The sequence below is a fragment of the Lithobates pipiens genome, unplaced genomic scaffold, assembly GCF_037356315.1.
Source record: "Lithobates pipiens isolate NorthernLeopardFrog02 unplaced genomic scaffold, aLitPip1_a1.2 Scaffold_23, whole genome shotgun sequence".
In the NCBI taxonomy this organism is placed as follows: domain Eukaryota; kingdom Metazoa; phylum Chordata; class Amphibia; order Anura; family Ranidae; genus Lithobates; species Lithobates pipiens.
Window position 1 is genome coordinate 280,518,076 of NW_027507785.1, and position 60,948 is coordinate 280,579,023.

The 60,948-nt window shown below is 43.8% G+C and overlaps 2 protein-coding genes across 3 annotated transcripts in view; both read right to left on the reverse strand.

The window, feature by feature from the left end:
• Positions 1-4,277, reverse strand: part of ZFYVE9 (zinc finger FYVE-type containing 9) — a 134,298-nt gene extending 130,021 nt beyond the window's left edge. The window contains exon 1 of the mRNA XM_077453333.1: positions 4,040-4,277. The gene's annotated coding sequence lies outside the window, so the exon portion shown is untranslated. The remainder of the gene's footprint in view (positions 1-4,039) is intronic.
• A 33,594-nt stretch (positions 4,278-37,871) lies between these two features.
• BTF3L4 (basic transcription factor 3 like 4) lies at positions 37,872-56,969 on the reverse strand. 2 transcript variants are annotated; one of them, XM_077453334.1, is made up of 6 exons: positions 56,859-56,969; positions 48,118-48,178; positions 46,626-46,739; positions 46,174-46,375; positions 40,811-40,870; positions 38,091-38,272 (listed from the first exon to the last, which is right to left on the reverse strand). In XM_077453334.1, the coding sequence occupies exons 2-6, from the start codon at positions 48,169-48,171 to the stop codon at positions 38,226-38,228; spliced, it is 477 nt and encodes a 158-aa protein (XP_077309460.1). In that variant the 5' UTR covers positions 48,172-48,178; positions 56,859-56,969; the 3' UTR covers positions 38,091-38,225. The 2 variants fall into 2 exon arrangements, with proteins under 2 accessions (XP_077309461.1, XP_077309460.1); XM_077453335.1 differs by lacking the exon at positions 56,859-56,969 and having other exon boundaries at positions 37,872-38,272.
• Between the last annotated feature and the right edge of the window lie 3,979 nt (positions 56,970-60,948).

A 60,948-nucleotide genomic window follows, 5' to 3' on the forward strand; every position in this document is an offset into this window, starting at 1 on the left:
GTTGGTGGCTATATTTAAAGCGGGAGTCCACCGGGACTCCGCGTTTTTTTTTTTTTTAAAAGCCAGCAGCTACAAATACTGCAGCTGCTGACTTTTAAAATAGTGACACTTACCTGTCCAGCGCGCCCGCGATGTCGGCACCCGAAGCCGATCGCTAGGTCGTCTGTCGGGTCCTGCCGTCGCCATCTTGGGTATGGGAATCAGGAAATGGAGCCTTTCGGCTTCATTTCCCGGTTCCCTACTGCGCATGCGCGAGCCGCACGGCGCAATCCGGACGGTCCCCGCTGCCTCTGGGAACTGTGTGTTTCCCAGCAAGCAGCGGGGCACTTGCGCAAAGGGGCGGGCAGTTGCGGAAAGGGGCGTAATCTACGCCCCTTTCCGCAGACAGCTATCCCGGAAATGGGTGCAGTTACCTGGATTATCCAGGTAACTGCACCCCCCTCCCCCCTGAAAGGTGCCAATTGTGGCGCCGGAGGGGGGGGGGGGGATTCCGATGAGCGGAGGTCCATTTTAGGGTGGACCTCCGCTTTAACACCTATTGCACACTCATTGTCTTCCTACACAGACATACCAGCTGCATGTGATTTGTTCTTATGCGAGTGTACTTTGGGACCTTATCATTGTTTTTTTTTTTTTATTATTATTATATGGTACTTTTGTTCTACTTTTTTTGTTTACACACAGCATTTGCCAAGTATCGACAGGCCTGCAAATGCACCAATACCTGAAACCGAAACTTTCAGGCTCGGTTCTTTGAGCTGTCAGTCTCCCCTGTTGACAGCTGAAGTGTTAAAGAAGTCTGGTAATTGGAGCTCTCAAAAAAAAAAAAAAAAGCAGCTGGCAATGTTTATTAACAACATTGCTCAGCCACTGAAACACTAATAAAAATAAACATTGTTTGTTTCTTTTTTAATCTGTTTCTTCAACTGCAGATCAAAGGGATGAACAAATGTTCCTCTGTTTAACCCCTTATTAATCCTTAATTTACTCCCTATTCTCTTCCATTTAATTATTTTCCTGATTTTTTTTTTTTATAAACTATTTTTATAAATCTATTTTATAAACGATATAAAAAAAACATTGTTTGCTTTATTTGTGAATATTTTACACATTTCACGTTAAAAAAGCACAATATAAAAAAAAAAAAAATCTATTTATTTAATTTGTAAATAACTTTTCAATGCTTTGTACCATTGCTGATAGCTGAAGGAAAAACAAAACAGTTTCGGTAGGTATTAGTAACTGGTATCGGTAAATAATAAAAAAAAAATAATAATAATTAAAAAAAAAAAAAAATTATATATATATATATATATATATATATATATATATATATATATATATATATATATATATATATATATATATATATATATATAAAAATTGGTATCGGTGCATCCCTAAAGCTAATGAAGTATGTGCAATATGCGGCTACTGCTGTTTTATGTAATATTATTACTTTTATCCCCCCTGTGCAGTCAGTGCCAAAACTTACCATAATCGGAGTGCTCCAACCAGAATTGTAAGTCGCCCGCATTGCAGCCCGTCCAATCTGATAACATCTTGCATTCTTTTAAAAGTATGCAAGGCATTCTGAGATTGGAGGAAGTGCAGATTAACACCACAAGCTCTTCTCCTCCAGTCACACAGCACCTTGCATGCACTGAAACGGCAGTTTTCAGCATTGATGAGCTGCAGAGTGAGTGATCGAGCGGCCGGCTGTGATCTGAATACTCCAGACGGGGCTGAAAGTTTCAGCACCAGACATTTAGTGCTGAGCATACTGAAAGTAAGAGTATTAAATAACACATCAGAGGCCGCACACTGTACACACTGCACTAATGTTCATTCATTACAGTGAAAATGGCTAAGCATCGTCTTTGGCTGGAGTTTCAATTTAACAAAACAAGTTCACCCATCAGAAGATTTCTCCTCTATTCCTGTTCTGGTGACAACTTAAAATTCCGTATTCTCTAAATTTTTTAGCCAGATGGGGAGAATCTCATTAACATGGACAATGATAAACTAAAAGTGCAATATCTCAACATCCTATCCATAAATTAAAAAAAGAAAAAAAGAAAAAAGAAAAAAAGGAAGAAGGATTGTGGTTTTATATGTGCTAAAAAAAAAAACCCAAGACAGACTGCATAGGGGTTGTCAGTATAAGTGTATCTATGGTCAAATTTTCAAACCATACATTTATTTCCACATCACATTGCAATTATACATTGTATTTCAATTATTTCTAGCCTACTCCTATTATTTGAAAGACCTTCAAGTTTGTAAGGTTACTTTGTGAAGATCCACATTTACTTCCTAAATTCTCTGACACATAGTCACTATGTCCCGTGAGTAGCACTGCTGTGTCACACATTTCACAGAACCTGCCTTCTAAACCACAGAGGTGCTGAGAGGAGTTTCAGGAGGCGGTACAAGGATCACTACTTGCAGACAGCAAGGTACCATGGGATATGTAGTCCTTAGAAATAGAAAGTAAATGGCAGAGAGGAAGCTGCAGATGTTGCTCACACACAGGTTATGCTCTGCCAACTGTCACATGAAGCGGGTATTATACCAGTCCGGGTACACAAAGCACTGGTGCAGTACTCAGCCCAGATCTGCTAGAACAGAGCACCAAGGGAAGAAGACTATAAATGGGACCAGGAGGATCACACAGCATCTCAGTGTACAGGTGTAATGGCACAGACCGAGGCCTGCGTACCTCCCTCCTGAGCACTCACTGTACAGCTACCTCATTATCCATAGACACTGTGGCACCCTGCTTTGGTATTAGTCCTAAATGTGCACGCTGGGACATTTAGTTCCCCTGATGCCAGTGTCAAGTCACATTCGGCTGCCCATCACATTTTGCTACCCGCTGGAGTGGTCATGCACGACGGCGCCATATGCGTTCCAACACAGGGCTTCTTGCGGGTACGGCCTCGCTTCACTCGGCATAAATATAATCAAACTCTATGTCCACTTGGATGGTGAGGCTTGAACCTGGATTCAAGGGTGGAACGCATACAGTGGCGTCGCGCACGAGCAGTCCAGCGGGTAGCCAACTGTGATGTGTCGCCATATGTGATGTGATGAAACACCAGCACTCACTGGTCACCCATAGGCACTGTGACACCCTCTATCAGTACTATACTGAGCAGTGCACGCTGGGACTTGTAGTTCCCCTTATGCCAGCAATCACCTCACTATAAAGCTCACTGGTTACCCATAGACCAATGATGGCGAACTTTGGCACCCCAGATGTTTTGGAACTACATTTCCCATGATACTCCACTACACTGCAGAGTGCAAGAGCATCATGGGAAATGTAGTTCCAAAACATCTGGGGTGCCAAGGTTTGCCATCACTGCCATAGACACTGTGACGCCATCAGTATTATTTCTTGCAGTGCATGCTGGGATTTGTAGTTCCTCTGATTGCAGCACCCATTATAGAGATCAAGGATTACCCACAGACACGGCGGCACCCTCTATCAGTGTTATATTTTGCAGTGCATGTTGTGACTTGTAGTTCATCCAACTACTAAGCTGCCTGGTTACCCATATAGACACGGTCCATCTGCACTATTTCTTGCAGTGCATGCTGGCATTTGTAGTTCTTCTGATTGCAGCACTCATCCTAGAGGTCAAGGATTACCCATAGACACTATAGCACACTCTATCAGGGTCATTCTGCACAGGGCATGCTGGGATCTGTAGTCACCGCTGTCAGCGCTCATTCTAGACTCCCCGATTACCCATAGACACGCTGCACCCTCTACTAATATTCTCCTAGCAGCACATGCTGGGATTTGTAGTCCCCTGCAGATGGCATCCCGCTCTATAGACTGAGGGTGACGCAATGGCGCCCTCTAGGGACGCGGAGCCGGCAGTCCATACTGGGACTAGTGGTTCCCCCTGCAGCAGGCGAGTCCCATCAGTCGCGGGGAGGTGAGTGACGTCACCTGGGGTGCTGTGCTGCCCTCTAGGGGACGGACTCGGCATGTGGCCCGGCGGTGCCCTTGTTGCAGTCTACTTACCAGGGGGTTCCTCATGCCGGGCTGGCGGCACAGGCTCCCTCCGTCCTCCGCTCTCCCCGGCCAAACGACACGGCTTCTCAGTACAGTCCGCGCTGCAAAGGAGGGAAGGCCACCGGCCACCTGTTCTCCCCGCCGTCCGGTTCCTGCCTGCTGCGCGGCCCGGCTCCGTGTGCCCCCAGCTCCGCTGTCACTGCCATGTCCGGCCCGACGAGAGGAGAGGCGGGGGGACGAGAGAGGAAGCGCACCAGCCGGGAGGACACCGGCGCCCCCTGGCGGAGAGGAGGGAGCAGTGCAGGCGGCCCGCAGAGAGGAGGGATGGGGGCACGTGGTGTGCAGAGGGGACTGGCACAGAGACATTGCTGCCAAACACTCTGGTTGCCATGGTGACCCTGTGGCTGCAGTCCATTCAATCACTGAGCATGAACCAGGATGCAGTATATGGGAAGGCAGGAGCTCTGTCTGCATTTCTCTGACTTTCCTCACTCTGCCATTGGTCAGTGACCACAAAATATAGAAGTAGAGGCAAAACTTTCTCTTTTCACTTTGGATCGAGGAGGGGGAGCATTCAGATCGCTCTTCAGAGAGCATTTGACTGGCGCTTTATGGCTTCCACGCTGCCTGTTTTTAACCACTTAACGTGGAGATCCACCCAAAAAAAGAAAATCATGAATGTGCCTAAAATTATTTTTTTTTTTTAAATTTGGAATTATTTTTTTTTTTACTCACCTCTAAATGTCTGTTTTTAGTGGGTCCCTCATAGTCTGCCTCCTTCAGTGCCCGGGCTCTTGACGTCATTTCCCCTCGGTGCAAGAAGGGCTCAGCTCTGCCCCCTCCCTCTTGTCAATGATCTGGGACACGTGACAGGTCCCAGATGATTGCGCAGCCAATCACGGCACGCAGCGCCGCACATGCGCAGTGGGTGCCCGGCTGTAAAGCCACAGCCTGGCACCCACCGTTACAATGCGCCGCCGAATGGAGGAAGAGACTAGCGGGGTTTCGATCCCCCGCATCGCTGGACCCTAACGTCAGCAGCTGCAGTATTTGTAGCTGCTGACTTGTATTTTATTTATTTTTATGTGGGAACCCTGCTTTAAAGCGGAGGTCCACCCTAAACAGGAGCTTCCGCTCATTGGAATCCCCCCCCCTCCGGCGCCACAATTGGCACCTTTCAGGGGGGAGGGGGTGCAGATACCTGTACAGTACAGGTATCTGCACCCACTTCCGGCATAGATATCTGCAGAATCTACGCCCCTTTCCGAAGGTCTCCCGCTGTCTGCTGGGAAACACACGGATCCCAGAGACAGCGGGGACCATCCTTATTGCGCAGCGCGACTCGCGCATGCGCAGTAGGGAACCGGGAAATGAAGCAGCAAGGCTCCACTTCCTGATTCCCATACCCAAGATGGCGGCGGCAGCACCCGAGAGACGATCGAGAGATTGGCTTCGGGTGCCGACATCGCGGGCGCGCTGGGTGGGTAAGTGACATTAATTTAAAAGTCAGCAGCTGCAGTATTTGTAGCTGCTGGCTTTAAAAAAAAAAAAAAACAGCGGACTCACGCTTTAAGGACCGAACCTCTTTCTGAGATTTGTTGTTTACAAGTTAAAAACAGTTTTTTTTTTGCTAGAAATTTACCCTCGAACCCCCAAACATTATACATTTTTTTTTTCTAACACCATAGAGAATAAAATGGCAGCCATTTCAATACTTTCTGTCACACTGTATTTGTGCAGCGGTTTCACAAGCGCACTTTTTTTTTTGAAAAAATACACTTTTTTTAATTAAAAAATAAGGCAACAGTAAAGTTAGCCCATTTTTTTATATTGTGAAAGATAATGTTACGCCAAGTAAATTGATACCCAACATGTCACGCTTCAAAATTGTGCCCATTCGTGGAATGGCAACAAACTTTTACCCTTAAAAAATCTCCATAGGCGACATTTAAAAAATTCTGCAGGTTGCATGTTATAAGTTACAGAGGATGTCTAGGGCTAGAATTATTGCTCTCGCTGTACCGATCGTGACGATACCTCACGTGTGGTTTGAACACTGTTTTCATATGCGGGCACTACTCACGAATGCGTTCGCTTCTGCATGCGAGTTCGGCGGGATGGGGTGCATTTAAAAAAAAAATCTTATTTATTTTATCTTTTTGCACTGTCTTAAAAAAAAAAAAAAAAAGTGTCACTTTTATTTCTATTACAAGGAATGTAAACATCCCTTGTAATAGGAAAAAAGCACGATAGGATCTCTATCTTCCCCTGACTCTTCTCCATACCCAGCAAGGGTGAAGATCCAATTGCCTTCGCCGCTGCTGACGACTCCAGTAAGTGGCAGGGGCCCCTCTCCCGCCACTGATAAAAAGGGATCTCGCGGCGAATCTGCTGCAGAGACAACTCTTATCGGAAAGCGGACCACCGGCTGGAGAAGAGAAGCAGCTAGCTGCTGCCATAACAATGATATTACTCTTCAAACTATATCGGTGTGCGCCGGTCCGGAAGTGGTTAGACCCCTAAAAACTGTGCCACAGTCAAGTGCATTGTGCACGGTTGTGGCGCAGCCATATTCACTTGAATAGTTCATTTTCAGCATGCAGTAGTGTCTGCCAAGAGCGACAGGGGGCGCAATTCCTGCCATGGCCATGCAGCAAAGCATTGTGGTTGTAGCATGTGTATACCCATGTCTTTTGAGCTAAAGGGGGAACAGTTGAAGGGCAATAAAAACCCAGCTCAACTATGTGTTTTTTATTACCGCCCTCCCCCAACTGTAAAAAAATGACTCACGAAGATTTCCCTGAACTTCCTATCTTGTAGAACCACCTGAAAGAGAGAGGAAACCTTTCCAGGGTGAGAGAAATCCTCTCTGACTGAGTTGTCTCGGGAATCGGTGTCCCCATTGGAAGATTTTCCATCTATTCTTGCTCCAGTGGCAACTCCAGATTTAGAATTTACCCTCAATTTGATTTCTGGTGGTCAGGACAATTAGAGAGGGTGAACACCCTGAGGGCTCCTTCACACGTTCATTGCACTCAGAAGAGTGATCCGTGGTGGATCACTTTTCATAAGATGTTTGACAGGTGGTGAGATGACATCTTTCCTCTGCCTGTTTAACTGCTAAAACTCCTCACCACCATGCTCCAACCGCAGTTGCAGGAGGGTAGTGGCACGGCCTCATTCACTTGAACGGATTAGGTTTGGAGGGAGGTACTGCCTGCTGAGCATAACAGGAAGTATAATTCTTACCACATGTTGGAAGGCAACATGTTTTAATGTCATATTTCTGGAGTTTCACTGTCAATGTTACTGCGTTTATTGGTAACAGTGTTTTCGTATTATCCAGAGTTTGAATTGGATATGTCATATATCTGTTACATATCTGTTTCCTATTCCCAAAGATCAGCCATTCTGATACTTGCAGTTCCATGGCATTAAAGGGTAAAGGTCTGATGTTCTTCCTGGTTGATACCAGGTCTGGAATGTAACAAGTTGCACATCAAAGCTTTGTAGCATATCTGAAAGAAGAGATCAGGCCTCCATCAAGGCTGAACAAAGCTTGGCTCCGAACTGTCCGTTGTTATAACGCTGTGCAAGCAAGCTTGAAAGGGACCATACAGAAATAGAAAGAAGAAGAACTGCGCTAGCCACAAAATACCCAATGTGATTAGGGTATATGAAAGTATCAGACCCGCACTGTGGGTCTTAGTATCTAGTGTATTAATATTGTGAATTCCCCAAACTCAATATATGTGTATCAAACTCTGTGCATAAACCCCTAAACCATAAAGGTAAGGATATAAAGAATATATATTTGCTATTAAGCATAAATGACCTATCGAAAAAATACTAAATCTGTGTTCAGAGACACTCTGTGTAATATCCATACAGTCATATATCAAAAAATTGAAAAATTAAAATAAAAAATAAAAATAAAAAATAAATGTCCATATAGTGAATGAACACCAGTGAAACAAAAATTTCAAATGAGGTACGGCAATAAAGAAAAGTTCCAAACGACTGAATTGCAAATACACGGATTGAAAATCTTCTCCAAAGATGTGGTGTGCTTATCCCATCACCGAAATAAATGAATCAGCTCCTTACCAGATCCAGACGACCCCCCGTTACAGAGGGTCACCACAAGCAGTAGTAGTCAAAAGGGTGTCCGGATAGCGCCTCCTCCTCAGATGGTCACGAATCTTCCACACGATGGGGTTATGGCTGTTACTCACTCCCAACACGACGTGGTGTCACATAAGGGAAAACATAGGCTCCAGATAGTGTAAAACCAAATGACTTTAATTCTTAAAAAGCGAACGTAAACACTTACATAAAAGACTTTAAAAGCAGGTTCAAAACAAAGACGTGCACCGGCCGGATACACGCCAACGCAAAGACCAACCCGTCCTTCCTGGTCCACAAAGCACGAACACGACTTGGGGTGACGTCGACACGTCACCCCAAGTCGTGTTCGTTCTTTGTGGACCAGGAAGGACGGGTTGGTCTTTGCGTTGGCGTGTATCCGGCCGGTGCACGTCTTTGTTTTGAACCTGCTTTTAAAGTCTTTTATGTAAGTGTTTACGTTCGCTTTTTAAGAATTAAAGTCATTTGGTTTTACACTATCTGGAGCCTATGTTTTCCCTTATGTGACACCACGTCGTGTTGGGAGTGAGTAACAGCCATAACCCCATCGTGTGGAAGATTCGTGACCATCTGAGGAGGAGGCGCTATCCGGACACCCTTTTGACTACTACTGCTTGTGGTGACCCTCTGTAACGGGGGGTCGTCTGGATCTGGTAAGGAGCTGATTCATTTATTTCGGTGATGGGATAAGCACACCACATCTTTGGAGAAGATTTTCAATCCGTGTATTTGCAATTCAGTCGTTTGGAACTTTTCTTTATTGCCGTACCTCATTTGAAATTTTTGTTTCACTGGTGTTCATTCACTATATGGACATTTATTTTTTATTTTTATTTTTTATTTTAATTTTTCAATTTTTTGATATATGACTGTATGGATATTACACAGAGTGTCTCTGAACACAGATTTAGTATTTTTTCGATAGGTCATTTATGCTTAATAGCAAATATATATTCTTTATATCCTTACCTTTATGGTTTAGGGGTTTATGCACAGAGTTTGATACACATATATTGAGTTTGGGGAATTCACAATATTAATACACTAGATACTAAGACCCACAGTGCGGGTCTGATACTTTCATATACCCTAATCACATTGGGTATTTTGTGGCTAGCGCAGTTCTTCTTCTTTCTATTTCTGTTTGGTATATTTTTGGTATATATTTGAATTGCAGCTTCCGTTCAACACTATTTGCTTCCTTTTCCCGTAGCGCAGTTTTTCCCCTCTTTTTCCTGTTTGAAAGGGACCATAGCTGACAAGATGATTGATGAATGTCCTGCTACAGAAGATCAAAGGCATTGAATATTGACCAGAATACATAGACATGGACAATGCTGCCCCTAGAGTCCAATACAGCAGGACGGACAGTAATCTAATATATTGAGGAGTACTGCCCCATAAATGCTGTCATTCGTCAAAAGTCTAGATGGGATGGCAATGGGGTTGGGTCTGGATGGTGTATGATTGAAGTATAAAGGGCTGAACAAGTCTGTTTTGCCATCCTGAGCCCAGCCAACGAAACAATATCTTGAGAAAAAGTTTTGTGATAAGTATATTTGATGTTCTTTTGTCATATACCCTGTATAATTCTCTATAGTATTTCCATGCTAGCATATTCCTATTTTCTTGGGAAATAAATAAGACATTGTTTTACTAAGTAGTATGTTTGTTTTCATAGCTAGCTAACCTTATATAATTGTGCTTATCAGAGTTTTAATAGACTAGCTAACTATGGGAATAGAAAAGTTAATACATATATGCAATAAATAGAGGGAATCCGTAACCAACCTCAAATAATATTTATTGTACTAATTACTTCACCGCACCATAAAACAAAGTACTCCAGCTGCAGCAAGTATACAACGCCATCCAGCTGCCAAAGGCACTATACTCACCTCCACCCTAAATATCTGAAGTTCAGAAGGGGTCCACACCGGCACCAGCATCCCCCCCCCCCCGGGTCCTTCCGGGTGCCGGTCTTCAGGCATCTTCATTGGCCAGTGTGGGATGATGTAGCCACATTCGCAGAAGTGACCATGCCGGTGATGTAAACTGATGAACCATCCGAAATGTTCTCAGTGGGTGGCCCTGTTGGCAACCAGCACCTGACATCTTTTGACTGAAAAACTGAAAGAGCCGGGTGGAAAATAGTCAAGACAAGACAAGTTTCGGGCAAAATCTGTCAAAAAAAAATCAGACGGATTTAATGGTCAGAATGTCCGACCATGTGTATGGGGCATTAGAGTTTACATTTTTTGTGCAATCGTGCAGGACCATGCACTACATGGTTTTGGTAAATCTGAAGAAAATCTAATGCCACATACACACAACTGGACTTTTCAATGGCCTAGGTCCGACGGTCTTCCCGACGGACTTTTGGTGGAGGTCTGACGAACTTTCCGAATGAACGGACTTGGCCACACACAATCGCACCAAAGTCAGACGGATTAGAATGTGATGACGTATGACTGGACAGAATAAGGAAGTTCATAGTCAGTAGCCAATAGCTGCCTTAGCGTCAGTTTTCGTCTGTCGGACTAGCATACACACGAGTGGATTTCTCGATAGGAACTGGGTCCAGCGGCGTTCTGGCGAATTTTTTTTAAACATGTTCTATTTCTAAAGTCCGTCAGATTTTTGGACAGCAAAGGTCCGATGAAGCCCACACACGATCGAATTGTCCGACTGATTCATTCCGTCTGACCTTTGCTGCCAAAAAATCTGGTCGTGTGTACACAGCATAATAGTGTGTATGGGGTCTAAGTGTGAAGACTAGTGCTTGAATTTTTTTTTTTTGGGGGGGGGGGGCGTAGAGGTGATTTTTGCTGATACAAAATGCTCATATATTTGGGGGGGGGGGCATATGGTATCTTTGTCCTGGTTGCTATGCGGCCTTGTCCCGGCACTGCTCCCCGCTGTCAGAAATCAGAAGAACAACAGGGGAGATCACTAAACCAACTTCACTTGTGTTGGTACAGCGATCTGACAGTTGTTTTTTTCGTTCACTCTGCTGGGTCAGCAAAAGATAAAACTGTTCAGCCTCGTACACACGATCTGACTTCTCGACAACAAAACCGTGGTATTTTGTCCAAAGGACGTTGGCTCAAACTTGTCTTGCATACACATGGTCACACAAATGTTGGCCAACAATTACGAACGTAGTGACGTACTACATGGTTTTTCATCTCTTTAGCTCCACCCTTTGGGCTTCTTCTGCTAATTTTGTGTTAGTAGAAGTTTGGTGAGTGTTGATTCATGCTTTTCTTTTCGTGTTTTTCATTTAGCCTGTTCGCAAACCAGACACATTGCGGAATCAGTGGAGATAGCGTGTTATTTATTATTGGCCTTGGAGTTATTGCTTTGACATTATTTTTTTGATTGAATAATGATTTGATTTGGTATATTTTCTATATTTTTGGATGCACAGAATGCACTTTTTAGTCCTATTGTCTATTTTTTTTTTTAATGCATAATAAAAATAAATGTGGAGAATAATACTTGGCTATGTATTTTACTTCAAATGACAGTTTGGGAGTAGGCAGTTACATTTAAAAAAAATACAATGTAAAATTGACAAGAGACACCAACATAGATGTATTTTTGTTCTTAAAAACTACAGGATAATGGTGTTGCGGTAACTTGCACAAAAAAAAAAAAAAAACATAATAATATTATTCTTGATATCACAAAAAAAAAAAAATTCTTTGAAAATGTGTTTGCAATACATCAGTATCACCAGCAAAGCAGCTTCATTATTATCCCATTAAAGAAGAGAATGTGCGCTGCATTTGGAGATGTCATAATTTGCCACGTCACGAATGTTAATTCTCCATTACAAAGACTAGTTTACAAGACCGACCGCTTCTGCTTCCAAGCATGCGTGTTTGTACTTTGGACTTTTGTGCGATGGACTTGTGTACACACACTTGAAAAATCTGACAACACACATTTGTTGACGGAAAATTTGAAGACATGCTAGCCAACATTTGTTGGTGGAAAGTCCGTCAACAAATGTCCGATGGAGCGTACACACGGTGGGAATTTCCGCCAATAGCTTGACATCCAACATTTTTCATCGGAAAATCCGATTGTGTGTAAGGGGCTTTAGTGTGTACCCAGCTTTAGACAGGGTTATAACCTGCAAAACCAGCAAAAATTGCAGATTTGAACACGTCTGCAAAAACATTTAAAAAAAATGGCCTGGGTAGAACAGTGGTTAAATCAACAGTGGTCAGTGGCATTAAAAAGATTATTTATCACAGGGGTTTATATATCACAGACAGTTTACGCAGTGCTTTACATACTGTACATTCACATCAGTCCCTGCCTTCAGTGAGATTACACGCTAAAGTTCCTATCTCACATGCATAGTTACACGCACACACATACTAGTGCCTTTTTGGAAAGGAGACAATTACCAACTTTACGACCGCCGCACGACAATGTACTTCCCTTTTTAGAAGAGGGACAATTTTTCTTTCTTTTTTTTTTTATTGCATTTAAGTCCAAATATGATATCTGAGGTCTTTTTGATCCCAGATCTCATATTTAAGAGGACCTGTCATGCTTTTTTCTATTACAAGGGATGTTTACATTCCTTGTAATAGGAATAAAAGTGACCCAAATTTTTTATTTTTTTTTAAAACAGTGTAAAAATAAATAAAATAAAATAAATAAGATTTTTTTTTTTTTTTTAAAGCACCCCTTCCAGCGAGCTCACGCGCAGAAGCAAACGCATACGTGAGTAGCGCCTGCATATGAAAACAGTGGTCAAATAACTACTGTAATCATTAGAGCAAGAGCAATAATTCTAGCCCTGGACCTCCTCTGTAACTCAAAACATGCAACCTGTAGAATTTTTGAAACAGCGTCTATGGAGATTTTTAAGGGTAAAAGTTTGACGCCATTCCACGAGCGGGCGCAATTTTGAAGCGTGACATGTTGGGTATCAATTTACTCGGCATAACATTATCTTTCACAATTTAAAAACAAAATTGGGTTAACTTTACGGTTGTCTTAATTTTTTATTCAAAAAAGTGAATTTTTTTTCAAAAAAAGTGCGCTTGTAAGACCGCTGCGTAAATACGGTGTGACAAAAAAGTATTGCAATGACCGCCATTTTATTCTGTAGGGTGTTAGAAAAGAAAATGTATAATATTTGGGGGTTCAAAGTTTCTAGCAAAAAAAGTGTTTTTAACTTGTAAACACTGAGTCTGAAAAAGAGGCCCGCTCCCTAAGTGGTTAACCTACCAGCTTTTCTTTGGAGTTTGGGAGGAAACCGGAGTATCCGGAGGAAATCAACACAAGCACATAAAGAGAATGCAAACTCAATGCAGATAATGTTTTAGATGGGATTCAAACCACCCAAATCAATGGTGGCCACTGGCAATAAGATATTTCCTTGGTGGTTGATCAGGGGAAGCATGGAAATTACAAGTATTGGTTTCAACTTACCTACAATGATTGTCGTTTTATGCCACTGCCTGTATGATGGTGTTACCACCAGAGCTAGGCAGATGCTGTTAGGGAGGAGCTCACTCAGCTCAACAGAGGTAAAATATATTCAATGGCAAGTGTTAAAATTAGCACTCTATAGACAAGTCCTAGATCCCAGAAATCTTAGCCCTTGTACACACGGTCGGAGAATCTGTCAGAATGTGTCCTATCGGACAGTGTTGTCGGATAATCCGACTGTGTGTGGTATGCATTGGACTGATTCCGTCAGAATATCCGTCGGACCCAATTTTCCAACTTGTTGGAAATATTTCCCGACCAACTGGGCCGATCGGACATACTCCGATCATGTGTAGAGAATTTTGATCGGACCAAGTGCCACGCATGCTCAGACCAAATTCCTACATCAAAGCTATTGGTTACTAGCCTGAATGTAGTCCCATCGTAACTAAATTACGTCATCACGTTCTGAAAGATCGTATTTTTCGACAACTTTGTCCGATCGTGTGTATGCAACATTTTCGGACAAGTCCGACAGGCAAAATCTGACGGATTTGGTTGTCGAACTCTCCGACCGTGTGTACACGGGTTAAGGAAAGTCCTGTGGGATTTAGGACAATTATCAGACTGTGGCTGGTAGGTGTTGTAGAGGTCCTCAGGAAGACACGTGTGATATCCTCACTCTTCATTAAGGCTCGACTCACATCTATGCATTTTTGCGGTGCTTGTCGCGTTTTTGGACACACATTTTTGCTGCATTTTGCGTTTTTTTTTTTCACACTGTGGATATATACAGTGAAAAAAATGAAAAAAAAAACGCAAATCGCAGCAAAATTGCGGTAAAAACGCAGTAAAAACGCGGCATTTTGCATGAAAAAAAAGTCCCCGACCCTTTCCAAAAACGCAGAGGCACAAAAATGCATTGATGTGAACATGTTCCATAGGAACCCATGTTAAAAAATTTCCCTGCATTTCGGCAAAATGCATCAAAAAACGCGTTAGTGTGGATCAAGCCTAAGTGGCTCCTTCTGGCAACTGAAATTGTCACATTTAGCCCGAAGGGGAAGAAGATCACTGCATGCAACTTGCAGTCTTGGAGTCAGGGTAAAGGCGGAAATCAAACTAGGCTCCAGTTATTTTCCTGCTTTTTTTGCTTACATGGTAATAATTGCCCATTTTTGCCCACATATTTTGATGACTACCTGTTGCCTACCTATTGTCACAATTGGTTGCTTGTTGCACAATAATAGGACTGCTGGTTTACTGCCCACATATTGTTGGGGTTGTCATTGTGTTACTCACCTTTGCTGACCATCTGCTGTCACAGTTCTCAGTGTGTTGCCCACTTATTGCCAAAACTGCCAGGCTAATGTTCATTATTGTTACCTACTCATTCATCAATAGAGGTGAGAGGTGACTATCATGCACTTGCTGGTGCTTCAGCAGGCTTTAAGCTGTGTGCCTGAAGTTCATTTCAGAAGTTCCAGAAAACACTGGTTAATAGTATCATACTTAAAGTGGAACTTTAGTCAGAAAATTATGTTCTGCTAGATCACTTCAGGCTGGCCCCTCTTGCAGGTATAGCCATGTAAAACATTAAAATAAGTGCCTGTACCAGTGATGGCGAATCTTGGCACCCCAGATGTTTTGGAACTACATTTCCCACGATGCTCCATTACACTGCAGAGTGCAAGAGCATCATGGGATATGTAGTTCCAAAACATCTGGGGTGCCAAGATTCGCATTCAGTGGTCTATACTGTTTAAAATCCAGTAATACACTGCCTCACCCTGCTCTGCACATGCTCAGTTTGTTCTCCATTTTAAGGCACTACAGAGTTTGTAGAAGCCGACCTGCTGTCAGACTTAAAATGAAATTAAACCTTCCTATTCTTTACAGCCAAAGACGCTGCTTCTGTTTTATCTGCAACTGCCATGGTGCTACACATGTGATGAGTTATGTATGACCCCAGCCATTTGATGGTTTGACAGTTTGGTTAAGGATACAAGCAAATGTGACAGTTATCAATCCCAGCATTCCAGGAATGTAACTGTTTTCTGAAACTGTTAAATGAATGAGTTTATTTCCACTGTATGATTTACTGCTGTTCAGGGGCTTTGGGATTCAGCAAAATGGCAGCCTTCAGCAAGAAGAAACAGGAGCAATCCTGGAGGCAATTTACAGCCACGTACTCATTTCGGTAACATAATTATTAACGTGGAATATATGTTCCTTGCTAAAGAAAATGATTTTTTATCAAGTTGTTATGGGTAAAGTTCCACTTTAACCTTGTATTTTTCCATGGTTTTTGTATTTTTAAATTTTGTGTTGACATCACCTCTTCCCAGTGACAAAACAATTATTAACAGGCCTGTGTGGGTTTCCTCTGGGTACTTCAGTTTCCTCCCACACTTCAAAGACATGCTGGTAGGTTGGCTCCTGTCTAATCTGGCCCTAGTATGTATGAATGTGAGTTAGGCCCCCATCACACTTGTACGACCTGAAAGTATCATGACTTTGATGTGACTTGAAGCAATGCCTGTGTAATCTTGAGGGCTATAGTTCTCAAGTTGCATCAAAGTCAGACTAAAGTAGTGCAGGGCCTGACTTGATATGAACAGTACTCATTGGAAATCATGCGGTACAACTTGTCATGTGAGTTTGCACAAGTGTGAAAGGGACCTTGGACTGTAACCTCCTTAAGGGCAGGGACTGATGTAAATGTACAATATACACTGTATTACCAAAGTATTGGGACACCTGCATTTACACGCACATGAACTTTAATGGCATCCCAGTTTTATTCTGTAGGGTTCAATATTGAGTTGACCCACCATTTGCAGCTATAACAGCTTCAACTCTTCTGGGAAGGCTGTCTGCAAGGTTTAGGAGTGTCTATGGGAATGTTTGACCATTCTTTCAGAAGCACATTTGTGAGGTCAGGCACTGATGTGGACGAGAAGACCTGGCTCGCAGTCTCTGCTATAATTAATCCCAAAGGTGTTCTATTGGGTTGAGGTCAGGACTTTGTGCAGGCCAGTCAGGTTCCTCCACCCCAAACTCGCTCATCCATGTCTTTATGAATCTTGCTTTGTGCACTGGACCAAATCATTTGGTGGAGGGGGGATTATAGTGTGGGGTTGTCTTTCAGGGGTTAGGATTGGGCCCTTAGTTCCAGTGAAGGGAACTCTTAAAATATCAGCTTACTCAGACACTTTGGACAATGCTCATGCTCCCAACTTGACTTCCAACATGACTGTGCACCAGTGCACAATGCAAGGTCAATAAAGACATGGATGAGCAAGTTGGGGGGGGGGGGGACTTGACTGGCCTGCACAGAGTCAGTCCTGACCTCAACCCAATAGAACACCTTTGTTATGAATTAGCATTGAGACTGCGAGCCAGGTCTTCTCATCCACATCAGTGCCTGACCGCACAAATTTGCTTCTGCAAGAATGGTCAAACATTCCCATAGACACACTCCTAAACCCTGTGGACAGCCTTCCCAGAAGAGTTGAAGCTGTTATAGCTGCAAAGGGTGGGCCAACGCAATATTGAACCCTTCAGGCTAAGACTGGGATGCCATCATAAGGGTGCACGGGCGCCGCCCCCTCTCTCCTGCAACCCCCTAGCCCCAATAGATTCTTGCATTGCATGAATTTATCTATGACTGCCGCTGCCACCCCCTATTCAGGCGCTCTGTACTTTTTCAGGTGCAGGACGCCTGTATTACAGCAGTAAGGGGGGGGGTTTTGAAGCACCTGATTAGAGTCATAGGCTCTAATAGGCATCGAAAAAGGTGACCTGCAAGCGCCATGCTGGGTGCTCACAGGTCACTCAGCTGTGTGTTGGAAAAGCGAATTAATATTCGGTTTCCTAACACTAAACCGACTCTCCGCCAATCAGGTACTCGGATCTGTTACCTGTCACCTGATTGGCTGAAACAACAGGCATTGTGATTGGATACCAGGCATCCAATCATAGCAGAGGACGGTAAGAAAAGACAGGAGAAGACATCAAGGAGCTGTCCCACTGAGACAAGTAAGTGCAGACGGCGGGCTGGCGGGGTGGCACACTGGCAGCATTTGATATGGCACAGTGGCTGCGTTTGATGGGGCTCATTGGTGGCAATTGATGGGCACAGTGGTGGTAATTGATGGGCACAGTGGCGGCAATTGATGGGCACAGTGGCGGCAATTGATGGGCACAGTGGCAGCAATTGATGGGCACAGTGGCTGCGTTTGATGGCACAGTGGCTGCGTTTGATGGCACAGTGGCGGCAATTGATGGGCACAATTGCTGCGTTTGATGGGCACAGTGGTGGCAATTGATGGGCACAGTGGCTGCATTTTATGGGGCAAGTGGCTGCATTTGATTGCACAGTAGCTGCGTTTGATGGACACAGTGGCAGCAACTGATGGACACAGTGGCTGCGTTTGATGGTACAGTAGCTGCGTTTGATGACACAGTGGTTGCATTTGAAGGGCACAGTGGCTGCATTTGATGGGCACAGTGGTTGCGATTGATGGGCACAGTGGTTGCGATTGATGGTACAGTGAGACTGCAGTTGATGTTTTTTTTTCAGAATTTTTCAGTTTGTTTGCACCCCCCCCCCCCCCCCAAAAAAAAGTTGAGCACCAGCCACCACTGGATGCCATTAAGGTTCAGGTGCATGCCCCAATACTTTTGGTAATATAGTGTATGTGTAAAGTGCTGCGTAAATTGATGGGACTATATAAGTATATGTAATAATAATGCAATCCATGTTTTCATATATTGTCGCCCGCAATGCATGTTTACATTCATGTGTGCATGTGGACTTTTTGGGCAGGTTTTTTAAATGCTTGGGTGTAATTTTTTTGTTACTCTTAAAGTGATTGTAAATGCTTTTATTTATTTTATTAACTTATTTAAAATTATTACAATAAAAATTAACAAACCAGTTTATAATTACCTGCTCTTTGCAATGGAGTTGCACAGAGTGGCTCCGAACCTCCTCTTCTTGGGTTCCCTGCGGGCGCTCCTGGCTCCCCCCCCCGCCGAGTGCCTAATAGAAAGCCACTTTCCATGGGGGAATTCATGCGGTCTCGCTCCCGAGCCTTGCTGTCTGCATCTAATGACACAGACAGCAGACCTTGGCCCTGCGCACCCGTCACTGGCTCTGATTGACAGCAGCGGGAGCCAGTAGCTCCTGCTGCCTCAGCAAAGCCATTGAGACCAGGAAGTGAGGGGAGAAAAAAGATGCAGGCAGGCACAGTGCTGGATCAAATAAGGGCTCAAGTAAGTAAAAGGAGAGGGTGAGGGGGGATACCGGTGCAAAACATTTGTTACCTTAATGCAACGAATGCATTAAAATGTTACTAAATAATTAATACCCCCCAACATGGCCCACAGCTTATAAATCATCTTTTTACATTAAAACATTGCCACTATATTCCTTTTTGGCTGATCCACGGTCAGCGATAAACTGCACAGTTTCTCCAGTGCTGAGAGCTCAGGTAAGAGGAGATTTCACTGCAGCCTGTTAAAACACGCCCACATGTGTGATGTCAATATCATGTGACCTGGCTATCTCTGAGAACAAGTAAATGTTCTCTCCAGCTTAAAAGACACAACTGAGCATGTGCAGGTTGGCTACCCTGTGTTAGCTGGCTTTCCCCAGATAGACAGTGCAGGAGGGAAGGATCTGTGCATACAGGATAAACCAGCCTTTTTACACAATGCAGAGGATTAAACCCTCAAGTTCCACAGTGAATATAACGAGCATGCTATGCTGCATATACAGACAGATTTTACTGTTGTGGGTTTAGTAACACTTTAAGGTAAAAAAAAAATTAGGCTTTATAACCACTTCACCTTTATTTTATCCCCATAACTAATAGCTTTTTGCTATAACTGGTTCTCTGTAATGAGACATTGGGGTCTATTAGATCCCTGATGTCTCACGTCCATTACATTAAAGCTAATGGTGCACAGATCATGCTCTGTTAGCTTCTTCCCTGACCATAGAGGCCGGGGAAAGTGAGTGCCGAACCTTGAAGTATTGAAATGCACAGAGTTTCTGTGTTTATCCTAGCTAGGGGAGATGTACAAAAATGTTTTTTTCCACTCTGCCTTGAAATACACTGTAAGTTATGGAGAACAGGCAGCAGTACATTTAAACGCCCTAGGGAGTCACGCTAGTCAGAGACAGTTGAATTACCATAAGAAAAAATACCAGTGTACTTACAGTATTTTTATGTAACTGCTCTTTCGTGTATTTATTATTCACAGTGAGGAGGAACAGCCTGTTAATTTCCAGTAAGTGAATGTTAAATTTCAGTGTTGTGTGAAATATTACATCTCTAACATATGTTCACAGTCTGCCATTATACAAGCAGACTGAGAGAAGGTACCGTATATACTCGAGTATAAGCCGAGATTTTCAGCCTCTTTTTTGAGGCTGAAAGTGCCCCCTCGGCTTATACTCGAGTCACCGCTGTCTGACTGCTCGATCAGCGTATCGAGCAGACAGACGGCGGACATTCTAAAATTCAAAAGCCGCGCCTCCGTCTCCGCCTCCGCCTGTGATAGGCGGAACACTGAATTTCCCAGCAGTCAGTGTTCCGCCTATCACGGACATCCGCTCATCCTCGTACTACGGACGAGGATGAGAGGATGTCCGTGATAGGCGGAACACAGGCTGCTGGGAAATTGAGTGTTCCGCCTATCACAGGCGGAGGCGGAGGCGCGGCTTTTGAATTGTAGAATGGCCGCCGAGAAGAGCGGCGATCCTGGAGCGGCGATCCATCGGCACGACACGGGACGGAGGAGGCACGGGACGACGGAGGCTCGGGACGACGGCTCGGGACGGAGGAGGCTCGGGACGACGGCGGCTCGGGACACAGGTAGGCTGGACACACACACAAGGCTGCACGGACACACACACAGGGATGGATGGATGGATGGACGGACGGACACACACACACACACACACAGTTTTTTGGGGGTAAATTGGGGGCCTCGGCTTATATTCGGGTCGGCCTATACTCGAGTATATACGGTACTTTGTTAGGTAGCACTGCATAGAAGTCAGCATTGCATGGATATGAGCTCATTTGTGGAGTTTTTTTTTTTTTTTTCATAAGATGATAAGGACAAACTTTCACTAAGCAAAGAGAAGGTTCTGATTGAAAGTCATTACCCGACGCATTTGTCACTGTGGTTGAAAGTCATTACCTGACTCAGGCATCATGAATAATTTCTGGGGATTTGAGGCCCAAATACTAGTAAGCAGGGCATGGTTGTTTTCATTGTGACATTGTCATACAAGTGTCATGTTTTGTGACATTTTACATTTATAAAGAAATCAGTTTTTAGAGCGATACGTAGGAAACTACTGCTGACCATTCCTTCTGAAGATGTTAGTTGCCTGGCTGTGCTGGTAACCTTCTAGCTTCAATGAGCCACTGAAATCTACAGTATCGCACACAAGTGAGTACACCCCTCGCATTTTTGCAAATATTTTATTATATCTTTTCATGTGACAACACTGAAGAAATGACACTTTGCTACAATGTAAAGTAGTGAGTGTACAGCTTGTGTAACAGTGTACTTTTGCTGTCCCCTCAAAATAACTCAACACACAGCCACCGCTGGCAATAAAAGTGAGTACATCCCTAGGTGAAAAAGTCTAAATTGGGCACAATTAGCCATTTTCCTTCCCTGGTGTCATGTGACTCGTTAGTGTTACAAGGTCTCAGGTGTGAATGGGGAGCAGGTGTGTTACATTTGGTGTTATCGCTCTCACTCTCTTATACTGGTCACTGGAAGTTCAACATGGCACCTCATGGCAAAGAACTCTCTGAGGATCTGAATAAGAGAATTGTTGCTCTACATAAAGATGGTCTAGGCCAAGGATAGGCAATTAGCGGACCTCCAGCTGTTGCAAAACTACAAGTCCCATCATGCCTCTGCCTATGGGTGTCATGCTTATGACTGTCAGAGTTTTGCTATGCCTCATGGGACTTGTAGTTCTGCAACAGCTGGAGGTCTGATAATTGCATATTCCTGGTCTAGGCTATAAGAAGATTGCCAAGACACTGAAACTGAGCTGCAGCATGGTGGCCAAGACCGTACAGCAGTTTAACAGGACAGGTTCCACTCAGAACAGGCCTCGCTATGGTCAACCAAAGCAGTTGAGTGCACATGCTGCAGCACCATTTCCAGAGTTTGTCTTTGGGAAATAGACGTATGAGTGCTGCCTGCCAGCATTGCTGCTGAGGTTGAAGGGGTGGGGGGGTCAGCCTGTCAGTGCTTAGACCATATGCTGCACACTGCATCAAATTGGTCTGTATGGCTGTTGTCCCAAAGGAAGTCTTTTCTAAAGATGATGCACAAGAAAGCCTGCAAACAGTTTTCTGAAGACAAGCAGGCTAAGGACATGGATTACTGGAACCATGTCCTGTGGTCTGATGAGACAAAGATAAACTTATTTGGTCCAGATGGTGTCAAGCATATGTGGTGGCAACCAGATAAGGAGCACAAAGGCAAAGTGTGTCTTGTCTACAGTCAAGCATGGTGGTGGGAGTGTCATGGTCTGGGGCTACATGAGTGCTGCTCAGGGCCGTACCATGCTGGTGGAGAGACCGGCGCCCGCCGGGGGCGCAGGCCAAGGGAGGGGGGGGCGCTGTCTCAGTCACTTCAGCAGGGCCAGGCTTCAGCACACAGCAGCGGTGACACCGAGCACTGTTGCTTGCTGCTTGCTCTGCATAGCCGCTGATAGGGGGTGGCTTCAGATGCTGGAGGGAGAGGAAGCGCTCCGGCGCAACCACAATAGCGGCAGATTGGCTGAGCTGTGTGTCTCTCTCAAACACAGCTCAGCCAACGCTGACAGTTCCACTGCTCCTCCTCTTCCCGCCCCTCTACTCTGTCTGCCCCGCCCACGCTCCCTGCGTCTGCCCCGCCCACACATCACTGGGGAGATGTGAAGGAAGGAAGATTTAAAAGCGGCAGGCAGCCTTCTCCTGAGCCTCATCCTGGGGTGAGTAAGCTCACCCTCTCTCCTGCCTTCCAGTGTGTATAGAAAACGAACTTAAGGGGTGTTCTGTGGACTCCAATGCAAGAAGGGGGCTTTGGTGAGCAGAGACCTCCTTAAATCAGCGTTCCCTTTTACATTAGAGTCCACAGAGCTCCCTCTTACAGTAAGTAGGGGCTTTGTGCGGACTCTGATGTAAGGGGGCTCTGTGCGGACTCTGATGTAAGGGGGCTCTGTGCGGACTCTGATGTAAGGGGGTTCTGTGCGGACCCTGATGTAAGGGGGCTCTGTGCGGACTCTGATGTAAGGGAGGTCTGTGCGGACTCTGATGTAAGGGAGGTCTGTGCGGACTCTGATGTAAGGGAGGTCTGTGCGGACTCTGATGTAAGGGAGGTCTGTGCGGACTCTGATGTAAGGGAGGTCTGTGCGGACTCTGATGTAAGGGAGGTCTGTGCGGACTCTGATGTAAGGGAGGTCTGTGCGGACTCTGATTTAAGGGAGGTCTGTGCGGACTCTGATTTAAGGGAGGTCTGTGCGAACTCTGATTAAAGGGGGCTCTGTGCGGACCCTGATGTAAGGGAGGTCTGTGCGGACTCTGATGTAAGGGAGGTCTGTGTGGACCCTGATGTAAGGGGGCTCTGTGCGGACCCTGATGTAAGGGGGCTCTGTGCGGACCCTGATGTAAGGGGGCTCTGTGCGGACCCTGATGTAAGGGGGCTCTGTGCGGACCCTGATGTAAGGAAGCAGGGGCGGGAGGAGATGGAGATCTGCACAGTGAGTAGAGAGTAAAAGGGGGAAGCATGATTGCAGGGACACTAATATAAAGGGGACTGCACTGTAAATGGATTAATCATTACAGTGCAGTCACCTTTATATTTATATCAGTGCTCCTGCACATTACAGCGTGGAGGCATCACACCCCCGGCCCATAGAAAAATTGGCTGCTCAGTCTAAAATGGACTTCCAATGGATCATTGGTTGGGTCTTTATAGTGTATGTAATGCCAAAATATATTATTTCATCTGTGTCTGTGTGTCCACATGAATGTTTCAAAATCTAGCCTCACCTGTACTCCATTCATTTATTAGATTACTAGTCCCAGTGATACCAAGCAATTCTGCCAGCCCCCTTCTTCCTTGTTGTAATCTAAGCACACCAAAGTGCAGAAGAAGACCCATGCTGGTATAATCAATGTGTGCATCAGTCTTTCCTTCTTATGGGCCATACACACAATAGGATTTTCCAACAACAAATGTTGGATGTGAGCTTGTTGTCGGAAAGTCCGACCTTTTTTAGGCTCCATAGACCATTGTTGTCAGGAATTTCTGCCAACAAATGTTTGAGAGCACATGCTCAAATTTTCCGACAACAAGACTTGTCAGAAATTCCGAGCGTGTGTACACAATTCAGACACGCAAAAGTCCACGCATACTCGGAATCAAGCAGAAGAGCCGCACTGGCTATTGAACTTAATTTTTCTTGGTTCATCGTACGTGTTGTACGTCACCGCGTTCTTGACGTTTGCAATTTCCGACAACATTTGTGTGACCGTGTGTATGCAAGACAAGTTTGAGCCAACATCCTTTGGTAAAAAAATCCACGGTTTTGTTGTTGGAAAATCCTATCGTGTGTACATAGCATAAGAGTTACAGAACGCCATAATAACACACGGAGCTCCTGTTTCACTTGTGGTCAGCTTTGCAGGGACACCCCCTTCCAAGTCCTACTCTGCTTCACACAAGATTACTTAGACAGGCAAATACAGCAGGACCACAATGTTGGGGTATTGAGATGTAAAAATGTGGTACTACTGTGCATCCCTTTGGAGGTTTGCAGGCCGCACTTGAGGTCTTCTATAATTTACCAATTGACAACTGCTTTATGAACATGTGTGGGTAAATGCTGATGAAAAAAAGCATTGGCGTTTAAATCTGTACAGTCAATTACCTCTATGGTTAGCTGTTGGTGCCATCTGCAGCTCTCAGGCCCTAGGAAAATGTAGTGATCTGTACGCCAGACACTGCCTGCCTCTTCAAACATCAGTGTGAATGATGTCCAACAACCTAAATAATTGAGGTGCTTCGCCTCACTCACAGTAAGTGAGTCTTCAGAGACAGAGATAGTGTTAAGGCAAGGTCAATGGCTCTGGACCAGGGAAGCAGCTAACATTAACCAGAACAAAGAGCACACAGATACAGATCCTTCTCACACAAGTTAGTCAGAATAGGTGTTAAGAGTGATTTAAAGACTAGTTAGGTAAAACCCAGAATTCTACTTTAATGCCTTCCTCGCAGATCTGGCATGATGAAGTGTCTTCAATGATAAATTAAACCAAGAATTCTGTGTTCCACTTGGAGCATTTTCTTAGGCAGCACTCCCTCTTGTGGCAGCAGTTACAAGCGCACAGCTTCATAATTTTAGACTTTCAGCTGCCATCAAAAATCGCATAACAATCCTTCAGGCACAGTAGTGCCACATGAGCACCATTCTATCTTGCCAGTCAAGACTCATGGCAATATAAACAGCATACGATGCTTTGGTAGTGTATTTACAATTTTTACATTTTGCCTTGTCTGTCCATTTATGTACTTCGGTATGAAAACCCAGCAACATGGCATAAGGAAAAGGGGTGCAGAACTTGCTGAGGGGGCACAAGAACCTTTTATTTAAGTAACATGCAGACACTTCCCGGTTACCTTAAGGCCCTGTAGACGCTAATTGTAGCTTTGCCTATGTAGAGCAGACTGCAAGCTACCCTCAGTTATAGTATGTTTTTGAGTTACCATCCTGTCCTGTAAATAACAAAGAGAATGCACTTCCTGTTCCTGTGGTGGATTCATACACATCTCCAATAAAAAAAAAAAATAAAAAAAAAATCAGGAAGCCTGAACCCCCTCACTCTCTGCTTACCTGGGTTTGGAAGGGGTAAACCGTAGAAATGTACATTAACCACTTCAGCCCTGGACCAATAAACACCCTAAGGACCAGAGGTCTTTTTACAATTTCGCACTGCGCTGCTTTAACTGGTAATTGCGCGGTCATGCAATATTGCACCCAAACGAAATTTGCGTCCTTTTCTTCCCACAAATAGAACTTTCTTTTGATGGTATTTGATTGCCTCTGCGATTTTTATTTTTTGCGATATAAATGGAAAAAGACCGAAAATTTTGAGAAAAAAATGATATTTTCTACTTTTTGTTATAAGAAAAATCGAATAAACTCAATTTTAGTCATACATTTAGGGCAAAATGTATTCAGCCACATGTCTTTAGTAAAAAAAAAATGTCAATAAGCGTATATTTATTGGTTTGCGCACAGTCACAGTGTACACATAAAATATATACACACACACATACATACATACACACATAATATATATATATATATATATATATATATATATATATATATGTACACACACACATATCATAAATTATATATAAGTAAAACGAGTAGACATTGCGCTAATTTAAACAAATACAAAATGTCAAAGCAGCAACTCTTCTGTGAGATACAAACAGTCCCAAACGCAATAGACAATAGCAGAGTTATTTAAGTGACAAAACCCTCAGTAACATTTAAAAAATCCATAAATAAATGAAGGTAGTGAAGAATTTCTTAATCCTTGACATCATCCGCCACCTAGAATCCGTGACCTGTAGAAGCTCCAACACCAACACAGATAAAAGTGCTCACTTACCAGCTCGCACAGACCTCCTATGAGGGAAGGTCAGTGACACTTTTGGCTATACACCCAGCCTTTGGTATCATCAGAGGGTCCTCAAACAGCATCCGACCAACCGTCCATAGAATGGTGTGACAAGTAAACACAAAATACAGAAGGCTTCACATAGTGTAAAATCCTTAAAAACTTTTATTGCCAAAGCTCAAAATTGTACTTACATCAATAGTAGGGGGAAGCGACACGCTGATGTCATTGCCATTCATGAGTTCCGGAAGGATGGGCTGTTTGCTGATCTACCGACCGGCAAACAGATTTTAAAGGTGTATTTTTACTTGATGTAAGTGCAATTTTGAGCCCTGGCAATAAAAGTTTTTAGGATTTTATACTGTGGAGCATTCTGTATTTTGGGTTTACTTGTCACGCCACTCTATGGACGGTTGATCGGAGACTGTGAGAGGACCCTCTGAGGATACCAAAGGCCCAGGTTGGGTGTATAGCCACAAGTGTCACTGACCTTCCATAATAGGTCTGTGCGAGCTGATAAGCAAGCACTTTTATCTGTGTTGGTGCTTCTAGAGGTCACGGATTCTAGGTAGCGGATGGTGTCTAGGATTAAGAAATTCTTCACTACCTACATTTATTTATGGACTTTTTTTAATGTTACTTATGGTTTAATCACCTACATAGTGCAACTCTGCGATCGTCTAATACACAATTCTAAACCCTGCCTTTAGCATTTTAAACCAATGAAGGTACAACATTAAAAAGAAAGGTAAAAGGTTAAAAAAAAAAAAAAAAAATGGCTAGATTCCATGGTGTGGTGAGATTTTGACAGTATTGTGTGGATCCCACTTGACTCTGCTCATGACAAATGAAGGAGAAGGGATCTCACCACTCCAGGAGCACACATGCAGGCTGTAAACTGTCTCTTCGGCTGGGAAGCCACAGGTGCTGGCTATTACCATTAGCAACAGACAAAAAACAAGCTCTGGACTGCCGCACTCTTCAGAAGACCACTTTCTTTTATTGGAAAATCACATCACAGCTCAACAAACACAGCGAACAAGGAAAAATTGCTGACGTTTCGCACTAGCTGTAGTGCTTATTCATAGTGAAAAAGCACTACAGCTAGTGCGAAACGTCAGCAATTTTTCCTTGTTCTCTGTATTTGTTGAGCTGTGATGTGATTTTCCAATAAAAGAAAGTGGTCTTCTGAAGAGTGCGGCAGTCCAGAGCTTGTTTTTTGTCTGTTGCTAGTGGTAATAGCCAGCACCTGTGGCTTCCCAGCCGAAGAGACAGTTTACAGCCTGCATGTGTGCTCCTGGAGTGGTGAGATCCCTTCTCCTTCATTTGTCATGAGCAGAGTCAAGTGGGATCCATACAATACTGTCAAAATCTCACCACACCATGGAATCTAGCCACTTTTTTTTTTACCTTTTACCTTTCTTTTTAATGTTGTACCTTCATTGGTTTAAAATGCTAAAGGCAGGGTTTAGAATCCATCTGTGGCTTGTGTGGTCCTTTACCTCGTAAGGTCCTGACACACTTATAAACACATACAACATTGACATACACATATTAAGGCCAATTTTTGTTTTAGACAAGGTCTAATTAACCTACCAGCATGTCTTTGGAGTGTGGGAGGAAACCGGAGTACCCGGAGGAAACCCACGCAGGCACAGGGAGAACATGCAAACTCCAGGCAGATGGTGTCGTGGTAGGGATTTGAACCAGCAACCCTATTGCCGCTAGGTGAAAGTGCTAACCACTACACCACTGTGCTGCCCTATGGCCTGTGGGAAGAAAAGCAAACTGTCTGAGAAGCCCCCAACTCTTAAAGAGTAAGGCTGTCCCTTTATTGGGAAAACTTAGTGAGCTTGTGGGTCAAGTCTTACGCTGAAATAAAAAGGCTGAACTTAGACTCTGAAGTTGAAACCTGGGTAGAGCAATGAGCTGTTCTGCATTTTAAAAAGGTAAAAAGCTCCTGGGGGGAATGGTGCGGCGTCTGGGGCAGTTGTTTAGAATTTTCCACCGTGAAGAAGAAATTTCCTTTCTGTGACAATTGATAAATTGGGCAAGAATGTCTCATACTTCCTATCTGCAGAATCAATAAACAAAAGAACTTCGTCTCTTCTGTTGGTATAGAGAGCGGTTTATGACTGAGATTGCAGGCTCATCTAATGAACAGACCACTTTTTAGTTTAGTTTACTTTTTTTCACTGGATAGAGCTCAGCAATGATTTTCAGAGGAGAGTCAGTTTTTTTTTTCTGGATTAACACCATTGTCATAAACTGTTTATTCTATTTGTTCATGGACAGTAAGTGTGTTTTTGGAATTAGTCGGTCTCTTTGTGCCCAAAAGGGCATAGCGAGATGGAGGAGATTTAAGTATGACAATGGTGAGGATTTTCAGCACAGCACAAGTGAGATTATCAACATTGGGCAGTAACAGTGAAGATGGCCGTTTGTTGTTTGGGGAGTTGTGACATAGTTGCAGAAAAATCATCCTTTTTCATGAAACCTGCTTGCTGCGTGTCTGAAATGAAACTAGAGTCAGCTGCAGAGACCGGTGTCAAAATGTATCTGCTCCAGTGGAAGTGAAGAATCGTCACACTGTGGTTGGGTGTTGTGTGGGCATTCAGCAGAAGAAATGTTCATATAAGTTTTTGCTGTGGCTCGCTTTTGCCTGGTTCTCATCATGGCTACGGGTAATGGTAAGCCCCTGTGGGTTACTCAGAAAGAAAGCTAAACTAGTTAAGCTAAGAGTGATTTATCTATAAGGGAGAAGAAGTCTATCACCTTAGGACACTAGCAAAAAACCGAGGCCTCACAGAGTGGGGTAGAGTAATAGAAAAGACACCCAGGAGAGTCATGTTCTCAAAAGCTTTGGCAGTGTCCAATCACCTGAAGGTATGAGCGCTTAACCCAGAAGTTATAAATACTCAGCTTGTGTTCTGCACTTGTCAAATATGATAACAGGACTCTTTAACCACTTGCAGACCACCGCACACCGATATACATCCTAAATTTGAAAAGGATATCTTTGTTATGGCAGCAGCTGGCTGCCGTAACTCCAGTATCCTCGTCTTTGGCAGGTGGTCCGGTTTCCAACAGTGGTCTCTGCGGCAGATTCGCCGTGAGATCACTTTCATCGGCGGCGGGAGAGGCGTGCCCCCCCACCCCTCCAGTGCCGTCGGTAGCAGCAGAAGCGATTGGATCCTTGTCCTTCCTGGGTATGGAGACAAGCAAGGAGAAGATGGCCCCCACCTGTCTGCATACGATTGCAGGGCGGAAGCGACGTCAAAATGTCACTTCCGCCCATAGCTTTTAGAGAGACATTTTTTTTTCTTCAAATTACATCTTTATGTAATTAAATCCCATATTTAAGAGGTCCTGCCATGCTATTTTTTTCTATTACAGGGGATGTTTACATTCTTTGTAATAGGAATAAAAGCGACAATTTTTTATTTTTTAATTATAGTGTAAAAATAAAAAAATAAATACATTTTTTAACCACTTGCTTACTGGGCACTTAAACCCCCCTCAGTCCCAGACCAATTTTCAGCTTTCAGCGCTGATGCACTTTGAGTGACAATTGCGCGGGCATACAACACTGTACCCAAATGAAATTTTTATCATTTTTTTCCCACAAATAGAGCTTTCTTTTGGTGGTATTTAGTTACAGCTCGGAGTTTTATTTTTTGCTAAACAAACAAAAAAAGATGCAAAAAAAAAAAAAAAAAAAATCATGTTTTAATAGTTTGTTATAAAATTTTGCAAACGGGTCATTTTTCTCCTTCATTGAAGTGCGCTGATTAGGCGGCACTGATAGGCGGCACTGATGGGCTGCATTGGTGGGCACTGATGGGCTGCATTGGTGGGCACTGATGGGCTGCACTGGTGGGCACTGATAGGCATAGTTAAGGCGGCACTAATAGGCACAGATAAGGCGGCACCGATGGGCACAGATAAGGCGGCACTGATGGGCAAAGATGGGCACAGATAAGATGGCACGGATGGGTGGCACGGATGGGTGGCACGGATGGGCACTGATAGGTACCACAGATAGATGGGACTGATGGGCACTGATAGGTGGCACTGATAGGTGGCTCTGATAGGTGGCTCTGATAGGCACTGATGGGCGGCACTGCTGGGCACTGATGGGCGGCACTGGGGTGCAGCACCTTTGAGGCAGATTGGGTGGCACTGTGGGGTGGCACTGTGGGCACTATGGGCACTGACAGGGGGCACTGACGGGGGGCACTTACTTTTTCTTTTATTTTACTTCAGGATGGCACTGCGGGAGGCAGGTGGGCACAGGCAGGTGGCAGGTGGTCCCTTGTATTGATGGCCGTGATCGGGACTGATGTCCCGATCACGGCCGCCGGTGATCGGCTTTTTTTTTCTCTCCTCGCGCTGTCAGCGCGAGGAGGAATAATAGCCGATTACCGGCTCCGTTCTATCACATGATCAGCTGTCATTGGCTGACAGCTGATCACGTGATAAGGGGTCGGGATCGACCCCTTACACGGATCGGTGATCAGGCGAGTCTCACGGACTCGCCGATCACAGAGCGCGCCGCGCGCGCCCCTCAGGGGGCGCGCAGGCCGCTCGTAACCAGGACGACGTCAATAGACGTAGTCCTGGAAATGTAGGTCCGCGCTAATGCCGTCATTTGGCAATAGCGCGGATCTGAAGTGGTTAAACGCTCCCCGTCCGGCCGAGCTCACATATGAAAACGGTGTTCAAACCACACGCGAGTTATCACCGCAATCAGAGCGAGAGCTCTGCCCGAGACCTCCTCTAACTCAAAACATGCAGAAAGTATTGCAATGACTGTCATTGTATTAGAAGTGTTAGAACCCCCAAACATTATACATTTTATTTTCTAAGTAATTTTCTAGCAAAATAAAACTGTTTTTAACTTGTAAACAACAAATCTCAAAAAGAGGTTCGGTCCTTAAATGGTTAACCTTTAGGTTATACTGCCACATTCAGGCAGAATAGAATGGACACTGGCAAACAAAAAAAACTTTAGACCAGCCCCCCATAACCTCACCTACTATCAGCATACCTCAGATTTATAGTTAAGCAGTACTGAGAGCATGATGATAAATAAGGGGGTGTGGGACCCACATCCCTCAATGGAATGCATTAAAATAATTTTATTTAGCACAAAAATCTTTTTTTCTTTCTCATCCACTGAGGAGCACAAGACGACTTTAACCTTTGGGAAATTCAAAAGCAATCCAACTGAAGGTTGGGCAACACAGCAAATGCTAAAAGGCCCAAAAAAAAAAAAAACAGAACTGTGGACTGCCTGTCGATTAGTCGCCTGTAGAATCTTACATGTGAAGCTGATATTAGAGGAGGCTGGACTGTTCCACTAAAACAACTCCAAAGACATACAGGTAGGTTAATTGGCTTCTGTCCAAAATTGGCCCTAGTATATGAATGGGGACCTTGGATTGTGGGCTCCTTGAGGGTAGGGACCTATGTGAGTGTGCAATGTACAGGGATAGGGACAATTGTAGACACTCACTAAGGTTGAACTGGTGTCTTTATTCAACCTTACTATGTAACAGAAGACTTGGTGGCAGCCTTGCAGATCTTGAAACAGTTGCTTGATGACAAAAAAGCCCAAGAATCACACAATGATCTAGTAGTGTCTCCTGACAGGATAAGGCAGAACCTGAAACCATGAACTTGCATGACAGCTATTAGATTATAAGCTCATATGAGCAGGGACCTCTTGTATATTATTGCATTAATGGTACTTTCTCCCTTTATACTGTAATGTTCTGTTCAAACTGTTGGCACCGTGTTAATCCTGTATTAGTCTTTATCAGAACAACTATGGAAATTTCCCTCTGTAGATCCCACTGTTTGAAGGCCTCTTCCAGGCTATTCCCACATCAGGTCCAGGTGCAGTACTCCAAAGGCCAGGCTAATGACACCAGTGCCAGAGAGAGCTGAAATCGAAGAGCTGAAGCCCCAGCAGTGAAGTATAAGACCCCATTCACACCTGAGCGTTTTGTAGCGTGACGCCTGAAGCTACAAAACGCTGGAGGGGAAAAAAAATCCATTATTCTCAATGGAGATGGTTCACATCTCCACTCCAAGTCGCCTGAAGCTCAAACAAGTTCCGGACCCTTTTTTGTCACGTGAATCGGGTTCATTTGGGCGTTTTTCTTCTTTTAACATTGGTGACCTTTTGCCCTGCACAAATTCGCGGCAAATCGCAGTAAAAAACGCCATGAATCACGGTAAAAAACGCCGCAAATCGCGGTAAAAACGCAGCAAAAAATGCTTGAAAAGCTACGCTCAGGTGTGAAAGCAGCCTTATGCAGGCCATACAATTTCGAACGAATTTTCTTTTCAAAATCAGAAAATTCGTTTTTTTTGTGATCCGATGATGCCACCATTGATTTTCGAAATTCGGCCGACCAAGCCTTCAATTATACCTCATGTTGCTACAGAAAAGAATTTTCTTGGCTGGGAATCTTCTTTTCTCTCCGTACATTTTCTTTTCTTATTACGTTTCTCGGACGATTCTCCCATCATTGATTAGAAAATCGTTAGTTTTTCTAAAAATTTCCAACATGTCCGATTCCTCAAATTTTATTTCCGCACGAAAATCGGTTGTTGCTGCAGCCCACTAATGGTGCGAAATTCATACGAAAATTCTTAGATACGATTTTCGAAAGAAAATTCTTTCGAAATTCGAACCGTGTATGGCCGGCGTAAGTCTTTACTGAAGATAAAAAAAATTAAAATACACAGGGTTCTAGAAAAAAAAAAAGTTAGATTTTTCCTCTGCTGTGTTAAAGACAGATTGCTGATAGTGGAGGGGGGGTTATCTTGGGCTAGACCAGTTATCTGCCATGATCCAATTCTTTAAGTGGCAGTATATTCCATAGCTTTAACCACTTCACAACCATCTGCTATATATATATATATATATACATACATACATACATACATACATATACACATACACACACACACACACACACACACACACACACACACTGCGGCAAGGCGGCTCTATTACGCAAAATAACATACCCGTACGCGATTTTGTCACTAGCCACTAGAGGGCACGTGCCGCGATCACATGCCGACTGCCCACAGGGAAGCCTGCGATCGCTTCCTGTAGAGACAGAACGGCATTCAGGAACACGGATCCATGGAGTGAGCTCCTTCCTCCCACACAGTAGGAAACACTTAACCCTTTGATCGACCCTGATGTTAACCCCTTCCCTGCCAGTGACATAATTAGTAACGATCACTGGTTCCCAAAAGTGTATCAAAGTGTCAGCTAGGTGTTCCGATCAATCCGCCGCAATCCTGCTAAAAGCTCCGATCACCGCCATTACAAGTAAAAAAAATAAAAATGATATATACCATAAATATATCCCCTATTTTGTAGACGCTAGAACGTTTGTGCAAACCAATCAATATACATTAACTGGGATTATTTTTACCAAAAAGATGTAGCAGAATACATACTGGCCTAAATTGAAGAATTTTTACTGGATGTTTTATGGCAAAAAGTAAAAAAAAAAAAAAAAAAACCTGTCTTGCTTATAGCGTAAAAAATTAAAAACCAGAGTTGATCAAATACCACCTAAAGAAAACTCTATTTGGGGGGGGGGGGGGGGGGGACACATCTTATTTGGCTACAGAGTCGCACGGCCGCGCAATTGTCAGTTAAAATAACGCAGTGCCATATCTCAAAAATTAGCCACACCCCGGGGAAGCCTAGCACAGATAAAATGCGTCAGCTCGCATGTGGCTCCATCTGTGCAGGAGAACCAGACTCGCTACCCACTAGGTTTCTTCACTGTGTGTCTCCAACGAGTCATACTCCATACCATTGTTTCTCAACTTTTTTTTTTTTCAATCAAAGCACCCTTTAAAAATGATGGCCAGTCTCAAGGCACTCCATTCTAAAATGTGAAAACTATTCTAATAGTTTTACATAATGCATTAACATCCACAAGTCCAAGTAACCTGTCCCAATTGCTGATGGAGAGGTGCAGGGGAGGGTCAAACAAGGATACTATGCAGGCGACTGACATCCTCCTTATCAACTGATGATGCCATTGGTCTTCAAGAAGCTGGAAGCTATAAGGTTGTAATGCTGGCACAATGAAAATCTGTGACTTACTGTAACTAAAAGGCAGCCTTCATCCACTGGATTGTATATCATTTTTAGGCATTTTGCCAAGGCATCCTGTTTGAAAAAGGCTGCTCCATACCACTGGTATATGAAATCCTTTTTCAGCTGCAATGGATGTCTTTCCATGCTCACTACAGCCCAATTGGTGTTGCGCTTGCCATAGCACACTGGGTAAGAAGACCACGACACAATTTTCCCACAAATGCATATACTTTTAAGGACATTTACCATGTTTTAAGATCACATTCGATATATTTATTGTGCAAGATTTGTTCCGCTGGAGTATCCAGCAGTGTGCTCAGCACCATTATGACATTACCAGCTGAAATGTTACAGGCACATTACCATCTATACACAATCCCAGCTCGTTAACAAGGGACATTATTGACCTAGTGTTTGTGTGGCTGCGTTCTCCTAGACTATTATATTGAACTACATCATAAATGCCCCTGTGGATTTTAATGGCAATTGGTTCTAGGGGCATTATGAATAGCAACTTGCATATGTGTCCTAATTGCTTTAGGTGTCAGTCCACCCTAAAACTAAAATTGCTGCATATACAGACAGCCACAATCTAACACTAACCCATCTAGCCCTGTAAAAGAAGAAATCACCATACATACCTTTTTTGAAGCAGATTCAATCTCCAGCAGCAAAAGCTCTGTAGAGCAGTGGTCATCAACCCTGTTCTCAGGGCCCACTAACAGGCCACATTTGCAAGATAAATGAAATACATCACAGGTGATAACATTTGCTGCTCCCAAGGTAATACATAAAAACTGGCCTGTTAGTGGGCCCCGAAGACAGGGTTGATGACAACTGCTGAAGAGGACATGGCCAACAATGGCTGTGAAATGAACTGAGAGTGACATCACCCATAGTGTTACTATGGGGCTTCAGCTGTGTCCTCTGCACCCACCTCCACAGCAAAGATGCAGATGATAGCTCAGCATGGGATTGGCTTAAAAAAATAAAAAATAAAGTATGTATACGGATTTCATCTTTACAGGGTTGAATAGGTTAGTGTTAGATCGTGGATGTTTGTAGATGCAGGGACTTTAATGTTAGGGTGGACTTCTACTTTAAGTCTGGGACATATACCATAACACACAAAACTTTCTACGCTGTTTGAGAATATGGTCTGTGACACGGAGTGTGAAGTCTAGTCTCTCATTTTATGCATCTATAGATTTCAGCTGGGTACCGATTGTAACATCTGTCTTGAACTTGATTATATGGCCCATACTGGATGGAGGAGGAAGGTGCTGGTGTGGTGTGTTTGAAGTCCGTTGAACTGTTATGGCATGTCTCCTGCTTTTTCATGTTATTTTTAACTACAAGCAGTCCCTGGGTTACAAACAAGGTAGGTTCTGTAGATTTGTTCTTAAAGCGGCGTTCCACCCAAAAGTGGAACTTCTGCTTTAAGGACTGACATGCCACATTTGGCATGTCATTTTTTTTGAGGGGGGGGGGGCAGTACTAGTTTTGACAAATACCCACCTCCCTCTTCTGCTTGGGCCGGCTAGGCAACTCGAACGGAAGTTCACCTCTCCCCCTCCCTCCAATTTTCTGGGACACGTCACAGTTCCCAGAAGATTGCCAGGCCGTTCAGGACACGAAGCGTGACTTGCACAGTCCGCACACCGCTGTGAAGCCGCAAGCTATAACAGCCAGGTGCCCACACTAGTGATACTGGGGAGAGAAGCATGGCTTCAGCCAGCTGCACTGCTGCAGCGTGGGCGAGTATTTAATAAAAATCAGCAGCTACACTTTTTGTAGATGCTGACTTAACAAAAATGGCTGGAACTTCGCTTTAAGTTGAATTTGTCTGCAAGTTGGAACAGGTATTTAAGTAACTCCGGTCCCAAATTTTTTTTAAACTTTAGATAGGCTATGCAGTGATGTGGGATTGCCGACAGGTCTACTGGACAGTAGATGGCGGGGTATGCGGTGAGCAGCAAGATGAGCACCCGGCAATTTTCAGGACCAGCGTGACATCACACTTCCTAGGTTCTTAAGCACGAGTCGCATGTGAGCTGGAGGTTTGTAATTTGGGGACTGCCTGTAATTATATTGAGCACCTGATAAAGTTCAATTAATAGCGTGTGCACGATCGGTCTACACAGAACCTCAGGGTGACTGCTACAGGAGTTAACGATTATTTAGTTCACTGAACAATTGTCTGCCATAAATCACTGGATTATAAGGCTATCATCATAAGACACATACATCTGTAATTGAATCAGCATTATATGGGATATTTTTGAATGCTTAGTAGCAGGTTTAATTTGCAACCCACTGTTCTACAGTGGCAGCCTGCAACTGTGACATTCACCTATCTGGGAATTTTAAACCTCCTGGGTAGACATTTAGTCATGGTAAGCCAAATAGCTGGTGCACTATTCCAAAACAAGCAAGATAAATCTCAAATTACTATTTCAAAACATTATTCAGCCAAATAAAATTGAGGTTTCATTAAGCTACGGAAAACTATCCACAAAAGCATAGCCCTTTATGTCACAATCCATAACAGTAGTAAAAGCACGGATGCATTATTGAATTCCTTATCCATCATGTTCTCACAATAGAACGTCCCCTGTACATGCTATTGTATTTTCTGTTATCCCCAATGATCACACTTTGAAACCATAGGTCAGTGATGGCGTATCTTGGTACCCCAGATGTTTTGGAACTGCATTTCACATGATGCTCAACTACACTGCAGAGTACATTAGCATCATGGAAAATGTAGTTCCAAAACATCTGGGGTGCCAAGGTTCACCATCACTGCCATAGGTGGACCGGGTAAGTAGAACTGACTGTCCAGAATACCTATGGGTAGCCAAAGCAGATATAATCAAAAGTCTGGGGAATGGGAATAATGCTCTGCAAGGAACAGGGTTGCCAAGAAGCCTGTAGGATAGAGAGAAGAATAAAAGTAAGAAAGGAGGAAAAGCAAGTAATTGACAAGAGAGCAATAACCAGCAATAAGTTTACCAAATCGATTACCAGACCAGATTGTGGCTGAAGTAACACCTTCAGAAGATCCTAAGCTCTGGTGGTCAAGGCTGTCTATGGGCCAGAAGTTGAATTTTTAACTCAAATTTTAAAATTTCCTCTCTCACCCATCAGGACCATTATTACAATCAAATGGTTTACACCTTGGAAAATACTTAAAATGGGTCACAGTGGATGGAGCTGGGTATACAGATACATTGAACTTGTGGAAACCACAGTACTCAAATACACAAGAGGTTTGTGGGTTATTTAACCTATGGAAATCCACCCAAGAAATAAAACTGGTGCTCAGTGAACTTGATATTTCAAATGTTGAAAAAAGGAAACAGATTGATTTAGGGAAAAACTATTTTAAGAAGTTTTCCTTTAGGTCTACAGGAATAGGGAAACAATATAAGTGTTACTAGAGCTTTTGGCTCACCAAGCAGCTATGTGGAGCGGACACAAAACGTTGCGATTACTTTTTTCTTTTTTTCCCCACTTTGTCCAAAAGTCCTGGGAGGGAAGTGCAAAACGCAAAATAAACAGCAAGAAAAATGCTGCAGTAGCACTGTTAAAATACAAAATATTTATATTATGGAACTATTAACACATGATGTTCCATGGTAAAACTTTGGAACCACACAGCTGATTTTTTTCGCTTTTTGTTAAAATCAAGTCCATGTCAACTTCCAAGGATTTACGTTTCTCAATTTGCTTCGTTCTTCGATGCTTCATCAAAATTCTCTACAAGATCTGGAAATAGAAAATTAGAAGAAATTAGAACGGCCACCATAAACCTGAAAACGTGTAAATAATTAAACGTGAACCTATGAAATAAAAAACTACAAATGGTGTAACCTGCAATATGCGGCTTTCTGAAATAAAATAACGCCAAAGAGCAGTCCAAATATATGCTGCTAAAAATTATGCCAAAAATTATCAGCTGAAAATAAGATTTTCACCGTTGTGGCGTAAAAAAAAAAAAAAAAAAAATTAAAGAATTTCAGATAACTGCCAAAAATGCCCAAAATTATACCATGTGTATAGCGTGTTTTTCACAGGTCTCAAAAAAATGCCTTTCACGCAACACAGGTGCATTTTTAATGCATTCTTGCTGTGTTTTCAATAGGAAGGTGCGTTTTTGGTGCGGTTTGCCAAATATGGTCCAGAAATGCAGCAAGCAGGATTTAACACCGCTTCAAAATGGTGCCGACAATGGTAAATTCATAGGTCATTCATATTATTTAAAAAGTTGAATACACACACACTGTATCTCACAAAAGTGAGTACACCCTAACTTTTTTTATTTACATAGTTTATATCTTTTCATGTGACAACACTGAAGAAATTACACTTTCCTACCATTTTAGTGAGTGTACAGCTTGTATAAGTGTAAATTTGCTGTCCCCTCAAAATAACTCACACAGCAAAGCAAGTACAACCCTAAGTGAAAATGTCCAAATTGGGCCCAAAGTGTCAATATTGTGTGTGGCTACCATTATTTTCCAGCACTGCCTCAACCCTCCTGGGCATGGAGTTCACCAGAACTTCACAGGTTGCCACTGGAGTCCTCTTCCACTCCTCCATGATGACATCACAGAGCTGGAGGATGTTAGAGACCTTGTGCTCCTCCACCATCCATTCGAGGATGTCCCACAGATGCTCAATAGGGTTTAGGTTTAGCGACATGCTTGGCCAGTGAATCACCTTGACCCTCAGCTTCCTTAGCAAGGCAGTGGTCATCTTGGAGGTGTGTTTGGGGTCGTTATGTTGGAATAATGCCCGGCGGCCCAGTATCCTAAGGGAGGGGCTCATGCTCTGCTTCTGTTTGTCACAATGCATGTTGGCATTCATGGTTCCCTCAATGAACTGTAGCTCCCCAGTGCCGGCAGCACTCATGACACTCTCACCATGCTTGTCTGTAGGCAAGACACACTTGTCTTTGTACTTCTTACCTGGTTGCCGCCACACACACACTTGACACTATCTGAACCCAATAAGTTTATCTTGGTCTCAGCAGACCACAAAACATGGTCCCAGTAATCCATGTCCTTAGTCTGCTTGTCTTCAGCAAACTGTTTGCAGGCTTTCTTGTGCATCAACTTTAGAAGAGGCTCCTTTCTGGGACGACAACCATGTGGACCAATTTGATGCAGTGTATGGTCTGAGCACTGACAGGCTGACCCCACCCCCCCCCCAAAAACACAGCAGCAACGCTGGCAGCACTCATATGTCCATTTCCGAAAGACAACCTCTGGATATGATGCTGAGCACGTGCACTCAACTTCTTTGGTCAACTATGGCGAGGCCTGTTCTGAGTGGAACCTGTCCCGTTAAACCGCTGCATGGTCTTGGCCACTGTGCTGCAGCTCAGTTTCAGGGTCTTGGCAATCTTCTTATAGCCTAGGCCATCTTTATGTAGCGCAACATTATTTATTTTTTTTTTTTTAAGATCCTCAGAGAGTACTTTGCCATGAGCTGCCATGTTGAACTTTCAGTGACCAGCAATAACACCTGCACCCCATTTACATCTGAGACATTGTAACACTATTGAGTCACATGACACCGGGAGGAGGAAATGGCTAATTGGGCATTTTCACTTAGGGGTGTACTAACTTTTTTTGCCAGCAGTTTAGACATTAATGGCTGTGTGTTGAGTTATTTTAAGGGGACAGCAAATGTACACCCACTACTTTACATTGTAGCAAAGTGTCATTTCTTCAGTGCTGCCACATGAAAAGATATACCGTAATAAAATATTTACAAAAATGTGAGGAGAGGGAGAGGGAGAGGGAGAGAGAGAGAGAGAGAGAGATCTATCCATCCCCTGTACAGCTCAGTCTGGTTTCTGCTATAAAATTTAGGTAGCTGAACTAGGAGTAACAAAAAAAAAAAAAAAAAAAAAAAAAATTTTTTTTTTTTTTTTAAACATTCATTAATCCAAGCAAGTAGGAGGATCCCACTGTAGTTCGACAGAGTCCCGTGAAAGGCAGGAATCCCCAATGGTAATGCAAAAAACTTTGTAAGCCCCCAGAATTTCTACCTCTAAAGCATATGAATTGCAATATTTAATACAGTGCACATACATAAAAGCTTTACTATTTCAGCAGCCCTTGTGATGTACACAAGAAGTCTAGGACAAATTCTGCTGCTGGTAAGCCACACCTGCTAGATCTCCTTGGAATTCCACAATGGAATGTTAATGGAAACATTGGAGACAGACAGGAAAAGAGGGGAAGGAGCAACACCATTATAGAATATTTGGGTTGATCAGCGTCACAAAATACTTACCAGGGACGTCGTCATCTTCCTCTTCTATGTCCTCTGGTTTAGGTGCCTTACTATCCAATACTAAAACATAAACAGAGGAAGATTGTTATAATTCCACCTAGTAGCGAACAGTTGAAATAAAACGCAATGACCAATTTAAAGCATGTAGGTTGTAAGCAGCTGTCCCCAACCTAGTAAGAATGCATTTATAGTAACACATGGTTTTAGTGGCAAGCATGGGTGTACATTGCAGCTGTTGGCTATTTTTAAACCACCAACAGGCAAGCCACCAAATTATCCCTTAGGCGGCCCCTATGGCTATAGCAAAGGAGCTGCATTCCCTGCAGTATAAAAAGATATGAAAATCCAAACGCAATGAGTGACTACATAAGCTGGTGGCCGATTCTGTCCGCAGCATTTTTACAAAAAAAAAAATTGACCATGCCAAGCTTTAAAGAGAACTAAATCAAGACTCCACTTATACAAGAGCCCAATCACTCAGTTTACATTTTTACTGTTATGGTATGAAAGATATAAACATTTGCCTCTCAATTAGCTTTTAGATTGTAAGTTCTAATGAGCAGGGCCTTCCGATTCCTCCTGTATTGAATTGTACTGAAACTGTTCTGTCTGCTCTCATGTTGTAAAGTGCTGTGCAAACTTGTCTTAACTCATTGAGTCTGAGATCCTGACATATGAACTATCCAACTCTAAATATGATCTTCACTGCATCTGAGCATCACAAACCAAAAACACGATTTCATTCATTGCAACCTCCCCCATTCATCCAACCATGCTCTATTATGCTGAGAAATCTCTTTAAAAAACACCCCCCCCCCCCCCCCCAGCATTTCTGGCCCTGACCTTCTCGACTAAGAGCAGATGACTTATGTAGCATTTAGTTCCCAATTCATCTGCCCCTAGCTCAAGCATGTAGGCACGGGATGTGCTTGGCTGAGAAAACTCTTTTACTCCACTCCTAAAGACTTCTGAAATATGAGACATCAAATATTTAAGTGATATGACATACTTTCCTATTTACTAATGCTAGCAGCATAAGGATTAATAATAGTCAATGTTGATTAGAAAAGTGAAGTTCCATTTTAACACTCAGAAGCTGGGAGACAGTTGAAATGGCAAGCAATGTGAAACTTTAAAAAAAAAAAAAAAAAAGGAGTTGTAAAGTCTCAGGATTTTTCCACCTTAATGCATTCTATGCATTAAAGCGGAGTTCCACCCTAAAGTGGAACATGCGCTCATTGTAACCCTACCCCCTTCCGGTGCCACAATTGGCACCTTTCGGGGGGGGGGAGAGAGGGGTACAGATACCTGTATAATACAGGTATCTGCACCCACTTCCAGGCGCAGATATCCACAGAATCTGCTGCTATTTACGCCACTTCCTGCGGGGCCCCCGCTGTCTGCTGGGAAACACACGGATCCCAGAGACAGCAGGGGCCATCCTTATTGTGCAGCACGACTCTCGCACGCGCAGTAGGGAACCGGGAAGTGAAACCACAAGGCTTCACTTCCTGATCCTCACACCTAAGATGGCGGCGGCAGCAGCACCCAATCGACAGATCAGCATCGGGTGATGACATCGCGGGCGCGCTGGACGGGTAAGTGCCCATACTTTAAAAGTCAGCAGCTGCAGACAAAAAAAAAAAAAAAAAAAAAAAAAAAGTCGGAACTCCCGCTTTAAGGCGAAAAAAAACATTGTGGTACAGCTGCCCCCATATTCCCCCTTTTTCTTACCTGCACCCAATCGGTTCAGCATCGGGGACGAGCAGAGCAGCTACAGCCGCTGTCTCGGGTCTTTACTGGATAGATTGATAGCAGCAGGAGCCATTGGCTCCCACTGCCGTTAATCAAATCCAGTCCCATGGAAGCCAGGGCCGAGTCCCGTTTATGTCAATGGACGCAGCAGCACGACTCGGGAATGCGCCCGCATGAATGCCCCCATGGAATGCGACTCTCCATGGGGGCACCCAATGAGCAGCCAGGAGCGCCGATGCCAGAAAAGGAGGATCAGGGCCACTCTTTGCAAAACCCTTGCAAAGAGCAGGTAAGTATTGGCAAGTTTGTTAAAAAAAAAAAAAAAAACAACGAGCCTTTAGTCACTTTGAACCCCCCCACCCCACCCCGACTGAAGCTGCGAAACAAAGTGAAATATGAAGCCAAATATTTTAGTGCGCACGATAAAGATATTGTATGTGTCCGAGTGCAATATTAGGATGCTTTCCACAGGAAATAGGCAGGTGCACACAAACTATATTTTACATCTCATCAAGTCTAAACTGCTACGTGCTCTGTTTAAAAGATTTTCACTTCTTCAAAAGGGTATACAAATCCACTTTTTTTTGTTTGGATAGAGCAAGGAAAGGTGGATCCCCAGTGTTTTATTGAGGTCTGTGTCAGGATTCAAATGCTTTATCTGGCCTGGTAACCCACTTTTCAAATTTAACTACCAGAAGATTTACCCCCCCCCTTCATGACCAGACCATTTTTTGCAATACACCACTCTGTTACTTTAACTGACAAATGTAGTCATGCAACGCTACCAAAGTGTCATTCCCTCCCCCCACAAATAAAGCTTTGTGTGGTATTGGATCACTACTATAAACATAAGACTGACAATTATATATACACACACACATACACACACTATTTTGGCTATAAGACATCAAATCAAAAAAAAAAAAAAAAATGTATATATATATATATATATACATACATACATACATACATACATACATACATACATACATACATACATACATACATACATACATATTTATATATTTATTCAGCATTTCTTCGTAAATTTAGGCCTATATGTATTCTGCCACGTTTTTCCCAATAAAAGTATATTGATTGCTTTACACAAATGCTATAGCATCTACAATCTATGGAATTTTTTTATACTATTAATGGTGGCGATTAATGACTTATAGCGCGACTGATATTACAGCAGACTAGGGCTGAAACAACTAATCGATTATGAAATTACCGTATATACTCGAGTATAGGCCGACCCGAATATAAGCCGAGGCCCCCAATTTACCCCCAAAAAAACTGGCAAACTTATTGACTCGTGTATAAGCCGAGGGTAAGACATGCCTGTCCATCCCTGTGTGTGTGTCCGTCCATCCCTGTGTGTCCGTCCATCCCTGTGTGTGTGTGTGTCCATCCATCCATCCCTGTGTGTGTGTGTCCATCCATCCATCCCTGTGTGTGTGTGTGTCTCCATCCATCCATCCATCCCTGTGTGTGTGTGTCTCCATCCGTGTGTGTGTGTGTGTGTGTGTGTGTGTGTGTGTGTGTGTGTGTGTGTGTGTGTGTGTGTGTGTGTGTGTGTGTGTGTGTGTGTCCAGCCTACCTGTGTCCCGAGCCTCCGTCCCGTGCCTTGCCTCCTTGCCTTGCCTCCGTCCCGTGCCGTGCCTTGCCTCCGTCCCGTGCCCTCTTCGTCGGCGCCTCGGCGGCCATTGTAAAATTCAAAAGCTGCGCCGCCGCCTTCGCCTGTGATAGGCGGAACACTGAATTTCCCAGCAGCCTGTGTTCCGCCTATCACGTACATCGTATCATCCTCGTCCGTAGTACGAGGATGATACGATGTCCGTGATAGGCGGAACACAGGCTGCTGGGAAATTCAGTGTTCCGCCTATCACAGGCGAAGGCGGAGCCGGAGGCGCGGCTTTTGAATTATAGAATGGCCGCTGTCTGTCTGCTCGACACGCTGATCGAGCAGGCAGACAGCGATGACTCGAGTATAAGCCGAGGGGGGCACTTTCAGCCTCAAAAAAAGAGGCTGAAAATCTCGGCTTATACTCGAGTATATACGGTAATCGATTAATCGGCCAGTAACATAATGGATTTGGAAAAAAATAAAAATAAAATAGAGCCCTTTATAGTACAAAAAGAGCAAATAATTGCTACTGTAAATATTACTCACTGTTCTACAGTAAAAAATTAACCCCTTACAGTAGTGATTATCTGCTTTTTTCTACTATAAAGGGCCACGTTTAGTTTTAACCCCATTATGTTAGTAAACGTCTTAGGCCTGGTTCACACCTATGTGTTTGTTTGGTGCTTTTTGCAGAAATGCACTACAATTCATTTACATGGTTTCCTATGGGACACGTTCACATCTGAAAGGGTCAGGGACTTTTAACGCAAAATGGTTCTTTATTGGTTCAATATACTTCAGTGGAGAAGCTGCAGAAAAGCATGTAATGCATTTTTGCAGCAATTTGTGTTTAATCTGCCCAAAAAAAAATACAAAAATACAAACTGCAGTAAAATCACGTGGGCAAAAATCAAAACGTACAGCAAAAAGCACTGCAGAAACAGATCAAAAGCAAACTGCATAGGTGTGCACCGAGCCTTGTGCTGGTCACACGGATCAATTTTCAGATAAGAATATTCAGACGAATAATCTTTGTACATTCGCTGAAAGAATTTTAAAATTTCAGTTTTTAAAATGAATGTAATTTCTGAACGAAAACCACATACACTGTCTGAAAATTCCTTTGACCAAGAAGTTTTCTATTCTTTCCAAATGTTCCCATCACTGTGGTTGAAAATGAAAATCAATTTGACCCACTTTTTTTTTTTTTTTTTTTTTTTTTTTTTTTTAAAGGTTATTAACCGAAACAATCGGCCAACTAATCGATTATGAAAATAATCGTTAGTTGCAGCCCTACATGGACATTCTGACACTTTTCGGGAACCAGAGACACTGGTCACTGTACGAATCGGCTGCAAGGGAGTTAAACATCTAGGGTGATCAAGGGGGTTAAATGTGTGCCTAGCTAGTGTTTGTGTTTATTATGCATTTTGCCGGAACAGATTCCATCCCCCACTGTCAGAGCAGGGATTGTTTACATCGGCAGATCCCCTGTGTACTTTACAGACGATTGGCGAGTGTTGGAAGACACTGAGTGCCCGACACCCACAGATTGGCTTCTGCTGTGAATCACAGCAGAAGCAGCGTGCCCCCTGCAGACGGAAGTCCGGAAACACGTGTATACGCAATCCGGTGCACAGCTGGCACCCCTGTAGCAGTAAACTTGCTATAGGGCGTTCAGCAAGTGGTTAATTTGTTACAACCGCAACAGGATTGGTGGGGAAATCTTCCAATGGGACATTTGCTCTAGTAATTACAGCTAGGAAAGATCTCCCTAACTTTGGAGAGATTTATTATCCTTCTCTCCTTGAGACAGGCAAAAAAAAATAAAAAAAATACTTGACATGGGTTGTAACAACTTTTCCCTACTATATCTAAAAACTATCCAAAAAGGTTTAAATTTTTATACACTATAAAAGATATGCCAGCACAGCCGAGTAAAGAAATGACTGAATTGATGACAAAGAAGGTCCCTTACCCTGCCGAGGGAACTGTTCAGCTAGCTTACGGAGACTTGTGAGGCTGTCAGCACCCAGCTGACTTAGGATTCCTGGAAGCATTTCTGTGATCTGCTTGGATTCCGCATGGCCGGTAATTGCAAATGTGTTGGCGGAGAGGGATGCTTGGACCTTGGGATTGTTAAAATGGATAACCGTGCCATCATCTTTAATCATATTTACCTGCAAAAAAAAAAAAAAGTTATACACCTATAGTTTCCCTTTAATCCAACTTAGTTCATGCAAAATTTTATGAATATGTTGTCTTTGAGATGTTTGTGTCATTTTAATTTAAAAAAAAAATGTATTCGCCATTGAAAACTAGCCACCACACCAGAGGAAAATACTTTTTGCCTGGGATAGAAATAGTGTGAAATATTTGCTTATTGGGCAGAACAGAAACAGATTTTCACTTGATCCCAAACAGCATTACCTCTTCAATTCCAGCAATATTATTTACGGCCAGTTTCTTGAGAGAACTCTGAAGTTTCTTGTCATCTGCTGTTGCTGTTCTGTGTACAACCTTCTTCTTTCTGCGGGCTGTGCCCTAAGATAAGTAAAAAAAAGCAGACATTGTGACAAATGCAAAAACTAAGTACAGAAGCATAAATATATATCAGGTGCTGCCCCCGCCATAATAATATACAGGGAACATTAAGTTTTAATACAGTGTTAAAAAGGCTGGCAAAAAGTATGGGTTAAAAAAGCTGCAACATGTAAAGGGTCTGTAAAAGGGGAAACTCTACTACTTGTTCATTGGATCTTTGCTCTGTTCAACACTTGGGAGTATTAGATCTCTGCATTCCCCGCAGCACAATGTGGTTCCTTCCTGATCCCTAGCTCACTATTGTGTGCTGTACCAACATAGGGTCCAGCAGAAGGAACCACAGTACCAGCTGGTCCAAACAAATGCAGAGGCTGTCCGCACTGAATGATCTGTATGTAGGCTTACCCACACACGGTATACTTCCCTTCCCCCTCCTGCTAAGCCATTCACAGGAAGCTTTGCAATCTCTGAAAGGAATAAAAAGCTTCCTCTAATTGGCTGAGGCAGAGATCATATCATCTAGCCAATTAAGAGAAAGCTTTGTATTAATTCAGAAAGTACAAAGCTTCGTATGAACGGCCGGGCAGCGCTCAACTCTATTTTGTTGCGGGATAAGGACAGGAAGTTCCCATCCTGCTGCTGTAACACAGCGGTGTATACTGATGCTACACACAGTTCATACAGTGCTGATAGGCTTTAAGTCTCTATAATAAGTTCCTATTTGAATAGAAAACCTGCTATATTTTCGGGATCTTGCGTGTGTCTATCACCCTCTTCTCACAATATTAGTGAATGCTTTGTCATATTGGCTCTATTCCCATTTGCTTGGCTTTGGAGTGCAACTGTGATGCAATTTAGGATGGATGTGGCTTAGATGTGAGTTCTTGTCCCTCTGCAAAGTCGGACCCACTGTTGCATGTAAAACCTTCAGGTACAAGTTTCATGCAACATTTGAGGATTGACATTGAAGCTGCATGAAAGTTGGACTAAAGTAGTGCATGAACTACTTTGAAGTCGCACATACATGAATAGTTATCGTTGGAAAACATGGGGTATAACTTATGACTTTGATGTGCCAAGTCACATAAATGTGAATGGGGTATACAATTAAAATCCAGTTGGAATGCCTCTGTCTATATGTAAAAGGAATAATTCATGCATCCTGTACCAGCAACATTGTGTGTGAGAGATCGTGTAACCAAGACAGGAAGTGGGAAAAAATCTCTCCAAAACAAAGACAGCAAAAAAAAAAAAAAAAATGTAAATACTTCCTAACAATACAAAGAAAATATTTTTTAGTGCAAGTTGGTCTTTCAAAGTCTAATGAACAAACCAAAGAATTTACAGGGTCAAGCACATGATCAGAACAAGTACTAACCTTGCCACCTATCCGGACCTGAGCCTGAAGTTTTGCTAGTTTTTCCTGATTCATAATGGACCTAAAACAAAAAATAAAATAAAAAAAGTTAATATTTCTCATGAAACAGACTGTGGAAAATAAAGCAAAGTTAACAGGCAAGTAAACCAGGTTCTGAATGGATGTAATATTGCTGGATATAATATTGCATCCCATGGATGCAATAAGCTTCACAGAGTACAAAATGTGAATAAAATAAAGGTTTAGCTTTCAATAGACTCCCTACTACATTTTTCAGCACATCAAAATTCAATCCTTTAAAAGGGAAAAATCCATGCTAAGCATTGTTCAAACCAGAGGAAGTCCACAAAACATTTTTTTGTCCTATTTACTTGTAATTTCCTATTCATTGCCCCAGTTGGGTCCTTCCCAATGCACAAAAACTAAGTAACATGTTACCAAGTGTGAACTAATCCATTAGAGCCCGTTCACACCGAGCCGCGGGGGGCATCGGCGGTAAAGCTATTTTTAAGGCCACTTTACAGTCGTTTTAGTGGCGCTATTTGGCCGCTAGCAGGGCAGTTTTAACCCCACGCTAGCGGCTGAAAAGGGGTTAAATCCACCGGCAAAACGGCACCTGAGCGGCATTTTGCCGGTGGTATCGCAGCGCTGCCCCATTGATTTCAATGGGGAGCAGTGGTGGTGAAGTGGCGAGTTCACCGCTCCAAAGAAGCTGCTGGCAGGAACTTTTGCGACACCCTGCCAGCGCACCGATGCTGCATGGAGCAGCTCTTTTCAGGTGCTATTTTTAGCGCTGTAACGCCTGAAAACCACTGCCCGTGTGAAAGGGGTCTTAAAATCCATAACCAAGCCTAAAATTCTACACAGCTTTTCATAAACCTTGTTGTTCTGCAGGTCAATTAGATGGATTTATGATTAATAAACCTAACAGAATACTGCTGTGTAGAAAACATGTCTGTGCCGGTAGGCTTATTCATTGTTATGGCCATTGCACTGCTAAGACTGCCTGCAATAGAAGGCGTTATCGGGTACATCCGCAGTTGATAGAGCCTATAAGTGTCCAGATAGTCTTACGTGTTCCATCTTGTCCAGATGTGCATGTGACCAGAAGAGGATTATGGGAAGAGTTGATAAATTTTTCTTCCTTTTCCGGTCACTATACTGGGGTCTGGTGCATTTTTGGCGTTTTTGATGTTTTCCAGCATAGTTCCATGCAGGGGGAAAAAAAAACAAAAAAAAGAAAAACAGCACGTTCTACTTTTTCTTCTGGAACTGAAATGCACTGGAACTGACTACACTGATGTAAACTATGCTACTGGATCCCATGTAACATACTTTCCATGCGTTTTTGATTATGGGTTGACCTGACACCTCTAGCCACTGTCCTGGCTGCAACACTGATCTCTTTTCTTGCTGCTTTCACAGGAAACATTAAGAACCATAGGCTCCTGCTGCTGTCAGCCAAACTCCTGCAAGGGAGGAGGGGGAACATGGCTTACAGACGTTGTGTGCATCCATGGAAGTACGCAGTCTGCCTCAGGGGCACGCACACACCTTAGCCCCCCTTGTGACCAGGCTTGCTGAATGGACAGCGCTGGTAAGAAACCACCAAACTGGAGGAAAGCAACCACTCTGCACAAAGCTGGTAAGAAACTGGAGGTAAGCAACCACTTTGCACAAAGCAGGCAAGTATAACATTTTAAGAAAAAAAGTATAACCTTTAGAAACACCAAGTACAGACGCCTGCATTTTGCCAATAACTACTTTTATCTACAACTTACAGAACATTGGCACAATGGTCAAGAAGGGGGAAGAATTTTGTCAGTACCAACAGCTGAAAAGATTGGTGACAGTGGTTACTTATCTAAGAGGTAGTGATTACTCAAGGAACTTCTAGCAACCTCATGAGTGTTCCTGGTTCAGAAAGAGGACTGGCCTAGAAGATAACAGAGCTGGCCTTGTGGTTTCCCTCTAAAAAAATAAAAAAAACTGTACTAAAGGTTAAAATACATACCTTAGTTCTGACGGTCCGACTCCTGCATCTTCTCCCTGGTGTCAGTCTTTGACTGTGTTAATTGGCCAGCGTGGGATGATGTCACTTTATTGTAGAAGAGGCATTGTATGTCTCTCCTGCAATAGACCCTGATGGTTTGCAATTTTTTTTTTTTTAACATTAGTTCTGCTTTATGTTGACTGTACAGTTATAGATTTTTGTGCACGATAACTCATCAGTACATTCACTGACATAATGAATGTTGTTCGAAATTGGGGCTGGTGGGCATCGGTACTACAGCCCAAGGTGCCACCAGGAGTGGGTGGAGCTCCATGACCTTTCTGATCACATGCTTTTAGAAACCCCCACACAATATATATATATATATATATATATATATATATATATATATATATTTATTTATTACACACACACACATATACACACACATATACACACACATATACAGCTAGCCTTCAGCAAGGAACCATTGCTTATTTTGGCTCTGAAGAAAGGGGTTCACCCCCGAAACGCGTTAGTTTTCGTTGAGGTATTTGTCAATTCATCTGACAACTGATCTGGATGTGTTGATGTTTGGTGTGATGGATCCAATTGTATTGAATTGGATCCAGTGCGCCTTCCTTTTTTGTTTTGTTTTTCTCCAGTATTTGAACACCCAATGTTCTAAAAGGAGGGCTGCAAGACCTTTTTTTGACACTACCATCTTAAACTTTCGGTATCACACTTCAAAGACCAAGACACCAGAGCGCAGGAGAAGTTGTTTTTTTGTTCGAAAGTACTATAACCACATCATGCCCGGCCTATAGCAGAATCAAGGCCAGGCAGGGGTTTCATTATCCTGACTGGACGTCATATGACATCCAGCAGAATAAGCCACTCGCAGCCATCGGTAGTGCGGTGTGTCGCTCTGGCACACCACATCTCTAATCACCGTAAAGAGCCTACGACGTAGGCCAGTGACGGCGAACCTTGGCACCCCAGATGTTTTGGAACTACATTTCCCATGAAGCTCAACTACACTGTAGAGTTAATGAGCAATCATGGGAAATGTAGTTCCAAAACATCTAGGGTGCCAAGGTTCACCATCACTGACGTAGGCTCTTTACCATGTGATCACCTGTACCCAATCTCAGCATAACCAGGAAGTGACAGTTTTCGGTTTTTATTTTTTCTCCATTTTCACCGACAGGGTGCGAGGAGAGCCGATAAGAGACTCTCCTGACCGGGGGTGTCTGCGCTCATAATCAGCGCATTGATCATTGCAGCTCCGTCCGCAGTGCCCACAAGTGTCCATCAGGGATGCCAATCAGTACCCACCCATCAGTGCTGCATATTAGTGCCTCCACAGTGAAGGCGAAAGCCTACTTTCCAAAAATTTTAAAAACAAAAATGAAGGGAAAAAAACGTTATTCCCAAAAGTTCACTTTTTTTTTAGCAAAAAATAAAAAACCCAGTGGTAATCAAATACCACCAAAAAGCTGCTCTATTTGTGGGGGGGGGGGGGGGGGGGGGATTATAAAAAAATTAGTTTGGGTATAGTGTTCCATTGTCAAAGTGTGAAAACTGGAAATTGGTCTGGGCAGGAAGGGGGGTGCCCGGTATTAAAGCGGTTAAGAGGGAAAAAAAATAAAAATAAATAAAGTTTGCTTTTAGTATTCTATTTTGTAACGAATGGACTTTCCAGAAAAAAAAAAAAAAAAAAAAGTGCAAAACTGATGTGCCTCGTACACAGGATAGGATTTTCCCGACAACAAAACCGTGGATTTTTTTCCCGAAGGATGTTGGCTCAAACTTGTCTTGCATACACACGGTCACACAAATGTTGACGGAAATGCCGAATGTCAAGAATGCGGTGACGTACATGTATGACGAGCTGAGAAAAATGAATTTCAATAGCCAGTGCGGCTCTTCTGCTTGATTCCGAGCACGTGTGGACATTTGTGCGTCGGAATTGTGTACACACGCTCGGAATTTCCGACAAATGTTTTATGGAGCATACACACGCTAGGACTTTCCGATAAGCTCACATCCAACATTTGTTGTCGGAAAATCCTATAGCGTGTACAGGGCATTGGAATTTCACCAATTCAAGAAAGATTTCCATCCTGCCCCTTCAAAATTTGTGTCACCGTGGCCTAAAACAAAAACGCTGATCTGACCCCATTACAAAAACAAATTAACTTTCTTCAAATGAAAAATACCGATTGAAATTCTACTAGTGAACATGGTCGGCTTTCATGCATTTTTCACCCAGAAGAAGCATGCACAAATTTAAAAGCTAAGTGCAACTTTTGAAGCATATCTCACGTTACACCCATATTTAGGCTTTAACATGCCCCGGCAACCCTCTGTCAATGACACCAGGTGGGGGTTCCTCCTCCCACAGCCACATCTCAAAATTGCCACCGCTGTACAGGGCTCTGGGAACATGTGAAGAATGCACCAAAAAACTATTAAAAGGGATTGTAAACCCTCTAGTTTTTTCATCTTTATGCATCAAGGTGAAAAACCTGTGCCGCAGCAGCCCCCCCCATTTATTTAGCTGAGCCCGACCTTTCCAGCAACGGGGACAAGCACACAAGCTCCAGTCGGTGACTTGGGTCCTCTCTGGATAGATTGATAGCAGCAGGAACCACTGGCTCCTACTGCTGTCAATCAAATCCAATGATGTGGAGTCTTGCTGTCTGTGTCAATGGGCCCCAGCAGCATGTCCGCATGACTGCCCCCAAGGAAAGAGCTTCTCTGTAGGGGCACTCAATGTGGGGGGAGGAGCCAGGAGCTCCACTGGGAGACCCCAGAAGTGGAGGATCAAGTACACTCTGTGCAAAACCCTTGCACAGAGGAAGTATAACTTTTTTTTTTTTTTTTTGAACAAACGAGACTTTGCAACCCCTTTAAGAAATCTGCTCTTATTAGCCAAGGGCCAGTTCACACCACATGCAGGCCAGTGCGTTTTTTTTCTGCACCAAAAATGCATTGAAAGTAGGTTATGTGGTTTTCAATGGCAAATAGTTCACCAGTGCAGTTACAGAAAAAAAATAAGTAAAACGCGCTGCATTTTTCCTGCACTGGAATGCTGTAAAACGCATCAAACACGCACTGGAATGAACCAGAATGCACACATCCTTGGTTAAGTGGAAAAAAAAAAATACACTGGACTGCATCAAATGCGCATGCAGAAAAGCATCTGGACTGTGTTTCTAGGGCGTGAACTGGCCCTAAAGCATTTTGTTTTTGCAGTACAAAACTGTGAAATGTCTCAAGGAAGTAGATATAAAAGTGATAGAACTGCAGAAGTTGGTTAATCTGGATGGGCCGGGGATTACATGCAGATGACTTTTATATACCCTTTTTCACAATACTAGAATGCTGGAAGCAAACCAATTCAGTGTTCCCTCTTCTTTATAGTACTCCGTCCATTGTAGTATTTCATGGAGTGCAGATAAAAATAGAAGCACCTCATCAGCATTTTCCATCGGAGGGTCAAATGGTCAGTACTATTATAAAAGGGCTGCTGGAAAACATAAATCCTCAATGTACTCATAATAACCTGTACTTTTCTTTTTACTATTCACAACGCTTCACAGGAAAAGGTATCTATTTGTGGCCATGTGACCAATTTTCCAAACTCTGGACTGAAAGTAAGTGTAGCATTATGAAAATATGTATCAATCTGTGTTGTGTGCACCAAAGCATATAGAAGCAAACCACAAGGCCCTTTCTCCCACGGGTGCTCTGTTAGTCCGTTTTTCTTCTATCTATTCATAAATGATAAACGGACATCAATGCATCTTTATAGAAAAGCGGACGAAACCATCAATTTACATGCACATCTGTTTTTTGGAACGGATCAAAGCCCTATTTTTCTTCTGAAAAAAAAAAAAAAAAAAACAGAAGAAAGAAAAGGATATAAAAAAAACGGACAAACATTCCATTTTGAATCCGGTTTTGCGTTGGTAATAATAATAAAAAAAAAAAAAACTTTTGTAAAAAAATTATGAGAACCTGATAAACGCATCTTTCTTTGAAAAAAATGTGACGGAAGTGATGAAAGAAACGGAACGCTCGTGTGAAAGGACCCTAAAGTCAAATATTGTAAATGACCTGAATGCTTGACAAATGAAATCTCACAAACACCAAGTCACTTCACATTGCGATGACAATTCACATGAGTGTTTAGCTTGAAGCTCAATGATGGGGCAGAACACCGCTTTAAGGCATTTTAACTGGTAAGAACTGGCCTCCTCCCCCCATCCTTTTAGCCGACTAAAGCAAAAAAATCTGGAAGCATGAATATGCATGTGAACACTTAAAAAATGCTTCTGGGAAAAAAAGAAAACCGCTCTGCTTGGGTGTGTATGCAGCTTTAGAGCTTGTGCACATCAGACCACATGCTAAAATGATCTGTTTTAGGCTCGGTTCACACTACTGTAACCTGAAGTCATGCAACATTGACAGGCGACTTGAGTACTACTTTGATGCAACTTTCCCTTCCGAATTTTTTTTTTTTATATTAGGACACTTACCTGTCCAGGGATCCAGCAGTGTCCCCATCCAAGCCATTTTTTTTTCAATCGGCTACTGTCACCGCCATATCCGCTAAAGAAAACTGGCATTGAAGACTTACGGCTCCCCAGCCGGTCCCCTACTGCGCATGCATGAAATGTACTGCACTCAGAATGGGCGAGCAGCCGGGGGAAGGGTGCAAACTCAGCCGGAAGTGGGAGCGGGTACCCGTCAAAACCAGGTACCCGCTGCCCACCCCCCAAAAGGTGCCAAATTTGGCCGGGGGAGGGGGAGGCAAATAAGCAGCGATCCCCTTTTGGGTGGAGACCTGCTTTAAGCGGCTGTGAATGCATGTATGTAGTGCAACAATAGTCACTATGAGCATTTTTCTGCCACTAGTGCGCATGGAGCCTAAAGGTGCACTGAAAGCAGATATAAAAGGCAAATAAATGCAGCTTTGTATCCACTAATAAATCATAGAGGTATTTAGACATTTGTCTGGTGTGCCACTTTACAGAAAATGTAAAGAGAAATAAAGGAATCGATACACCAAAACATAACCCAGTTGAGTTATTGAGGATCCCTGCATCTCTATCACCCCCTAGATCCATACACTACCCCCCCATCCCACCCCTTAGATCCTGGATCCCTATATTCCAACCTCCACCCCCTAGATCCATACACACTTCCACCCCAGAATATGGATCCCTATACTCCCATCCCCCCAGACCTTGGATTCCTACACTCCAATCCCCCTGATCCCTACACTCCCATCCCACCAGTTATAGGATCCCTACATTATGACCCCCCCCCCAGATATAGGATCCCTACATTACGACCCACCCCCAGAAATAAGACCCCAACACCCCCCCCCCCATCCTGGATCCTTACATCTCCATCACCCCCTAGATCCATACACTACCCAGCCCCCCCTCTATAGTCCAACCTCACACCCATAGATCCATACACACTCCCATCCCCCCAGACCATGGATCCCTACACTCCCATCCCCCCCAGACCATGGATCCCTACACTCCCATCCCCCCCAAGACCATGGATCCCTACACTCCCATCCCCCCCAAGACCATGGATCCCTACACTCCCATCCCCCCCAAGACCATGGATCCCTACACTCCCATCCCCCCCAAGACCATGGATCCCTACACTCCCATCCCCCCCAAGACCATGGATCCCTACACTCCCATCCCCCCCAAGACCATGGATCCCTACACTCCCATCCCCCCCAAGACCATGGATCCCTACACTCCCATCCCCCCCAAGACCATGGATCCCTACACTCCCATCCCCCCCAAGACCATGGATCCCTACACTCCCATCCCCCCCAAGACCATGGATCCCTACACTCCCATCCCCCCAAGACCATGGATCCCTTACCACCCCCCCCCCCCGATATATGATCCCTACACTCCCATCCCCCCAGATCCTTACATCTCCATCACCCCCTAGAGCCATACTACTCCCCCCTTAGATCCTGGATCCCTATATTCCAACCTCCCACCCCTGAGATCCCTACACTCCACCCCTAGATCCTTACACTACCACCCCCCAGAATATGGATCCCTAAACTCCCATCAGATCCCTACATTACCACCCTCCAAAACACACACACTATATATATATATATATATATATATATATATATATATATACACACACACACACATACGCTATAAAGGATCCCTACACTCCCACCCCCCCTGTAGATCCCTATACTCCCACCACCCCAGACCATGGCTTCGTATGGTAGCCTCTGTCCCGTGGATCCGTACACACCCCCCGGGATATGGAGGCCTGCAGTCCCTTCACCCCCACCATGGACTCCAGTGATGAAGAGCGCACACCTCCCCTCCCCCTCCACGCTGATCTCCGGGGAGAACACTCCCGGCTCTCACATACAGAAGAGGGATGTATAAACTGCGCTACACCGCCCGGTCGCCTCCCTGTCCCGGAGATCAGGCCCCGGTGTCTAGTCCGGGATAGGACCGGCTGATGGGGGAGTACAGGAGAGCAGACAGAGCGAGGCCTGCCAATGATTACCCAGAGAGCCCCGCGGTCCCCAGACACCACACAGCGAGGCCTCTGCGGACACCGAGCGCCCTCCCTACACCGGACACCGTCACCCATCTCCCCCTGTACACCGGACACATCACCGTACACCGCCACCCATCCCCCTAACACCGGACACAACACAAATCCTCACCGAGCAGCTCCGCTTCAACACGAGGTAATCAAGATGGCGAGAATGGCAGAAGGGCGGAACGTCACGTCGTGACGCACGTATAGGGCGGAGCCTGACAACAGGCGTATGGTTCTGCCTTGGAGAGCAGTGAGGGAAGAGCTCCTATAATGTGAATCTATGTCCACAATAAATATAGCAATAAAGTATTCACATCATTCTGAACAAGCAGAACACCGAGGGCCCATACACACTCCTCTGTCCTGGAGCATTACATTCACACAGAATTAAAAATAAATATATATTTTTTATTACTATGGATAGAATAAGGGAGGGTTATAACCCCTGTCAGGCTTCCCCCTCCCCATCTCTGTCCCATAGGGGAGATTTTCCTTCACTTCCTGCCCCATACTTAAAACAGGAAGTGAGAGGAAGTCCCTCCAAAATCTGACTGTCACCAGAACTAATGTCCCCATTGGAAGACTACCCCTCTGTTCCTGTTCTGGTGACAACCCAAAATGTGGGATTTTCTGTTACTCTAAGGATATAGTAAACAGTAGAAATAGAGAGAGTGAATCTCCTTAACCGGGGTACAGGTAGCAATAAGGCAGAAAGCCCCGTTTTCTATTGTGCCAGCGCACCAACATGCTGCATTGGCGTGCTCTAAAAATAAAGGCGGCAGACGGCCATTTATCACATTGCAGCACATTGTATAAAAGTAATGTGACCCTTAGAACAGAAAAAACAGCACCAAAAAAAGGTGCAACATGAAAAATATGAAAAAAGCCTGTCATCAGATTATATCAACAGCAGTGGTGGCCTGTGGTATATTTTGTGTGTGTGTGTGTGTGGAGGGGGGGGGGGGGAGCAAACAGTGCACAGACATCACCTCCCCTCCCCCAGGTGGTCGGTCACCCGCAACACTTACACCGGGCAGCACTTCCCTCCGGGCGATGGGTGGCTGGCTTCCCATGTCTCCTCCATGGCAGGCATCATGGCACTGTCCTCGCTGTACGTCTCCTCGGCATCACTGTAGCATCTCCTTTCAGCCAATCAGGAAACGGAGGATCGGTGTAACAATAGTGAATATTCATTATGTCACACAACTGAGTACTGTCTCCGAAGCCCACCCTTCTTTGAAGCATATTAGAGCCTCTAATCACGTGCTTAAAATGGAATCCATGCGTCCGTGTAAATCAGAGGGCTGGATGCATGGATGGGGGGGCAGTGCCCGTGCGCCACTGGCCAACAGACATGTAATCATGTTGTGATGTGAACCAACAAGCCCTCATTCACCTCTGTAGTTATAGGAATTGAGGAGAAATTAATCCTAAAGTTCACATACCGTATTTTTCGGACGATAAGGCGCACCGGATTATAAGGCGCACTAGCAACGACCGGCTAATATAATGGATATTTCCATATATAAGGCGCATCGGACTATAAGGCGCACTGGATTATAAGGCGCATTTAATGAAACACAACTCGGATGCGGTACTGTAAGTCAAATTTTATTCAACTCTTTAGCAATAACCATAAAATGGTCTATAACAATAACTCTTAACACTGTTCAATTAAATACAAAACCAGACACTCACTTTTTCACTTTATTCTTCAATAACTCTTAACACTGTTCAGTTACCGGTGAATACCGTACAAAACCAGACACTCACTTTTTCACTTTATTCTTCTCCCGCAAATCCATCAAATTCTTCATCTTCAGTGTCTGAGTTTAACAATTGGGCGATTTCGGCATCAAGCACGCCCGTATCCCTCTCATCATTCTCATCAGTATCCGAGTCAGGCTCGTTGCTGTCATCGGTACCGGTACTTAGCTGTTCAGTGATAATTCCGGACTTCTTGAAAGCTCGGATTACACTGGTGACTGATACCTTCGCCCAGGCATCCACGATCCACTGGCAGATAGTGGCGTAACTCGCCCGGCGTTGCCTCCCTGTGTTGGTGAATGTGTGTTCGCCTTCTGTCATCCAATGCTCCCACGCAGCTCGCAGTTTAACTTTAAACGACCTGTTGACACCTATATCTAGTGGCTGCAGTTCTTTGGTTAATCCACCCGGAATGATGGCAAGCACCGAATTAGTTTTCTTCACTTGGGCTTTGACAGTATCTGTCAGATGGGCGCGCATGGAGTCACAGACCAATAGGGATGGAGATTCGTGGAAAAAGCCACCCGGTCTCTTGACGTAAACCTCTCTCAGCCACTCACTCATCTTCTCCTCGTCCATCCAGCCCTTCGGGTTAGCCTTGATGATGATGCCAACCGGAAACTTTTCTTTTGGCAGAGTCTTCCTCTTGAAAATTACCATGGGTGGTAGTTTCTGGCCATTAGCCTGGCAACCGAGAACTACAGTGAAGGATGACTTTTCGTTTCCTGTAGTGCGTATAGATACCGTACTGGTCCCTGTTCTCTCGACAGTACGGTTTACAGGGATATCAAAGGTAAGGGGGACCTCGTCCATGTTGGTGATGTGCTCTGGTCGGATTTTCTGTTCATTGATCTTGTTCTTGCAGTAGGTATGGAAAATGGCCAGCTTTTCTTCGTAATCCTTTGGCAGTTGCTGTGACATAGTGGTTCTTGTGCGGATAGAGAGATTCCGCCTTTTCATGAAACGGAAGCACCAAGAGGGACCTCCTCGAAAGTCGTTGATCTCCATGTCGCGTGCGATCGCTGTTGCTTTGAGTCGAATAGAGACAGTAGAGACGCTTCTACCTGCGGTTCTCTGTTCAATAACCCACTGTTCAATTTTGTCCTCCAACCGTGGCCATCTTGCTTTGTTTCCTCGGAAACTCAGTTTGGTCTTCTTTACCTGGCGCAGGGCATCTTCTTGCTTCCTCCACTTTCGTACCATTGATTCATTAATGTTGAATTCTCTCGCAGCTACTCTATTTCCATGCTCTACTGCATGACTGATAGCCTTCAGTTTGAAATCCGCTTCGTAAGCATGTCTCTTAACAGGAGCCATTTTTGGGGCAGCGGGTATACCGTAGAAAATGAACGAATGAATGCGCACACCTCCTGACTAAGATGGCCGTAATGCCCAATCCAAGCAGTGCAGCTTCGTGAGCATTACGGCCATCTTAGTCAGGAGGTGTGCGCATTCATTCGTTCATTTTCTACGGTATACCCGCTGCCCCAAAAATGGCTCCTGTTAAGAGACATGCTTACGAAGCGGATTTCAAACTCATCGCTATCAGTCACGCAGTAGAACAACCTGAGAGGTTTACGGTACGTCAGTTTACGGTAAGAGACCGGGTGGCTTTTTCCACGAATCTCCATCCCTATTGATCTGTGACTCCATGCGCGCCCATCTGACAGATACTGTTAAAGCCCAAGTGAAGAAAACGAATTCGGCGCTTGCCATCATGTCAACAGGTCATATATAAGGCGCACCGGACTATAAGGCGCACGGTCGATTTTGTGAGAAAATTTAGGCTTTTACGTGCGCCTTATAGTCCGAAAAATACGGTACTCTATATTGCCAAAATTATTGGGACACCTGCCTACACGCACATGAACTTTAGAGTGTTACTAAAACCACAACAGTAAAATCAGTCTGTATATGCAGCAAATCACGCTTGTTATACTCACTGTGGATCCTAAATGGTTAATCCTCTGCATTGTGTAAAAAGGCTGTTTGATCCTGTCTTTTCTCATCCTCTCCAGAAAAAAAAAAACTTTCTAGAAATACACACAAAACTAAGCATGTGCAGAGTGCCCCCAAAGCACTGTTCTATCAGGAGATGGGTTGGGGACAGTGGGAGAACCACTGTCCCCAAACCATCCCCAATAAAACAGAGCCTTGGGGGCACTCTGCCCTTGCTTAGTTGATGTGTATTGCTAGAAAGGTTTTTTTTCTTGGGCGAGTGCATGTGATCAGCACAGAGCCAATCATCACTGTCCAGCCAGAAGGTCAGAGGTCCTGCATCCTCATAGGACAATTCTGGGAGAATGAAAACCCCTCCTACGAGCTTTAACCTGATAGTATTATTATTATTATTTAGGATTTATATAGCGCCAACAATTTACAAAGTGCTTTACAATATAAAAGGAGACAATACAGTTACAATACAATAAAATAAAAGAGGATTAAGA

What these genes read in the sequence shown, in the direction of transcription:
- BTF3L4 (XM_077453335.1), bottom strand. Translation starts at nt 48,171, where the DNA reads ATGAATCAGGAAAAACTAGCAAAACTTCAGGCTCAGGTCCGGATAGGT. An exon ending in ATATTGCTGGAATTGAAGAG is followed by an intron (nt 46,376 to 46,625) that starts GTAATGCTGTTT and finishes TTTTTTTTGCAG; the next exon opens with GTAAATATGATTAAAGATGA. An exon ending in GGAAGATGACGACGTCCCTG is followed by an intron (nt 38,273 to 40,810) that starts GTAAGTATTTTG and finishes TTCTATTTCCAG; the next exon opens with ATCTTGTAGAGAATTTTGAT.